Genomic DNA, 72,089 nt, shown 5'->3' on the forward strand with positions numbered 1-72,089 from the left:
CATAAGAAAATGAAAATATTTTATGAGCACATGTATTATCTTTTTAGTAGTTTATTAAGATCTTAGATAAGATTATTAAGAATAAGAAAAATCCTATACTACTTATTCTGTCTATCGTATAGGCATGCTATGTTTTTATAGATGGACTCTAGGAACAAACTAAAAGAAGGTCCACTTGTCATATTTGTATGTATCGTATAGGCATGCTGTGCTTTTGTGGATGGACTCTATGAACAATAACTTCCAAATGGTTCTGAATACTTGAGTTTAGCTATGAGTATTAAAAAAAATGAGTTTTCTTCTATTCTCACTTCTCAATTGATTTTTAAAATCTAGTGTTAAACAATTTTTGAGAAAAAAAAAAGAAGAAAAGTAATATGCTTTTAACTTCTGATTCCTCAAATTAGAAACATTTGAAAACAAGCCCAAAATAAAAATCTAAAACTATAATATTAGGGAGCTCAAAAAATTCATGCATTGATTACTGACCTCCCAATCCCGAAACCATGGCTGCCAAGGAGTTACAACTGAAACTTTTAACGCTTCTATCGCATATTGTGATGCAGTCACGGGGACCCTTCCATCCACATCGCCACTGTTTTCACACAATTGATCAAACAGATTATTCTTTGACATTTTTAATTTCAAGAATATACAAAATGAGCTCTCTTATAAATTATCAAATATTAACGGACGGTCTAATTTTAAAAGATATTACATTCAAGGATCAAAGAATTTGCAGAGGATTTTTGGTTGGGCATGGATGGTCTTGTAAAGTTGTTCACGTTTTGGTGGGGAAACCTATGCAATTTTATGTTTCCCAAGATTTAAAATACTATACGAGAAGAAAATATGAATCCTTTACATAGATGACCATAATGCAATAATAAGAAAGTGGATGATAGGATTACCTAAATATCCACACTTGTATTCCATTTGCCATGAACTCTTTAAGGTAAGGAAGCACGGTTGATTGCCAGTCTACCCAATCATTAAGAACATCACTGCAAATATTTTTTAATAATTGAATCCAGCTTAGCATGGAAAGATGGTTAAACAGATTCAAAAATTAAAGATGCAAAAAAATTGAAAATTAAAGATGGAAATAAAGAAAAGGAGAGGGAGGGAGGAGAGCTTCTAATTAACCTGCATGGCTGCCAATCATATGGTATTTTCGTGACATTAGCATGCAACGCCTCTTGAACATTGGGGTGGTTACAGTACGCATAGCCATAATAATCACTGCATTTATCGAACTTCAATATCTGCATGTTGAGGATTAATAGAGTCAATTAAGAGACAAATTTAATTTCAAGAAAAAAATCTAACAAAATTATCAGATTTTTCTAGCTTAAGAATTTGATTTTTCAGTTGTCTTTTTTCTTTTTTAGGCATTGAATTTTCATTTTTCAACTTCACTATAGCTATCGTTTCTCCAAACACAAAAAAGATATGGTTTTCTTTTTCAGCTATTAAAGGATTTAATAGCACGCCTTACACCTTCTAACCAAACATCAGCGGCCCGAATTCTAAAATTTTTGTAAATGTTTGGTGGAAAAGAAAAAAGAAATCAAGAAAACTTACATTAAATCTTTTCGGGAAACTGGTCAGACCGCCGTGGAAACACCTAGGGTAATAGATGTTGTATATGTCAATTTGGTCAACTGCATTGTCTGCCACGGCAAGGGTTTGGTTACATTCAACAGTAATACTGGCATCGGGATGTGACAAATCGCACAGTTTGTTGATTTTTTGTAAAGTTTCAGGGGAAATAAGAGCATGTGTTGCAAATGAGAGAAAATGAGAGAAAAAAAAAGAGCATGTGTTGCAAAAAAGTCATACATCCCAATGGAATCTGTTGGGTCATTGATGACTGCATTTCCAATCTGCATTAGATTTCAAGATCAACAACATCATCTAGAAAACTCTCACTAAAAATGTGAAAATCACATGCTAAATTGATTTAAATGTGAAAATCACGTGCATGGAGAGGATGTTATTTGAAATAATTATTGTAGTATTTTTTATGATGTGATGTATACGAGATAAAAAGGTCGTTAGAAATGTGTTTATGATGTAAGGAGAACAAAATTTGAATTTTTTTTTTTTAGCAAATCTTGCTAACCAAACATAATTATAACTCTCACTAAAAACTTCTTTATTTAGACGTGGTATATATGTCTCCATAAATAAGTTGATACCCCAAAAGAAAAACTCTATGAGGACAAAGAATTCTAGTTTTCTTTTTGCTTACTAAAAAACACGGATTCAAATTTTTCCTAAAAAAAATAGAAATCCTATTGCCAAAATTATGCTAAAGTCAATTTTTGTCATTTAAGACGAGGAAAAAAAAGAAAATGATACTAAGCAAATGATGATTGACAAGGCAGACAAAGCAGACAAAGTTGGGGAGTTTATTATACTGTAGAGACGTACCAAGATTCCTTTGAGGTTAATGATGGTCCTGTTGGCCTTCTTGTTGTGGTAAACAATGTTATGTGCTAATTGAGGTACATAATGGCCAGCATAACTCTCTCCAGTAATGTAAAAGTCTCTATTTTTGTATTCGGGGAACCTCTCAAGCCAATTTAGCAAGAAAATATAATTGTCTGCTGCAGTTTTTTTATCACCTCCCTTAACAAAATCCTCTGTTGTGTTGGAGTATGAAAATCCTACTCCTGCGGGGGATTCCACGAACAAAACATTGGCAACTGCAGGTACACAAAAATTACAAACAGTTAATATTAAATGCATAACTATTGAATCTTGTGGAAAAATTAGGAAAATATAAACTAACCTACCATAATTCCAAGCAAATCTGTTCTTGAACAGTGTCTTTCCATCACTGCCAACTCTGAATGGTCCAAGTTCTTGAAAGGCTCCGTAAGCAAGAGAAGAACAACCCGGACCTATTTGAAAGATAAGAAAAAAAAATGAGAAGAAGAAAAAGAAGGAAAATGTGATATTGAGTTTAACAAGCTTAAAACAATATAACAAGGGCTGTACATACATGTTGTTCACTTGTTTGGATATTCTAGCTTTTTCAATTGCCTTTTTCTCGAGTGATATTAATTAAAGGAGAAAATATGTATCTTATGCATCTATGCATACAAATATTTTGTCATCACAATCTAAGAATATAAGCATTGAATAAATCGTTAATCTAAATCGAATACATAATTGATTCGATCACCGTTAAAGATTTTCTACACCGAATTGCGTATAGATCTCCACACAAATTGTACACAAATCTCTGCAACACACACAAACTTTGATCTCCACGAGGAAATAACACATAAACAATTAACAGACAAAGGAAACAAAATCTTGCAATCCTTTTATTACCTTCCATAAAATATATATGCAGCTTATACACAAAAAAGAACAAAATTATATACAACAAGAAAATAAAAGTTGAGAAATTAGCAATCTACCTCCATTGAGCCAAAGGACAAGAGGCACATCCTCAGGCTTCCTGCGACCCTGTGCTTCAACAAAATAATAGAAAAAGGCACGGCCAGCAGTCTCATTTACGGTGATATATCCACCATACTGTTTGAATCCAACAGGTGGTTGTCCAGGCAGACGATCAATCCTATCTTTCTCCTTCAGCCCTTCTTGATTTGAAGGCTTAGGAGGGGAATCACATGCTGGGAAGTGACTGCTTATTTCAACGTTGGATTGTGGGTTCAATCTCGCCTTGAGATGATGGAAGTCTGCTTCTATATGTGTTTTCCCAAATGTCTGGACCAGAAACAATGTAAATAAGAGAGCTGATAGGAGATTAAAAGGGGTTGTTTTGATCTCCATTTTTGCTTTCTCAAGGGAGAAATTCCGAGGGTCTGAAGAATGCAAGTTGCTCCTATTTATGAGGAAATTAGGAGGTTAAGTACCAATACGGGAAGAATTCTGGGAACCGTTAAACATTGAAGTCCTTAACGTATGAGTAGTATGAACCTAAACCTAGCAAAGTTTTTCAGAGCCCTGAATTGGTTAAAGTTCGGAATAATCACCTTCACGAGGACATTAAATTATGTTAAACGAAGAATCCAAGTTATATGAGCAAGTCTTTTTTATTCATTCAAGAAGACTCCTTCCAGAAGACTTCTTATGAATAGTATATTATACAGTGCAGGATCTACTTATTCGTTTCTACTGCTCAAGAAAAAATTTGGCATTATCTAATAATTGGCAGGAACTCAACAGAATTATCTACCTATGAGTAATTTCGTAAGTATTTTCAATAAAAAAAATGATGATTACAAGCATAGACTCACCAAAGGAAATCTGAAAGCCTATATACATGCAAATAGCAGACTGAAAAAATGAAGGGTGAACATCGAATGACTAGTTTATAGAAGCAATAACGCACCACGTAAACTACATGATTGCATACAAACAAGCATTTGGTTTTTTATAATTGGATTTTAATAGTAAGAGTTATTTTTAAATCATTATTATGTACTTCAATTTCTGGGTAATACTTGATTTCTCTCTAGATCACTAGCCATCAGAACTCAGAAGAATATGTTAGCACTTGATAATTGGGGTGCAGATTGTTAAGGTGATAAATTTGGACAAATGTGGCTGCCCCCGGTTAAATTAACACACAATCTCTTGTCAAAGGCAAAATATTTCATTGTTTCATTTGCGTTCATTTCTTAATCAAGATTTATTCTAGTCACACAATAATGGTTCTTTTTTTTACCAAATATCAACCAGAACCTAAACTTAACCCACGGTAAACCACCAAAAGCCGGTAACTTTAGATGGTCTACCACAGAGCTTAAGTACTGACTCACACTCACTAAACTAACCGATGTGGGAGACGGGGAGGGGAACAGGGACACTCAAAGAGGCAATCAAGTTTTTACCACTCCACTGCTACAATTTTCTGTTTTTTTTACCAAATATCAACCAGAACCTAAACTTAACCCACGGTAAACCACCAAAAGCCGGTAACTTTATATGGTCTACCACAGAGCTTAAGTACTAACTCACACTCACTAAACTAACCGATGTGGGAGACGGGGAGGGGAAAATAATGGTTCTTGAGTAGTTCTGTTTTTAATGTTTCTTTTTATTTCATTTCTCAAACATATGATGCTAAATATCATAATAACCTTTTTGTAGAATCTCTTGCAATTCAAGGATTTTGACATACTCACATAATGAGCGAAAATATAGGTATTATCTAGCTTTAATCTAGTAGTTAAAGTCGAGATCCCAAAATTTAGAGGTTTTGGATTCCAATTCCCTCCCAACTTCTTAAATTCCATTTCCGCTACGAGGAAAAAAAAAAGGCATTATTGGAAAAGTTTTAGATTAAATGAGGCAAAACAAATAGTCATTTAGTTCTATGCAAAACCCTTCCAAACTCATTTAGTAAAATAGCTTTGCTTCTTCTTCCAAGGAATTAGAAAGAAATTATCATCAATTATATTAGGTTCATGAGTAAAAGACTATGTCCCACATTGGTTCGAGAGACGAAAAAAGAGCGGTTAATATATAAGTAAAGGCCCATGACCTAATAGTTTAAGTGTTTAGGTCAGAGTTAGATTCCCCACTTATATATTGGGCTCTTTGATGAGCTCTATAGTTGTGTTTCTCTCTAACAAGTGGTACCAGAGTTTCAAGTTGCAAGCTGGTTATCTACTGAGATCAAATGGGTTGGTGTCTATTACTAATTGAACAATTTAATAGGTGATATTCTTGTTTCAAGAGCTTGATAAGAAGCATTGAAAGTGATGGATAGAAAGTCAAAAAATATGGAGATACTTAACGGTGAATCTAAACAGGTGATTCAAGGGTCAAGGAAAAAATGAAATTCAATGTTGATTTTGGATGTGAATCGTTGGAGACTTTCTCATAATTCTACTGGTTGATACTTCATCCTGGTGATATTTAGATTCCAATTATGTTCTTTAGGTGGTATGACATATGTCCTAAATAAACAAAATAATCTAATTTTTAAATGCTAGAAAACTCTGATGGCAATGAGTTTTACGTTGTAGGTGGAGTTTTGGAAACCATACATGGCGAGACAGTCCTGAGGATGGGAAAAGTATGATGATTTTACCACTTGGTTGCTTTAATGGTTAGAAATAGAGCTCACAAAAGGGGATCTCAAATTGCAAGTGATGGTGAGAAGAAATCCTGCGAAACGAGATGGTGAATTGAGACACCTTCTCGCAAGTCAACTGGACGTTGGACTCGGGGTAACTATACATGTTCATTTACCAATCATTTACCAATTAAATCAATTTGATGTCAGGATTGTATTAATTGGATATGTAGTTTGATACCATATAATTTAGTAGTTGAAGGCAAATGGTTGCTAAAAGAAATATTCGCCAAAATGGAGATTTGTTAGAAAATTGGTTTAATTTCTTTTAGGCAAGTTTCTTAATTTGTGTGAAAGTAACTAGTTTCCTAATTAATTTTAGTTATTTGAATTAGTAGTCAAGGAATTTCCTACTTTGTTTAGAATTTAGAAGTTATTTCCTATTATGTACAAATTTAGAAATTAGTATTGGTTTCCTATTATTATTTGATTTTTGGTCAAATAATATTCTCTGTAAATAGATGGGTTGCCATACTATAAACTGACACATAAGGAACACACAAGGACGACATGTAGCCTTATACATAAAGGTGAAAGAAGGTTTTTGGGAGATGAAAGATGGTATACGAAAGTTAAACTTGGGTTTAAGTTGTATTCTTATATAGAGTTTTCCTCTCATAATAAAAAATGGATTTCTCTCAGTGGACGTAGGATCAATAATGGAGTCGAACCACATTAAATATTGTGTGTCGTTTATCTTTCATGCTTGTAACTTGTTTATTATTAAATTGTTATGTACTTGATATCTCAATAGTCGTGTGTTCTGCGCTTGCATCCCAACAAGTGGTATTAGAGTTTCAAGTTGCGAGACTGGGTTACTCATGGGCAAATAGATTCTTCTTGGAGTTAGACCGGTGAAAATTCTGTTCTTAGTGGTGGATCAAAGTGTCAAAGTGTTAAGGAATTTGGTTAGTGTTGGATCAGGTGTGCCATGAGTTTGGCAGAGGGTTCAGTTGGGGTTAGACCAAGGAGTCAAGTTGACAGGGGTTTAAAATATAGTTTGGATGTTGAAAAAGAGTGGGTCCATGATTGGAAGAAGAAGCAACCTTAAGTGATAAGATGGGTTTGCGTTAAGTATTAAAGTAGGTTCGAAATAAAGTTTGTAAACTTGGGTTTAATATGAGGGGTTACTCATGAAAAGGGAGATTTATTAGGTTCATGAGTAAAAAACTATGTCTCACATTGTTTTAAGAGATAAAGAAAGAGCGGTTAATATGTAAGTAAGGATTTGAGATCTAATAGTTTATGTTTTTGGGTTAAAGTTGGGTTCCTGACTTATATATTAGCCTTTTTGATGTGCTCTCTCGTTGTGTTTCTCCCTTACAAATTATCATACCAAGCTAGAAATCTAATATGTGGTTATCTCAAGAAGTGCAATATGAGTAAAAAAGTTCTATCTGGTCGTTAACTAGGTGCTCAATTCGTGCTTTGTTTACAATTAGGGATGGCAATGGGGGCGGGTGACCCGCGGAGGCTAATGGGGAGGGGGTTGGGGCGGGAGATGGGGCGGGAGAAACGGGGCGGGGGGCGGGAGAGTGTACCCCCGCCCCATCCCCTGCCCCGCCACCCGCTTTAAAAAAATAAATATATAAAATATATATGTATATAATTATATATATAATATATATAATATATAATTTAATTAGTTACAAACTTATGATAATGATATTATTAGTTATATGTATTATATAATGTCTATTAGTATATATAATATAATTGATATTATTAATTATACTAATAATTATATATGTGTACTAATACAAATTATTAATTAATTATACTAAACTTACTAATACATTTATACTAAATCCCTAATTACACTTAATACAATAACATTTTTTTCTTAAAAAAAGCACAAGTACAATAATGAATTAATGATTGTATTTGTGCCAAAAGTGAAAACTTGACTACTTTAGTTATATTTATTTCATCATGTTGGATTGTATTCAAATAATTTTTATTTGATTGTTTTTATAAGTTTCAATTGTAAAATTACAATAAATAATAATTTGATGATGTGTTGATATTTTAGTACTTGATTATTTGCTAAAATTTAACCATAATAAAATTATATAACAAATTTTTATTAGTCCCCGCGGGGGAAGCAAGGCGGGGCGGGGACAGGGCGGGGGGAGCGAGGGACAGGGGATGGGGCGGGGGCGGGGGGAGTTTGTAGGTCCCCCGTCCCCCGCCCCGTTGCCATCCCTATTTACAATCTTATGCATATGAGAATCTATTAGGATTTTATTCTTTTGGGATAAACGCAAATAATAACTTTTGGTTGGTCATAACCACATAAACCTTTACACATTAAAAAAAAAAATTCTAAGAAGATCTATGGATGAAGTATATTATAGTCCACTAAACTATTTATTTTTTTTTCTATTATTTCAAAAATTTATATTATCCTTCTTTCTTTAAAAAAATAGTCCACTAAACTATTTCAAATTCTCATTGAAACTATTGATCTTTTTTGCATCCATCAAACTACTGAAGTGCTTCGGTTCAGTTAGATTGAAATTCGTCCTTGTAAAGATCACACATTCGGTCAGGATCTCCAATTAATCTTTTGTTAAATTAGATGGAAATTTGTTCAGATCAACTACAATTGGCAAGGACAGCAATGACATTTCACCTCAGCTATCCTCCCAAATCAGCTTTATCTATTCCCGACCGGATTAACTCACAAAATCATAACAATTAATTTGCAGATAGGACTTTTAAGTTTTCATGACCACGCAATTAATTTGCTAGTACCGCTTTTTTTTATATAAAAGAAAATTCTACTAGCTGATTGTTGGAATCGTCTTGCGCGATTTCCAATCCCAATTTTTTCATGATTCAAGTACAGGAGAAGGAGATGACAGTTTTCTCCATCTTTCTTTTTGCCCGTCTTACACTGTGGTGGATTATGCATAATAGAAATTAGAAACCAACCAAAAACACAAGACAGAACAATAAAATTTTTATCTATCAATTTCTACTCTCAGAACCTAATATTAATCAATCAAAAATTCCAAATATCTAAATGCAAAAAGAATAACTAATAGAATGCTACAGTAAATGCACATTGAATTGAAGCCAAAAATAGGGTAGATAATCAATGAGCCAGGAGCTGCATGCAACAGCAATATTCGCACGCAAAAGATGAAACCCGTGATTGCAACCTGGAATCAGGCTATCAATTTCTATGCATCCAAAGGGAAAAATTCACTTTTCATCCCCATTGTTTGGAATGTTGGACAATTTCATCTCTAAATTTTCAGTCAAAACACATTTCAATCTCATCATTTAATGATTTTGACCAATTTTGTCCCAAACTTTCACGCAAACACATTTCATCCATATAGTTTCATAAATTTGATTAATCAAAGACAATTGATAAATTATTAAATAATTTGAATGGAAATATCATCACTTGACCATAGCATGCCCATTAGTAAAATACAAAAAATATTGGATCAACAAAAATCTCAAAAATAATTTTTTAATTCACTTTCTTATTAAAAAAACTAAGAAAATTTCAGCCACCATTACTTTCATCTTATTCACAAATTGAATTAAAAAGATCAAGAAATAGCGAAGTCATGGGGAAGAAACAACCCCATTATTGCCAATTGGAAAAAATTTTCAAACAATCTTATTGCAACCAATTGGAGAAAAATATTAACATGAAAGAAAGAATTGTTTAGACTATCATTTATTTGCAAAATTTTTATTTGTTGCAGCATATACATGTTTTTCAAATTCTCTATCTATCATCTAATTTATTTTTTGTCTCACATATATCATATCACAAAATTTTAAAATAATCTCTTATTCGTACACAGTCATTATTATTTTCTGTAATTTAATCAATGACTAAATTCAATATTAACAATACAATTATTAACCGGGCATACTAGTCATATGATGATATTCAGTTCAAATTGATTAACAATAATTCAATTGTCCTCAATTGTTCAAATTTATGAAACTATGAGGATAAAATGTATTTGTATGAAACTTTATTAATGAAATTGGTTGAAATTACAAAACTACAAGGGTAAAATGTATTTTGACTGAAACTCTAGGGACTGATAGGGCGATAATTGAGTGTTATTACATTGTTGTTTAGTCCTAATTTTGGTTAATTATTGTGCAGAGTAATGGGTTTATGCTCGTATTTGGTATTTGTGTTACCTGCAGGCAACTGAGGTCAAAAGTGACAAAAAGAAGTGAATTTCCAGAAGACCAGTCCCTCCAGAGCGTGCCCACGTCAGAAACCGTAGAGTTGCGTGAAAAAGACGGACCGTGGGTCCTATTTCTAGAGCTACTGCCTTTCTTTGGAGACACAATCTAAACCTGCGTGGGATTAAGAAACCTTTGATGAGAAGACTTTTGCCAACAATTTAATGAAGGAAATAAGGAGGGAATCCTTTTGAAAAACAAACTCTAATTCGAAAAACAAAAGGTGCGGCAGCGACAACACTTTAAATAGGACAGCAATAGACTAGAGTCTACCATCTTTCATCTTTTATCTTTTTTCCCTTCTTATACGTGAGTTCGAGACTAGCGGTTGTGCCGCTCTTACTTTTCTTCAATCGGCTAAACTCCATGAAAGCCTTTAATTGCTTTGTGATTATGCGGCAAGGCTAGTTCTTTTATCTAGTTGAGTAATAATCAAGGGCCGGTGCACAAACAATTGTGAAATCTCTTTGATTATTCTAAATTCGGCATTTGTGAGTATTTAATTATTCTCTGATTTAATAGTTTATTATTGTTGGGATTTATTGGATCAATGTGGCCAGTTGTTCAATTGTCTGAATAGTATACTGCCAATTAGGACAAGGGTGCGTATCACTTGATTGTTTTAAATTAGTGGCGAACGGCACAATTTCATTGCCTCACAAGCAGTCTAATCTGGGTCGTGAGAATAATTAATCTAGTTTAAATGAACCCGCATGTGTGTTTGTTAACTAGAATTGGGTCTCTTTAATTCCTAAAGCTGTAAATAGATTAAATCTTTCTAGCGTCTCTGGGATTAACTATTTTACAAGAGGGTAGTTTAAGAGCGTCTCTGGACTACTGTAAAATTAAGGAGAGATTGGGAGTTTGGTGGTTGCTAAATTGCTAGAACCAATTTATTTATGAACGTGTGAATTAATTTAGGTATCTATGATCAATTGTGTGAACCGATGTTGAGATTATCTCCTTGACTAGGTTGTGTCGATTAATTGTTTATTACATTCCTTAGTTATTGCCTTTCTTGCGATTGTTTATTTAGTGACCCTACGCCTTTAATTTGTTCGTTTATCTCTCTTCCAAAAACCCCCCAATTATCTGTGTGTGATAAATCTACCAGTTCCCTGTGGAGACGACCCTACTCACTACTATACTCATTCAGTTTTGGGTGTAGGTATCATTATAAATTTTATCTTTGGTAGTTTGACAGCCACCAAATTTTGGCGTCGTTACCGGGAAACTGGTGCTTGAAGCGCTTTTTTACATAGGCTAACTTAGCCTTGTTTTATGCCTCGATCTTCCCTTACAGGAAGACTCGAGTTTGACCCAGAGATTGTGAAAACAGCAAGGAGGCTAACGAAGGAGACTAAGTTGCTAAAACAACAAACTTCAGCAGCCTTACCCTATGGAGTTGAGCAAAATTTTCACTTTGGTGATTCATCAGTTGACTTGGAAGCAAATTTGCCTGGACCCAACGAGACAATGGCAGCCCAAAGAACCTTGAGGGAGCTTGCAACCCCAAATGTTAACCAACAGCCTCTGTGCATCACATACACTGACACTGAGGAGGCTTTTGAACTAAAATCTGGGCTGATTCACTTATTATCTACTTTTCGTGGTATTGCAGGTGAGGACCCACACAAGCACTTGAAAGAATTTCATGTAGTGTGTTCAACCATGAGACCTCAGGAAGTCATTGAGGAGCAAGTCAAATTAATGCATTTCCATTTTCCTTAGCAGATAAAGCTAAGGACTGGCTGTTCTACTTGCCATCGGGGTCCATCACTACGTGGGAAGTATTAAAACGGCAAATCCTTGAGAAATTCTTCCCAACCTCCAGGGCCGCCAACATCAGGAAGGAGATATATAGAGTTAGGCAAGCAAATGGGGAGATCCTCTATGAATACTGGGAGCGGTTCAAACAACTGTGTGCCAATTGCCCACACCATCAAATTCCTGACCAACTGTTGATCCAATATTTCTACGAGGGACTCCTACCCATGGATAGGAGCATGGTCGATGCAGCTAGTGGAGGAGCTCTAGTGAATAAGACAACAGATGAAGCCAAACGGCTTATCTCGAACATGACTGAGAACTCGCAACAGTTTGGAGTCAAATCTGAGGGAGTGACTAGAAGGGTCAATAAGGTAAATCATTCTGACCTTGTGAATAGATTAACTGAGCTAACTGCCTTGGTTCGTCAAATGGCTAAAGGACAAGTACAGGCAGCTAAAGCATGTGAGATAAGTGCTGCTCCTGAACACATGACCGATATATGCCCGACCCTTCAAGAAGACCCCCACGAGCAAGCAAATGCTATGGGAGGTTTGCCTGGACCACCCCAATGGAGAAACGACCCCTATGCACCCACATACAATCCAGGGTGGCGGAACCACCCCAACTTTAGCTATGCTCAGAAACCTTCGGGATTCAAACAACCATTCCAGCAAAGACAACTAGTACAGCAACCATCCACATCTGATTCAGGTATGTCCCTGAAAGACATGGTTAAATCACTAGCTGACAGCACTTGTCAAATGCGGCAGGACCAACAGAGATTTCAACAGGACTCGCAGAGATTTCAACAGGACCAACAGAGATTTCAACAAGAAACACGCGCAAGCATTAGGACCTTGGAGGCGCAAATGTCACAACTGGCGTCTTCATTGAGCAACTTTGAGAATAGTAAAAGAAAACTACCAACTCAAGTGATTCCCAATCCAATGGAGAATGTGAGTGCAATTACTTTGAGAAGTGGCAAAGAATTGCAAGAGTATCAAAATGCAGTATCTAAGCATGATCTTGAAGAGCAAGTTGAGGAAGAAACAATGAAATCTCCAACTCAATCCCTTCCAAGGAAAGAGCCCAGAGATGAACCCCCAGTAGTGGTGACACCTCCTCCTCCATTTTCCAGTCGATATGCAAAATCTAGGAAAGAGGAGCAAGAGCAAAAAGTTTTTGACATTTTTCGCAAAGTTGAGTTGAAGGGTTTTGAAAAGATTTATATGGGAGAAAATGTTTCAGCAGTCCTACAACAGAAATTGCCTTTTAAACATAAGGATCCAGGTATGTTTACTGTTCCTTGCAAAATAGAGAATGTTAAGGTCGAAAACGCATTGATAGATTTAGGAGCTGCAATAAATATTATGCCTCGTTCCATTTATAATTCTCTGAATTTTGGATCATTAAAAGAAACGAGTGCCATTATGCAACTTGCTGATATGTCTAATGCATATCCTGATAGGATATTGGAGGATATTCCAGTTCAAGTTGATAAATTAGTTTTTCTTGCAGATTTCTATGTGCTAGATATGGATGATGATCTTTCTGTTTCACTCCTAGTTTTGTTGGGCAGGCTATTTTTAATGACATCCAAAACAAAAATTGATGTTTATTCAGGAACCTTGACAATGGAATTTGATGGTGACATAATAAAATTCAATACTTGTGATGCCATTAAATGTTCCAGTGAGGCACATTCTATTTTTGTTATAGATGTAATTGACCCTTTCATGCAGCAAAAGTTTGAATTAAATGGTAGAGATGCGTTGAAGGTTGTAATCAATTGCAATTTTGATTCGCACAAGATGTCAAGAGTTGCAAAGAAATTCGAGTTACATCCAGATTGAGCACGTGGTATTGTCTAACCAAAGACGTTAAAGAAAGGCGCTACTTGGGAGGCAACCCAAGAGTTTCAATTTTTAGTTATTTTTTTGTGTTTTTATTTCATATTTTCATGTTCAAGATCAGGTTGTTTTGGGTTCCCATTGATAGAAAATCTTTATTGTACGTCCTGGATGTGTTCTGTGACATTTTACTGGAATTAGAGTTTGATGAATAGAAAACTATGGGTTCCAAAGCGTGCCCACGCCTTCCAACTATTACGAGAAAGAAAAAAAAAAGAGCCTTGCAGGTCCACTCTTCCATTCAGACGCAAAATCTAGCAGCCTTCCTTGCCCATGGTGCTTTCGTTGCATTCTTTCGGCCTTCAGGGAAGCTCTAATTCCTTTCTTTTTGGTTTTTATTTTTCTTTTCTCCATTGAGGACAATGTAGATTTCTGGTGTGGCGGGGGGGGGGAGTAGTTCTAGCTCTTTACATTGAAAAAAAAACAAAACAAAACAAAAAAAAAGGAAAAAATAGATATATGATGAGTTCGTTTGACTACAGTTGAAAATGTCTAGAATTTGATGCTATGATGATAATTTCAATTACTCTACAAGCATGAGCTGTGATATTATGTGGTTAAATGTCTTGTCTTCTTGATAATGAAATTGAATGATGAATTATGCAAGATTTGGCGATTAGTAACCATTTTGTGAGTTGTCGAGCCAATGAGCATTGCATTGATAACTGTTCTATTTTCTTTCATTGAGTGATATCACACATGATTTGATTGTTCTAGAACTTACTTTGTTGTACATGTCAAGATCGCATCCCTGAGTTTGATGCATTAAAATGATAAGGTCACTTAGGTTCACCATTTTTAACTTTCTAAAGACCAACCCTAGTCAGATCTCCCCTAATTGACCATCGTTGAGCCTAGACCTCTTCTTTGTTTAAAAATTTATTTTGTCACCCCTAAACCTCTTGTGTTCAACCCTCTTTGTTTCTACCCCGTGTCAAAGGAATGTCTTGATTTCAGTGTATGATGATTTCGAATTGGGTTGAAAGGAGATGATTGAAGTTAGCAAGTGTGTCTATATCCCCATATAGTTGGGCGTATTTGAAACAAAAAAAAGGAGGGAAAAAATAGAAAAAGAAAAAAAAGAGAGAAGGGGGAGAAAGAGAAGAAAAGGAGCACACCAAGAAAGAGAGAAAGAAAAAAAAATAAAAAAACAAAAAACAAAAAAAAAGAAGAAAGAGGAAAAAAAGTGCTTTTGTTTATGTGTGTTCTGTTGAGATAAATGGGTGAAGTCCTTAGTTGTGCTTGCACTTGCTAATTTTTTGGAAAAGTTACTGTTAGGCTTTGGAAAGATCAATGGAATGAAGGAGGAAATTGGAATTCATGCAGGGAGTCAATGGTGTTTCCTTTGACATAATGAGCCTAAATTATCTGTTTGATCCAACCCGTGCCTGAGCCCCATTACAACCCGCATCAAGACCCTTGGATTTTTGCATTAAATTTGAAATCAGTGGTAGCGATGTGATATATTAGCAAGTATATGGTAACATCATTTTATTGTGTGGTGAGAGTAACCCTTTGTGTTTCATGTCGGTGTGGTGAGTAATCATATACCATTCTATAAGAGAGGGTTAAGTCTTGCAATTTCTGAATTTGATAATATTGTTAGGAGGAAAGGATATTTGTACTCGCATGTTGGACTGCTACATCTGTGTAACTGTGATTGTATCTCTGAGCTCCGAGATGCTTGAGGACAAGCATTATCTTGGTGTGGGGAGATTTGATAGGGCGATAATTGAGTGTTATTACATTGCTGTTTAGTCCTAATTTTGGCTAATTATTGTGCAGAGTAATGGGTTTATACTCGTATTTGGTATTTGTGTTACCTGCAGGCAACTGAGGTCAAAAGTGACAAAAAGAAGTGAATTTCCAGAAGACCAGTCCCTCCAGAGCGTGCCCACGTCAGAGACCGTAGAGTTGCGTCAAAAAGACGGACCGCGGGTCCTATTTCTAGAGCTACCGCCTTTCTTTGGAGACACATTCTAAACCTACATGGGATTAGGAAACCTTTGCAGAGAAGACTTTTGGCAACAATTCAATGAGGGAAATAAGGAAGGAATCCTTTTGAAAAACAAACTCTAATTCGAAAAGCAAAATGTGCGGCGGCGACAACACTTTAAATAGGACAGCAATAGACTAGGGTCTATCATCTTTCATCTTTTATCTTTTTTCCCTTCTTATACGTGAGTTTGAGACTAGCGGTTGTGCCGCTCTTTACTTTTCTTCAATCGGCTAAACTCCATGAAAGCCTTCAATTGCTTCGTGATTATGCGGCAAGGCTAGTTCTTTTATCTAGTTGAGGAATAATCAAGGCCCGGTGCACAAACAATTGTGAGATCTTTTTGATTATTCTAAATTCGGCGTTTGTGAGTATTTAATTATTCTCTGATTTAATAGTCTATTATTATTTGGATTTATTGGATCAATGTGGCCAGTTGTTCAATTGTCTGAATAGTATACTGCCAATTAGGACAAAGGTGCATATCACTTAATTGTCTTAAATTAGTGGCGAACGGCACAATTTCATTGCCTCGCAAATAGTCTAATCTGGGTCGTGAGAATAATTAATCTAGTTTAAATAAACCCGCATGTGTGTTTGTTAACTAGAATTGGGTCTCTCTAATTCCTAAAACTGTAAATAGATTAAATCCTTCGAGCGTCTCTGGGGTTATTTATTTTACAAGAGGGTAGTTTAAGAGCGTCTCTGGACTACTGTAAAATTAAGGAGAGATTGGGAGTTTGGCGGTTACTAAATTGCTAGAACCAATTTATTTATGAACGTGTGAATTAATGCAGGTATCTATGATCAATTGTGTGAACCGGTGCCGAGATTATCTCCTTGACTAGGTTGTGTCGATTAATTGTTTATTACATTCCTTAGTTATTGCCTTTCTTGCGATTGTTTATTTAGTGACCCTACGCCTTTAATTTGTTCGTTTATCTCTTTTCCAAAAACCCCCCAATTATCTGTGTGTGATAAATCTACCAGTTTCCTGTGGAGACGACCCTACTCACTACTATACTCATTCAGTTTTGGGAGTAGGTATCATTATAAATTTTATCTTTGGTAGTTTGACAACCATCAGGGACGAAATTGTCAAACATCCCAAACCCCGGGAACGAAAAGTGCATTTTTCCCTCTATCCAAACCAAGGAATTGTACATCCTGCTCCCAAAACCAAATCTTTCCTAGTAGTTTTGGACAATTTTTCAAGGTCAAAGGGAGAAAGGAGAGTCCAATTGGACTTGTATGAGGCTCGAGGTGGGTCTCAGCACAAGTGTTCACTACCGTACCCAAATCTTTTTAAATAAAAGAAAGCACTATATGTCTCTTTAATCTATCAGGTGGGATGCAAGATTAATTCCCCACCTAGTGCATGAAAGAGTTCTAAGAGACCATATTAGAATCGAAAGTTTGTTCGGATTTTGCTTCTTAACCAAAATTAAGGAGCATGTAGTATAGTGAGTCGTTTTTGTAGACTTAAAATATTTACCAAAAATTTATATAGGAAATAAATTTTATGGAACTAATATATATGGGAAGGCGATTTATACACATACAAGTATGTGTGGGAGAAGAGGAATAAATCAACAATATATCATTAATTAGATATAATAACAAGGCTCTCAAATTTTACCCTTCTCAACTGACAATAATATTAAAACTCCCAACTAGATGATTTAGTAAACAAGTTTTACAATTACACAAGAAATTTTCTAATAACATATTAATTCTTAAATAGTAAAACTATTATAATTTGACTCCAATAGAATTGCTAAAATTTTTACTTACTAATATGCTACTAAATAAGAATAGAGTAAATCTTATATACACTGATGGTGTATACACTATCATGGTTAGATATACGGCACATATGTAAAATTTGAGTTTCAAATTCAAATTCAAATTATGTGTCATGCATCTAATGATGAAAATGTATTCACTATCAGTGTATAGAAGATTAATCCGTAACAATATAGAAACTTTTATTTTTTAGGCTTGATTAATATGCCAACATTGCCTCCCTTAAATGAAGCTCTCTCAAATCTAGTCTAATACAATCATGATCAATATCTTCCTTGCAAATTTGAACAACATCACTTTGTACTAGTTCATCATCTTCAAACAGTTTTCTCGTAGTAATAATCCACTCACTTAGATAGACTATTTTCATCGCACAATTTGATATCAATTTATTGACAACTCACTTTGTGGTTTTCATAATCACAATTCAACTGATGGGATTCATCTCTGACTTTTGTTTTCACAATCACAATCAATTTGAGAATCCTTGGGCCAATCTTATAGTCCAATTTTCACCAACTAGGTACACCATGACCAACCTTATGGTCTAACTCTATCAACTAACTTCTTCACATCAATTCTTATAATTGACCATGGAAAACACTCAAGACTAACCTCGTAACTAGGGGCAATTCTTCAATTTTCATATGCACTCTAGGATCGATTTCTTGAATTTAGGGCTTTGATACCAAGATGTAAGCTCTCAAAAAAAGGTCCGCCAAAAATTTGTATAGGAGATAAATTTCATAAAATTAATATTTATAAGGAGGCAATTGACACACATACAAGTATGTGTGGGAGAAAAGGAATAAATCAATAATGTATCATTAATTACATATAATAACAAGACACTCAAATTTCGCTCTTCTCAATAGACAATAATATTAACACCCCCTATTTATAGACTGGAATATGCCTATAGCTTTTTGAACAATTGATCAAACATCATCAAACTTGTTAGATATCCATACTCGTATTGTGGAAAATTGGAGGCAACTACTATTAGAGAGGATCCGAGTCCTTAAATATACTCTTCGTGCTTTACATCATCCGTTTAAATCTAGTTTCCATGTTTACTGTTTCCAACTTCAGCAAACAACATTTTTTTTGGCCCCTCTATTAAACCCTTTCGCACTACAAAACAACTACACCTTCCAAAAATTATAATAGTGACCAATTCCTATTTTATTTTTCAAGAACTTTTGAACTTTTTTATATGTCCTAGACTACATGATTTTTTAGGTAAAACAAAAAAAAAAGAAAAGGAAAAAGCTAAAGTGTATATGAAATGGATTTTTCATCAAGTTTGTTATCGACCTACGCATTGTCCCTGTTTCTGTTCTATTAGAGTTGGAATTGACGGCCACGACAAAGTACAAGAATAAATTTCCTGGAATGATGCCAATCTTAAAAGTTACACACTTAGAATTCCAAATATGCCAAATGGTCTTATTGTTTAACTATTAACCTTAGCTTTTATTGCTGAACATCAAAATGAAGGACAAGTCCTACATAAGCGTCTGTTATTCTACCGTCAAAAACAGCATTTCAATATACCGGAAAATAGTTTATACATGAAGCACAAAATACTGCATGCAACTACCAAAACTAGATAAGAGGAGCTATTTTCTAAAACACGTGACATCACATGAATTTGTCAATGCCAATATTATTTCAATCGACCAATAAACCTGAGGAGTAACAAGCCAAATTAAACCTTCAGAAGTACCAGGCTGTGCTAGAATAATGAGGATAAGTCAATACCAATATTATGGAATAAACCATTAAATCAAAAGAATAACCAGCTGAATTGAATATGCGTAGGTATTACACTATACTTGAATAATAATGCGACGAAAGAGCTTATATAATGCCCTGTTTGTCCAGTTAATGGTTGGGAAATGGTATCCCAGAAATGAAATGTGTAATAAGTGAAAGAGCCCTATCAGGTTTATAACTCGGTACTTGATGACCAGCTCCTCTCACCGTCACAAATGTCAAGTTGTCTTGATAAATTTGCACATATCCCCCTACCTGATTACAGCATTACAGCATAACAAAACAATAAATAAATTTTCAGTGAGCATAGCATTGATGAATCTAGCATCTATTTAATATTTATTAAGATCTCAAAAATATATAAAAGTAGTTTACAAAAATTATGTTTTCATGGTTTTAAATACTGGTTTTAGCTTTCGATCCTAGAAAACATGTTTTCTTCTATTCTCACTTCTGAATTGCTTTTAAAAATCTAGCTTAATTGGAGAAAAAGACTGAGAATAAGGTGCTCCTAACTTGTAATTCTGAAAAATTAGAAATATTTAAGAACAAGTTGAAAATCAGAATCTAAATAAAACATTATGGAGGTGGAAGAATTCATGCATTGATTACTGACCTCCAAATCACGATACCATGGCTGCCAAGGAGTTACAATTGAAACGTTCAATGCTTCTATTGCGTACTGTGATCCAGTCACAGGTACCCTTCCATCCACATCGCCACTGTTTTCATATAGTTGAGCTAATTCTTATAAATAATCAATATTTTGGGAAGGTCTTATATTAAAAAATATGACCATAATGAGATAGTGAATGATAGTATTACCTAAATATCCATACTTTTAATCCATTTGCCAAGAACTCTTTAAGAAATGGAAGTACTGTTGACTGCCAATCTGTCCAGTTTTGAAGAACATCACTGCATTTTTTTTTTTTTTTTGGCAAAACCCCATTAGCATGAAAAGATGGGTAACCAGGTTAAAAAATAAAAATTAAAATATTGGAGAAAGAAAGGAGGGCTTCTAAATAACCTGCATGGCTGCCAATCATATGGTATCTTCGTGACATTTGCATGTAGTGCCTCTTGAACGTTGGGATGGTTAAAGTATGAATGGCCATAATATTCACTGCATTCATCAAACTCCAGTATCTGCACGTTGTATTGGAAAATTAAGGGTTCATAGATTGAATAAAGTAACAATAATATTTAAGAAATGAAAATTTTCTAGATTAGGCCATTAATTTGTCATCTTTCTTTACTTTGTCATTAATTTTAATCTTTCAATTTCATTAAAAACTAGAATTTCTGCAAATCCCAGAAAGATATATACCTCATCTTGCTGGGCATAAAAAGATTCCAATGGCACCGTCTAACTAAAACCTTGATGAAGTTCAAATTGTAAATTTCACTTTAAGTTTTCTGAAAGAATGAACAGATATTTTTAGGGTTATAAGTGCTATAATTGATTAGGGATAATTTCAGAAACCTCCCTTGAGGTTTCTAACAATTTCACTGAGCTCCCCTAAGGTTTGAAGGATTACACTTACCTCCCTTGATTAGATAGTTTTAGTAACAAAACCTTAACATAATATTGACTTGGCCAATTTGTTAAATGAATATCCAAAAATGCCCTTGTGTAATGAGTTTTAATTTATTTTTCTATACAATTATAAGATTGTTTAGTATAATTATAAGGAAAATGTGCCAAATTTTTCATGTCCATATCTACTATTTGATAAACAACTATAGTAATAATTTTATTACTATGATATGATACTTTTGATGGTATTTTATTATGGATTTAGATTTATAAGAGAGAAAAGAAAGTGTTGAAATAATTCATTTAGAGTTTATGAATTTTTGGACTAGTGGAATTATCATAGTTTAGTAGTACTTTTGGGCCATTTTTTGATTTATTGTTAATTTTAATACCAAAAAATAGAAAACAAAGATCATAAAAAACATTGGATTACATATAAAATTAACTCGTAAAAAAAATCACTAGTTCGACATTTGGTTATATAGAAATTAGAGGTAATAGTGGTAATTCTATAGTTTTATTGGCAAAAAATTTTAAAAAAGTAATAAGAAGGAAAAAGAATGAAAAATTAATTTTAAAACTCATTCTAAGCATAAGCATACCAAATAAGGGAATTTCATTAAAATATTTAAGGGTAAAATTGTCATTTAAAATGATAATGAAGGTATGTGTAATTTTTCAAATCTCAGGCGAACTCAATGAAATTATCAGAAACCTCAGGGGAGGTTTTTGAAATTATCCTAATTGATTATTAAGTTCTAGTGAAGCTTTTACAATGTATTTTTTTTCTATTAAATGTTATCAAGAGCAAAAGACAAAAGGTAAAAAAAAATAATTAAGAGAACTTACGGAGAACCGCTTGGGTACACTGGTTAGACTGTCATCAAAGCATCGAGGGTAATAGATATTGTATATGTCAACTTCGTCGAACACTCCATCTGCCACACTTAGGATGTTCTGACAATTAGCCGATAATTCGGCCGCTGAGAAATTACAGAATTTGTGGATTTTTTTTACAGTTTCAGGGGAAATGAGAGCATGTGTTGCAAAATAGTCATACATCCCTGGATCATCTGTTGCATCATTGATGACTGCATTTCCAATCTGCATTAAAGTCCAAGATTAATGACACGATTTAGAAAATTTAATTCCATTTAACAGCTTATTTGTAATCATTTATGACAGCCATTTTGTATTAGTCATATTCATACTGCAGCCCAGAATTTCTCCCCCGGATATTGCATGCATGCTACGCTACTATGCTCGTAAAGTTGCCCTTAAAATTTTCAACGTACATAGCAACTCAGAACCAACAATGCCTAAAATGATTTGAACGTGAAAATCACAATATAATTCACTCAGAACTGCTTTATTTGGATGCAAATCATTACATGTCTGTATAAATAAGTTGCTTTCGCAGAAACAACTATATTTATAAGAATTGAATACAAAATATGCCATGACAACATATTCAATTTGTTGGATGTCCTAACCAAGTCTAGCTGCTTCATAGGATCAATTAAGTTTGATAAAGTCGCTTTTATCATTCAGGAGACTAACAATAGGAGTGAACAGACATACCAGGATTCCTTTGAGGTTAATGATGGTCCTGTTCGCCTTCTTGTTATGGTAAACAATGTTATGTGCTAATTGAGGTACATAATGACCAGCATAACTCTCTCCAGAAATGTAAAAGTCTCTATTTTTGTACTCGGGAAACCTCTCAAGCCAATTTAGTAAGAAAATGTAATTGTCTGCAGCAGTTTTTCTATCACCGCCGCTAACAAAATCTGATGTTGTGTTAGAATATGAAAATCCTACTCCGGCAGGAGACTCCAAGAACAAAACATTAGCCACTGCAGGTACAAAATATTAAAACAGCTTTTAGTCTTTAGTACCTAACTATTGAAATATTCAACGGAAAAATTTGCAAAATACAAAAGTAACCCACCATAATTCCAAGCAAATCTGTTCTTGAACAGTGTCTTGCCATCACTGCCAACCCTGAATGGTCCTAGTTCTTGGAAGGCTCCATAAGCAAGAGAAGAACAACCAGGACCTATTTGACAAATGAGTTAAAAAAATGGAAATATCATAGTCAGTTTAACAAGCTTAAGACAATATAACAATGTTTGTAAGATAGTGATATTCTGTTACTAATAATTCCACCTTTGCTGTTGGATTTTTTCAGAGTGATATAATGAAGGGAGAAAATATGTAAGTTATGTATCAATCTATATATATAAATTATCAAGATCTAGGCATTGATCCAATCATTACTCTAAATCAAATGCATAACTAATTTAATAACAAAATGATTAAAACTTCCGAAAAAGAAAATAAAAAAATCAATATCATTCTTGTGAAGATTTTGTACACAAGTTGTAGCGCAGCATGCATAGCTTCTAGTGTATTATTTTTGTTATACAGAATTTCTGGTGCTGATTCGTGGGAATAGAGAAGTTTGGGTTGAAGAGAATTTGGAGTGTGAAACTCAGAAACTCGAAAACAATGAAATACCATTATATAAAATAATCAAATTCTACAGGTAATCAAATACAAAGAATCACACTCTTGAAAATTAACAAATTAAACCTCTTATCATTGTATAAGGTTAGGTGGGACTTTTCTTGTTCCAGAAAAAGTTGTTCCAAAACTTACAAGAAAACTAGCCATCTAATTGTTTTGCCAAAAAAAAAATACACACACACACACAAATTTTGTATAAATCTCCATTAAAAATTTTACACATAACCACTCATATACACACAAAAAAAATGAAATCCTCTAGTTATCTTCCAAGAAAAACAGGCTACTACTTATGTACAAAAGAAAACATATTTATATACAAAAGGAAAATAAAAGTTGAGAAATTAGTAATATACCTCTGTTTACCTTCCAAAAAAAAAAAAAAGCGCTACTACTGATATACAAAAGAAAACAAATTGATACACACAAATAAAATAAATGATGAGAAATTGCTAATGAACCTCCATTGAGCCAAAGGAGAAGAGGCACATCTTCAGGCTTCTTGCGACCCTGTGCTTCAACAAAATAATAGAAAAAGGCACGGCCAGCAGTCTCATTGATGGTGATATATCCACCATACTGCTTGAATCCAACATGTGGTTGTCCAGGCAATCGATCGATCCTATCTTTCTCTTTCAGCCCTTTTTGATTTGAAGGCTTAGCAGGGGCATCAAATGCTGGGAAGTAGCTGCTTCTTTCAACATTGGATTGTGGGTTCAATCTAGCCTTGAGATGATGGTAGTCAGCTTCTCTATGGGTTTTCCCAAAAGTCTGGACCCGAAATAGTATAAACAAGAGAGCTGGGAGGAGAATAAAACGGGTTGTTTTGATCTCCATTTTTGCTGTCTAGGGACAAACTCTGAGGTTTGAAGAATACGAGTTGCTCTATTTATGAGAAAGTCATGAGGGCAAGTACTAACAGGGGAAGAATTCTTGGAGTTTTTGTTAAAGAGAGAAGTTTTACACAAGGACAATTAACCTATCAAAAGATTTTCACAAGGGTCCTGAATCGGTAAAGGTTCTGCTTTGGTACAAGAATCTCTTGAATGAATGTGCATTAACTTTCCTGATTTCTTGATGACAAATCAAATTCCATTTTTTAAACATGTAAGGTGTTCATCTTATTTGGGTGAGATTCATTTCGAATCTCTATAATTCACGTCTTAATTCATTCCCTGTGCGTGACCCTTTTATGTTTCATAAATTTTCAATTTAAGACGGTAACAAACACATTAAATCATGTTTAACATGCAAAGAATCCGAGTTAATCTGAATCTATGTTACTCATCCAAGAAGACTCGTTCAGATTTCTCCATGAACTTTGGAACATAAACTTTCGATGAGGAGAAAGACGTGAATCGAAAGAATACCAATATATAATAAGACGTCACTATTTTTTTTTACTAGACCACTTAACAATATTTTTAGGTGATAGTTTTAGGGTTCTTATGCTATAAAAATGAAGGAAAATATGAGGTAAACAGTATTAAATTGAACTTGACATGTGTTGAAATCAATGTCAAAATTTTGGGACAAAATCTTATTTAATACTTTATTTTTTGCCAGAAAGGTTTTGGCCTCTACTTTATTTGTTTTACCAATTTAATTATAAGTAATTTTTATATACACTATCAGTGTATAAATTTTCATGAATGGATGCATGACACATAAACAAATTTTAAATTTTAAATTCAAAATTTGTACATATTATATATCTAATAGTAATAATGTATACACTGACAGTATATATAAGATTAATCCTTTAGTTATTATACCTTTGAGCCACCACTGGATGGTAAACATTGAAAATTCAGATAATGGTAGATAGAACATTAGTCGGTTAAACCTCAACCAAAGGCATTTCATCGATGAATTTGCATGCCAGGCTCTTCCTCCCTCCGTGTATTGCCTTAGAGAAAGTCTGCACATCAAACCAAGTCTGTTAAATCCAAAAGTTTCAATCCTATTTTCAGCAGTTTTTGGTCAAGTCCAGATATTAGTTGTTTATACTATGAGGTTTTTTTTTTGTTATTTTAGTCAAGTCTTCTGGGCTGTAGATAGGGCTCTGTATTTCTGTATTGTTCATGAATCTTGGGTTAATAAAATTGTGATGTATTTTTCTCTTTCTCCGTCGCAGTAGTAGTATGTGGTAATTATTACCTTTTTTATGGTGTTAATGGAGAAACGTTTTAGAAGAGACTGATATATATCCCTCGATTTTACTTTTAGGTTTTCCCCAAAATTTTGGCTTCCATTTTCCCCGATTTTGGTGATTAGTGACATTACTGTTGATCTACTGGAGGATTATGTCTACTTTTGTAGAACCCCGAGGATTTAAAATCCTCAGTAATTTGAATACTAATAGCTAGACATATCAATGAGTAGCGTTTGAATTGGATCCTTTTGATTCAAATTTAGACCCATTAAATTTACTTAAACACAAATCCAAACTCAAACTCTTATGGTTTTGAAAAAGTAAACCCAAATCCAGACCCTCATGAGTTTGGGTAACTAATGAGAATCTGTAGGTATTTTTTTGAACATACAGAATTAAAGTAAAAATATTTAAAAATGTATAGAGCTTAAAAATAACATAAATACCACCCAAATTTTTGTTTAGAGAGGGAACCAGAGAAAGCAGAGGAGTGTATTAGATAGGCAAGATTAGGTGGTATTTTCTTAGATCACGAGTGTATATTTAATCTAATGGTCATGAAGTCTTACTACATTCGATCTAATGTCCATGTAATATTAGATTATTTTATAAATTTATTGAATATATATATACACACATGCACAAACACACACACATACACATATAGACATGCATACATACATATTATTTATTTATACATAGGATTTGGTTTGAATCTAGGTTTAAATATGGATCATATAAAATTAGACTCTATTAAAATTCATGATTCTCTTACACAGTCTGACTCTGGGTAGGATCTAAGTTTAAAAAATTAAACTTAGACCTGACCCAAACATATTAGGTCTGGATTGAATTTGGGTAAGATCCGATTCATTAACATGCTCAGTAACAACATATGAAGTTAAATCAATTTACTTTCTTAATTGACTCTGTGCATATGAATGTGGGGATAGAAGTTGCATGCATTTGTTGCAAGGCACCAAAATCTAGTATTGAAATGAAAAAACAAAGAAAAAAATAACACCTCATAGGAATAAAATGTTTAATAAAATTAGTTACTTTTTCTATTAGTATATTTACCCTACCCAAATATTTACTTCCTTTAGTTAGTATATTTATTTCAAACTATATACTTCCTTTAGTTTAATCAAACTCCTTTGGTTAGTATATTTACTTCCTTTAGTTAGTATATACTACTTCTTTTAGTTTAATCAAACAACAGTCTTTTTCATTTTAAATACCTCAAACTAACTAAAGGAAGTCTGAAATTCGTCAGAAAGGAATACTGTAATTGGACACAAGAGGAAGTATATATCATAAAGAGAAAAGGACAAGTGTTTTCTGTACTTAAACAAAGAAATTTTACACCTCACATTTCAAAAAGATTGTCTGAAACAAAAGAAAATAAAAGAAATTATTGGCTTTGAAGAATGCTAATGGGCTGGAAATTGAAAAGGAGATAGCCGGAATCAGGGATGATTTGTTGCCGTCTCAAACCGGCTTGGTGTGATTTTCTCTCACTTGTTCTACTTGTGCAATTCAATTTTATTGTAAAATTTAATCGAAACAACTCAAACTTTTATCTATACAAAATTTGTATGATAAACTCTGTTGTCCATCTTTCCCTAAACTAAATGTTTTGGTCTAGTTGATATCTTCTAGTGAAAGGATTTTGCTTGCGACCATATGTTGGTATCAATGATCAGAGTCCAGAGTTTTGGTTTATAGGATATACCAAATTGATGAGGGGCAAAAGGAAAGAGAGAAGTTCCACACACACGAGTGCGGACAGGTCAGAGTTGATTTGCCTAATTGCTGAAGTCTTCTTTATTTGGTTGATGATTTACGTTCGTTAACACAAGAATTGGTTACAAACAAGACCATATTTCTAGACCTAATCGGTAACTTAAAAATTTAAAGCAAGATTTATAGGATCGATATTATCACAAGAATTCTTTTTTGCTATTAAGAGATATGACAACGGAACAAACTGTTAGAGATCAAGGGTACAAGTGGAACATATGCTATAGAAGGCATATGGTGTTCAATTATTTCCTACTTTCCCTGGCTGATACAATTTGCTCTCGCTGATTTTGTTTGACTGAATTCCTACCTTAGCATGGAATGCTCATATCATCTCTTACAACTGTCACCATAATACCCAGATTTCACTCCCCAAAATATGATTGCCAAAATTGGAATTGGTATAAGTGGGGAGGTATTCTTTACAATTGTATGAAGAAGTTGAGTACCGAAGTGCAAATTGCCTTGATATATATCTTCTCCACCGCTTGGAGCTCCTATGTATCGATTTTGTGCTCTCATTTTGTAGAAAGAAACAAAGGGAAGAACAGAACAGCTTCAGGAGGAGAAACTAAGGGTCCAAATCCACCAGAGTCCAATTGATTTAAGGTAACTAATGTATAGAATTGAATTTTATGAGCTGAACTTGATAGGATTTGGTGATCTTTTATGAACCAAATTTGAGTTGATAACTTCTAGCCGGGAAAATTGAAGTTGGACAGCTATAAACCAATTTTGTGGCTATGATTTCTTGCATATGTTGCTATTAACTTGTAACCAAACATCTGATGTGGGTAGATGTATGAAACTGAAGAGATTTTAGATGGTAATGGCCAAGAAACCTTGAGTTCTAACTAACCCCAAGGTTGACAGTCACCTTTGCGCAGCTTTAGTAAATTGGCCATAACTTGAGATGGAAAACTCGAAATTGGGTAACGTCAATTGCATTAGAAACTAGACTTAGAGATCTTTCCAGCGGTATAAAAATCAAGCTCTGGTTCATTGCCTACTAAACCAGAAAATTTGCAAATTTCATTGGAAATCAGAACCTGCGCAGTTAGAGACTGGAAATTGCACTTGCTTGTGGCCCAACTTAGAACCGTCTATTGATTGATTCGCTAAATGATCCCTTGTAGATATATTTAGTATTTCAATTGTGGGTTCTAATGCCTCCAATTTTGTGGTGATTTGACATATATATCCAGAGTTATGCATGTTTAATTGACAACTGCATTTGCTGAAATTTCCACCCTGCACAACATAAGAACTTGAAAGTGTACCAAATTGTGACTGAATTTAGATAAGCTTATGATCTAAATCTCTCAATAGTTTCTTCTAAAGATAGTTAGAGCCTTGTTTCTAGTTTATAAGAGTGTGAAACTTAGAATTTTCTGAAGTATACAGCCCATGTTACGCATGTTTAATTGAACTTTGTCCATGCTGAAAATGATAGAGAGCAGTGTAGCTCTATAGTCGACTTAAGTATAATGGCATAACTCTTGAGACGATATACGTTCTTGATTACTGCTAGGAGTTTCAACAGATGGTTATTATTCTGATTTTATTGTTTTAGGGGAAGGATAAAGAGAATTTGTGTGACACTCTCTTGATTAACGAGTAACTGGCTCTTTCATATCTCTATAATTTTTAAAATGTCTTTAAAAATTTTTTATTTGTCACTTGTTATAGAAAATATATTTTGTTATACTAAATTGGATTGAGCATGTGTAATTTTTTGACAACTATGTGCATATGAATAACTATATTACTTGTTTAAAAGTGATTGTTATGCAATATTTTGGATATCATTGGACGTGCTTAAATAAGTAAATGACACGAAAAGCCTCTAAAATTGTTATATTTGAATACTGGTAGCCCTTTCACAGGATATAATAGTGGACAAATGACTCTATTACGGGAAAAAAGAGTGACCGTAGTAATTATCTAGAACTATATTTTTAACCGGTATGTGGCCCTACCACGGAAAATAATAGTGGTATTTCATAGTCTTGTCATGAAATATAATGGTGACCGTGGCATATTTTTGAGCTAAACGCAAAATGAAAAGATACAACATTCCATGGATTATAATTAAAGAACTATGAATCTATGCACAGTTATGCATTGTATATGCAAGATGCATGCACTGTTTTAATTGTGATTGAATTCCAAGAAATAATTTTATTAAATGTTATTTATAATATTAATATACTCAATCTATTAAAGATACATTTGAGCTACTTATTGAGTAAATTGATGATCACCCCACCTAATTTTTTCTGTCCTGCAGATGAGGATCAAATGCATGATCGATTGAAGACTAGTTTGATCATAGTATGTTTCTAGCGTTGAATTTTGCAAAAATGTAGCTTGTATGACTTTTGTACCCTAGTAATGCATGTATGTCAAGAGTTTAATGTGAAAAATTGTACAAATGACTTTTTATGTTTGAAACTTTGGTAAACACATTTAGGTGGCGTTTGGTTCGCACATCGGAATCGCATTCGGATTCGGAATCGGATATCCTGGGTTTGGAATGAGGTCATTCATTCCAATATATTTGTTTGGTTCAAGTACCTGGAATGTGTATCATTACTATAGTTGATGTTTGGTTCGTCGACTCTTTCGGAATGGAATATAATAAATATATTATAAACCACATCGTAAATGATAATTATTGGCTCTTTGTAAATGAGATATAAGAAATTTTCACTAATTAAATATATTAGTATAAATGTATTAGTAAATATATTAGTATAAATGTATTAGTAAATTTAGATAATAATATTATCATTATAAGTTTGTAACTAATTAAATTAAATATTATATATATAATTAAATATAAATATATAAATATATAATATATACAAATATTAATTATACAAATATTTTATATAAATATAATATATATTACATATTAAATATAGTTATTATTATATATTATTATATTTAAAATAATAATTATTATAATTATATAACTTATTAATATTACATACATGTATATATTATAATTATATGCACATATAATATACATTTATAAATATACATATATATTATAAATATAATATTATATAATATTAATAAATTTATAATATATATTATATAAATATAATTATATTTAACTAAATAATTATAATATATAATTATATAATACAATAACATCATTATTATAAGTTTGTAACTAATTAAATTAAATATTATATATATAATTAATTATAATTATACAAACGCTATAAAATAAATACATAATTATAATTATATAATATATAAATATTAATGGTACTCATATTTTATATAAGTATAATGCATATTAATATTAGATATAGTAATTATTATATATTATTGTATTTAAAATAATAAATATAAGTATAAATATAATTTATTAATATTATATACATGTGTATATTATAATCATATGCACATATGATATGCATTTATAAATATACATATATATTATAAATATATTATTACATAATATTAATAAATTTATAATATATATTATATAAATATAATTATATTTAACTAAATAATTATAATATATATTTATATAATGTACTAATATTATAATTATAATATATTATAATTATAATATTATAATAAATATATTATATTTATTATATATATGTATATATTATAATATATAATAAATATAATATATATAAATATTAATTATATCATTGTATAATTATAATATGTAATTGGATTTGTTTCTTGGAATCAAACTTGGGAATCGGACAAAACCCACCAAAATACTTGGGAATGGAGAAACACCAAATTTTTAGAAATCATTCCAAAATTTCAATTCCCATTCCAGTGAACCAAACACCATTTATGGGGTTCATTCCATTCCCCGAATCCGATACCCTCTTACCAAACGCCCCCTTAAAGATTTATGTAATTATTGGTATATTTATAAGTTCAACAGACGCCGGTATATCCTCTTGGGAGTGTATATCGGTGCCACGCTCCAAAATATAAGTTAAATAAATTTTTAAATACGATTATCGGATTTGGGGCGAGACAGTCACAGTCTCATCCCAAGCAAATGAATGCCTGAATTCCTAGAGAACCACATTTTTGCGGCAAACTGTTGGCTCCATTCGGACAAAAAATCCCGCATGCCATGTCCTGATCAAATCCGAATAGTTAGTCCTCCTCATGCTGCTTGGCAGACTAGAATATTTTGATCTGCATGCAGTTTTGACATTCTCAGGATAGAAAGCAGGACCAATCTTACTGGTTTTCAATCACATTTATAACTTATTTCCTGTAAAAAGATTTTGACTAGACTACGAGTAATAAAAGTCAAGAAATGTCAACATTTTTCTTGCAGAAAAAGAACAGAAATTACCTTCCTTTTTTTTTTTTTTTTATGTCCAACAATTGCAGCAATTGGTGTCTGCAGCTCAAGTCAAACCCTGTAGCTCGTATAACATGCTAAGGTTAGTTTTTCTTTGGGACATACAATGTATTAACAATTGAAACTGATGTCAGTCAAGCTTGTGCTGCACAAGGAAATACAAGAGGAGGGAAATTCATGCGTTCATGTGTTCCTTGTTAACAATTTGATTAAACTTGTTTACACCACCCTAACTATGAGTGTTGGTTTTCTTCATGTGTTTCTTGTTAAGCAAATAGAATATCAATTAAAATCAATCAAGAAACAAAGAATACAAAGCCAAAAATATGTAACTATTATCACAAATATTACTTGCATAATATTAATGATACCATTGCCTTGGGAAAGGGTTGTGTTGGGTGATAGGGTAGGAGGGACTGTAGGTTCTAGATTTAAGACCTCCCATTTATTTAAAAAAAAAAAAAAAAAAAAAACACCATTGCCTTAATTCACAAACTCTTCTAATTAAGCCATAACAAGATGCCTGTTTCTTTTTCAGGGATACCATGAGTATCAGTTTTCTTCACATACTTCTTTTTAATCAATTACTAAAGCAAATAAAATCAATCAATAATACCTTCGAGATACGATTGACCAATTTCGCCAACCATTTTCTAGTATAATACCTTGATTACTTATATACCCAAAAGTGATCATGGAAGAAAGCAATGTACTATGACTAATGACTTATCAGTCTCCAGAGGCTCCTTCCAGCTCCAAATCCATTGGGCCTAAATGCCTAATGAACGTAATTACAATTTTCGCCTAAATCCGTCCAAAATTAAATGATAATGATAAACCAAAAATAATGAAAAGCACACAAGGTACAAAAAATGAAAAAATGGAACCAAGCCTAGACCAACATGAAATTTCCACCAGGCATGCCCCCTTCAGACTTCACCAATAACTAAAAAATAAAAATCAATACACTTCGTCAATCAAATGGCATTCTTCACCTAAATCAATTGAAAATTACATGTATACCAGCAAGATGAAAATAATACATGCACTCTCACAAAGAAAGAAGATTTGGCCAAATGCATTATCACCAGCCATGCAAACTTTGCTTTTTTTTTTTTCCGACAACAGAAAATAAATTTAAAAAAAAATGCTGAACATGAACATTACGTTTTTTTTTTGGGGGGGGAGGGGGGGGGGGGGCTTTCTGACATGCATTTTTCTTACCTTTATAAATTTAACTTGATTATTCTTGCTTTGTCCTGTTGCTTTTCATTCTTTTTCTTTGTCAACCCAGTTATTTTGTCTAACAATACAGAACATAATGAGTTTGTTCCTTTGAAAGCTCTATTTTAGACATAGAAAATTAAGGAGTTATTTTGCATTTCCGATCAACAACACGAGCAAAATAGTGGGTTTGTTACTTTGGCAATAATCATATTAACTACCATTATTGATCATACCCAATAGCATATTATCCACACATTGAACAAAATTCAAAGTATTTGTATACTAACAAATAACAGAGCTCATCCTTGTCCAGAAAAGGGAATGGTGTACATAAAAGAATAAACTGCAAAAATCTAAACTTGGCAGCCTAATATGTGGATCCATCCAAGTCTGTGACTGCTACTCTCGTAGGCTAGACTAAAGATAAGCCTAATTATCAAATAATTGGAACCAAAGCTAAAATTCCTCAAATCACAACAAAGTATAACTGGAATGAAGAAATTATGACACCCTGGCAGGTCTACGTCTTGTACATATGCAAGGAAGGTAATCAAAAAAAAAAAAAAAAAAAGATCACTTAGGCTCCATGTGAGATGAAAGTCTCATGCACAGTTTTGAATGAGAGATAGAAGTGATGCATCTCCTTTTCGACTTTCACTCTCCCATCATCATTTGCTGAGTACCTGAAGATCCAAAACTCCTACAAGGTCTTGATTGATGAAGAACCGACAAAATTTGAATTCCTGAGAAGAACAGATCAAGTTAGACCCAAAAACCCGGTCCTCCATCAAGATCCATTGCTCGCTAGGTTTATTCTCAATGCCACTTATTGATTTCAAGGTCAAAAATATGCTTTTTGTACAACATACCAATTTAAAGTCATCATTCAGTCAAACTCATATTTGGTACCTCATCAGCTATATTGGTCCTTCCCACAAGATAGAATCTTAGCTACAGAACTCCTGGACTTTCACATATACCAAGTCTCGCTTATTGCTCTTGGCATTGTTGCATGTCCAACAACTTGGCACTATGACCGTTCAGTTCTATCAAAAAGTTATAGCCCATCAGAACTCAAGACTTTCTCAACTTTTGATCTCAACAATCTCAGTTTCACCATCACTATAATCTCCCCAACATTTAGTTTTAGTCTTCTCCACCAGAATGCTACCACAGCTTTCTTTTGCAGCAACAATCTCAGGAATTTGGGTTGCCGTATCTGTGCTCTTTTTTTCAGGATCTGTACATGACTTTTCGGCAACTCCAGACTCATTATCACATGGTTTTTCACCATCGTCAGATTGATTCTCTTCAACTTTCTTGACTATTGAGCTTTCAACTGTCAAGTTCATGGAGGACTCCTCATTACATCCATCTGATCCTACTTCATTCTGACCTTCAACATGTTCTGCAACTGAACGAGTTTCTACAGATTCTACTGGTACTGGTAACCCATTTTGAGTTGCCGGAAAAACATGCGAAGGTGCTGAAGAGCCATTTGGTGAAACTAGTACACCATTTTGGGGTATAGGATAAGCATTTGGTGATGCAGCAGTACAATTTGAATAAACTATATAACCATTTGGAGCAATTGGATAACCATTTGGAACCCATGGCTGGCCAGGGACAAACTCAGACGCATGTGGGTTCATTATTCGTGGCAGGCTGAAATGACTTGCATCCCCATTATGTTCATCACTGTGGTAAACAGTTTTATTACGTGGTACCCGATTTCTTGATCCAGTATAGCCACCTGAGAGTCGGGGACCATATGGAACTCTTGCAGTTGCTGACTGATTTGGTGATCTATGAGCTGGACTAACTGGAACCAGTGGTGGAATATTTACAGGAGGGGGCAATAATCCTCCAAGTTCTTTAAAGCTTTGCACTGGAACTGAGCCAAAAACCGGAACTGATGATGGATTAAATGGAGGAGCAGCTGCAGAAAGTTTCTTGCTTGTTCCTTTTCCAGTCTCACAATCCCCCTGCTTTACTCCTTCATTTGGCAATGAACTTGCAATTTCTTTATCTTCGTTTGCTTCATTTGCAGGAGAAAGCTTCTCCTGTATAGCTTCTACTTCGTCTTTTGGGTTAAATTCATGTTTTTGTGACAGCGGGGTGGTTTTTTCTGCTGAAGTAGAGATAGGTTCATTCTCAGACGACGCTTCCTTACATTTGCAACCTGGTCTTTCAGACACTTCCACTTTCGAAGTGCCAAGTTCTGACTTTTCAGAAGAACTAGAATTCTCACCTTCCAAAACAAAACCTTGCCCGGCTTCTCCTTCCTTGCTTTCAACAATACTCCTTTCTTGCTTACCCTCAGTGACTTCAGATCCCTTTCCTTTAGAATCTTCAGTTTCATCTCGTTCTAAAGATTTTACTAAGGTAGTAGCTATCTCTTCTATCTGTTCTTTGCTGTTGGAATCTTCATCCATTTGCCCATCAAGATCCACTGTTGATTTCTCTTCGATGGGACTGTTCACTTGTCTTTCCTCCCCATTATTCCTTTCTACCACTTCACTTTTAGATGCCACGCCTGTCTCCTTCCTTATGGGAAGACTTGCTTCTGCAGAGCTTTCATTTGGAAACTTTTCAGTCACTGCCTTCACTATTGTACCAGGTGGAGCTAAAGCAACTTCTTTGTAGGAAAAATGTTTTCCAGCTGTCTGAATACTGACCGAACTTATGGTTTGATCAGCCTTACTCACTGGATCAGTAGACGCAGGGCTCGCCGGGGCTGATTTTGGGTTAGCTGATTTTTCTACACCACCACTTGAAATTGCAGGATTGATTGACTTTGGACTGAAGCTAGCACTCTTCCCAAACTTCTTTGGAGCAGGAGTAAGTGTGGAAGCAGCAGCAGACTCATTAGATGATGTCCTTGGAGATGAGAAAGTGGTGCTTTTACCACGGAATTTGGATACCTGAGAAGTGTTCATTAAGTTGGTGTGCAGTTTTGCGAGGTTGGGCCTCCTTGAGCCAGGAGGCTTTTGGCCCATCGATGAGCGACCCTTAGGTAAAGCTTCTTGCCATCCTTCTTCAGATCTATTATCCTGCACAAGATCATCATGTTCATTTAATATTGTTTGCTCTGCTGGAAATAAATCATGGGTCTTGTCAATGGTTTCCATAAATAGCAGCTCAGATTTGTTCTCTTTATCACTGGAATTCTCCACCACAGAATGAGCTGGTGATAGCAATTCATCCTTGTTATATTTATCTTCAACAGCCTCCCCATTTTGTCCTATTTTGCTTTTAACCTGTGTCATAATTATGATATTCATCAGAATATAGCAGCATACAAAGAAGATTAGTAACTTAAAAGTACATGTAAGAATCAAAGAATTACTAAAGATTTTGACCTTTGCACGAGCTTGTTTCTTTTGGGCATCCCTTACTTCATCCGGCATTATGTAATCCAGCAAATCTGACACACTAATACAACGAAAAAGTGGAACTATGTAATCATGATTTATAGAATCCAAAATGCAGTAACAGCAATTTTCACAATTTAATTCTTTTTTATTCGCTATGCAAATTATGGTACCAGAATGCGATTATTTAGTTTAAAACCAGCTTGAAGTCAGCTCTTTATGTTGGCTAGTATAATGGGATTATTTAGTTTTAAACCAGTTTGAGGTCTGCTCTTTATGTTTGGCTAGTCTAAGTGTATGTAGTGAAGGTTTACCAAGTCCTATATAGAGCTTGAGCATGACAAACAGGTTTTTGATTGAGCAAACACCCTATAAAATCCATGAATTTGAGGCACTCGAGGTTCAAGTGTTTCCATTAACCCCCATTATAAGAGATGATTCCAATTTAAGTATCTTCTCCCAGGATAGAAAATGCAAAATGGGAATGAAAATAATAAACAGAATATCACCTTAAATGTCCTTTGCTAGAAATAGAGGCATCTGGTTTTGGGGTACCATTCCGCGCTGCTTCTTGCTGCTCCAGGGCCTTTGACTCAAAATATTCAAGCCATGCAGCCGCATCCTGAAGAAACATCTGATAAGATTGAAATAGTAATCAACTGAAAGCTATTTAAGCTTTGTTGAAAGATAATTTGTATCACCTGTGTACGAAGATCATCTGGCCCAAGTTTTGCCTGCAGTATTTGAAGAGTGGTTTGTTCATGCTGAACACTCAATGAATATGCTTCCATCAAAGAGAGAGCAATTGCTATAGCATGATAGCTGGCTGCAGTCTGAAAAAGCCACAAATGTCAGTTTTAACATGCTCGAGGCAAGTTAGCATCAATCATACTCAATGCACAAACATAAGGCAGAGTAAAGAAGACAGAAAAAACAGTGCAATTTTGTTTGAGGAAAGCCCTTGTTTAAATTTCTGCAAAGAGATGCCTGCTAATTTTCTAAAATGGGATATACAGAAAATTAGTTTGTGTAGATATACATGAACAACATTTCCAAAACCAACCAACATTCACAACTACAAATTGACAGTAATGATAATAATAGACGGAGATGCAACACAAGTGGAAATTCACAGCACCGAATTAACCCCAGATAGTTTGATCAACTCTTTCATGAGATCATATCAGGTGTTTTTCATGGACACATGCATGCGTCCTGAGAGCAGTCATTCAAGTGGGAGAGAAGGTTAAGATTTCATTATACTTTTTACTGAACAAATTTCAAATCTGTGGTAATTTTCCTAACAACCATTAATATGTGCACTAAGTACGATTCTTCTAGATATTAGCAAGACATCTGCTGGAATATAGCAGAAAAGGGTCTTGTAACCTTTGCAGCTAAATTCAGTACTTTATGGTGTGTCCCCTTCCTTACGCCTCCCTTAGTAGGATGAATCAGTAGCTCTTGATTTTTCGGTCTTGAACTTTTCAATACATATATAAAATACATATAATTTACAATATATATACATATTGATGCATATATACATATGTATGTGAATATGTATACATGTATATTGATATATGTGTGTGTGTGTGTGTGTGTGTGTGCATGAAGAGAGACAGAGATAAGAGAGAGAGAGAGAGAGAAGACCTGGATATGATCAGCTCCAAGAAGTCTTTGATTGCATTTAAGAGCCTCGTGGAGGTACCTCAGAGCAACATGGACATTGCCCAAACCTTCTTCCATCATTGCAATGTTAATGTAAGTCGCAGCCGTATTTGGATGAGATGGTCCACAAGTTAGATGCAAGAGATACAATGCGCGATTGACATACCTATAAGCAAACAGAGGAAATATTAGCCAATGAAAAAACAAATGATCATGAAAACATCTGTGCTTCAACATTTCAAGACTCAGAGATAGTCAGTCCTTAGCACCATGATTTGCCTTGTCCAAGACTTGGTATTACTCTATCTAAATGCTCAAGGAACTCTTTCACACCTATTTGTAATAAAAGTAAACAAATTTCACTTCGGATTTAGAAAATTTAAGTCTTCCAATCAGCCAGGAAATCAACAGAAAATATGCCAGACAAAAATAAACAGATGAAAGTAAAAAAGAATCCAGAAAGACATAAACAGTCTTTGTGCTTCTTACGGCGTCCATTTAAACTGAGTTTGCATACCTGCTCTTCTTAGATACTGTCAACCAAGAATTAAGAAACTAAATTAACTGCTATCATCACTTCCATAGGGAATGAATCCTGTTAAGAATATTCTATTTAGTCAAGAACTTATTTTAAAACAATAGCTCATGCATAACTCTTTCACTGAACATTCTTTTTCAAACTCACACAGATGAGTCAGTGGACAAAAGATTAGCAAAAGTTGAACTTTCTTACAGGCCCAAATGGTTGCAGCTTATTTATACTATAGTCATTACCAACTAGATAAGCTTTTAAAGCAAAATGGATGATAGCTTGGTATTGAAAATATGATTATGAATTTGACTAGTTTTCATGACTGTAACGAACTCACAGCAAAGATGGCAATCAAATACAGCATCTTACAGAAACAATCAGAAACCATGCATAAAACAAATAATTTTCTAGAGCCACAACTTAATAACAGTTCGAAGTAGTTAAATTTTGAGGACCTTTAAGCAAAGAATCATAAACAATTGGAGACAGGACTATGTTGAAGAGGAGATCAGAATATAATGCATACGCATAACATGCTATGCAGAACTATCAGCATGGATTAATGGTAAAATGCAGTTTCACACAAATCAACTTGCAATTAAATGCTTAATAATAAGGAAGTTAATGGTCAGATTGAAGCAAAAGAAACTATGAGAACAGGAGATGCAATTATTGGTGCAATATGACATTCACATCACCATACAACTGAAATTGTTCTATGTTTTCCACAGCAGGACTAAAAGCATAATATACTTCGAACGACCAGAACAAATTTGTGGTCAGTCCTTAAGAAACAAGAGATACCATGCAGGCTACCTAACAGAATTTTCAGTAATAAAGAAATTTCACACTGTTGATACATTTAAAAAAAACTTTTCCATGTATTAGAGAAAGGGAAAAAAAAAAGTTTAGTTTGTAATAACACACTTAAATTCTTGACAAAGTTAATTGATTTCGCATCCAATCCTCATCATTTGTAAGTTTTTGTCCATAATACGTTCCTATTCACAACTCTACTTTCCAGCAAAGAAAAATCAAGAGAAAACGACTCTGCTTTCCAGCAAAATTTGAAATCATTCAAGATTTAGTTGGTGAATATGATGAAGTGAAAGGGTTCCTGGATTTCCTCTTTAAGGGACAAGTTACATGAAATAGCTGCAGATTAAGCAATGTACCTTAATATAAGCAATTGTTTTATAATTAGGCAACAAAAGCAACAAAAAACAATCAACATTTCAATAAGAATCCATCTAGGAAAAGCTTTCAAATATTATATGTATTTGACCTACTTTAAGGCCAACTCTGTATGCTGGAGCCGATAGTAAAAAACAGCCAAGTCTCCATAACTTTTCATTGTATCTGGGTGATCAAGTCCAAGCTCCCTCTCATTTATATCCAAAGCTTTTTGCAGGTAAATTGTAGCCTGAATGGTTGAAAAATGGTAAAAGACAACAACAGAGTTAGAATGGTAGTAGGTGATTGATAGCATCATAAGTAGAGAGAAGTGCTTCGACAGTCCCACGAGGTTTTACATCACACTAGTTAAATCAGAAATATATTTAGTAGAAGCCATGCATTTATGTTTTAAGATGTCAAAAGCTAGGTTGAACATAGAAATGTGTCATTGAAACTTTACATCAATACCATGGTGGCCCTAATTGTGCAACTCAGGTGGTTCTTCTGCAGATATTTAGATAGACAAGGATTTCTGCATCATTATATTTTCTACTTTGTTTGAAACGCTCAAGCTTAAAATATCATAAGATAATCAAAGGCACCAAAGATCTTCGACAACCGAAAAAAATGAGAACCAATTTTTTACATGCCTCTGAGTGACAAGCAACATAAAAAGCGTAAATATGGTATGTATTTCCTCCAATTTATCTTTACTACAGCAAGTGAAAGACTACAGCAAGTCTCATTCTAATAGATATTCCATTAAAAATGTGTAATGGTTTCTAGAGTTTGGGATCTGACAACTGAAATTTGTTGAAGAAGAAATACATGAAGGAATTGGGGGTAACCTTGACATTGTCTAAAGATTTCTCTCTTCTTTTTCTTGGAATGACTAACTTAAGATACTTGCCATGAAACTTATTACCAGTGGAGAACACTGGTGTCACCTTTTCTAGTGATAAGGATACATGTTCGGTTTCTTGCTTGATCTCATACAAGCACATATTCATCTTATTGTTTATTAAACACAAACATTAAAAGTAAAATGTGCAGCTTATTCTTTGTTGACCAGCCCAATAAACCAATTAATCTAATTCAGGACAGTTGCGGCAAGGAATGACATGCTCCATATTTCCTGTTAATAGTTTCTTCTTGATGTTTAAGTGTAAGCTGCACTCTGTATCCATCAAAAGGATTTGCCAATAGATCACGGGTTCCAGTATTACATAGTACCTGATTAAAATCTCCGGTATGGTAGAGAACCACGGCAAGAAGACTATATGCTCCAGCTGTCATTCTATGGTAAGGTCCACAAACTGATACAAATCTGGAGAGTGCCTGCAGAGTAGAGAATTGAGATTAGTATTGTCAAAAATTCAATCAAGTCAAAATAAATCATTGAGTTGCAAGGGAGATGGAAGTTCACGTTACCTTAGTTCCATAATTAACAGCATCCTCCAGTTTGCCTTTATCCAAGGATGTTTTTGATGATTCTAACAAAGTACGCCCATCAGCTGATGAACATGCAACATGCTGTAGGGAAACTTAAATGGGGTAATGAAAGATTAGTCAAATCAACTTTTCACTTGAGTTGTGGAGTTTTATACCTTGTATACAGGTATCATGCTTATAATGTCTGTCTTCTTAAAAGGGCAAGATGTATCCATGTCATAGTCCCTGGAAACAAGCTCCAGTCCAACCTGAACAAAGATGACATCTTTTGCATAACAGCAGAAGATTGTGAAGTTCAGGTCTACCATGAAGTCTTAGATTGAGACAAGAACATACCTTATGGCAAAGCCCACGAAGAATGGCAAACTTTCTGAGGTCATGGATGTTTTCGTCCTTCCATTTCCACCCAAATCTTTTAAAAAGAAAAGTTTCCACCCACTTCCATTTCAAGTTATCATCATTAGTAATTTCTGAATCAGCATTTCCTTCAGATGCTGTTCCTAACAGTACATTTAAACATGATGCAATTGACAAGGCCAAGTCACCAATATTATCTACTGCTGCTACAACAGCATGCAATACATGTTTGTAAGCTCGAACAACCATCTCATGTATACAGAGTGACTGTACATGAGGAAGTTTGTCTGCAAGCTCGACCTGGCATGACAACAGAAACCACAAATTTTCAAGCTTTTGTTTCTTTGAATGTTAATAAAGATGATATAATCTTAAGGTGGAGATATTCACCTTTGATTACTCATTGAAAACTGGTGTTCATCCATATAATTCACGTTATAAGATAATAACACAAATTCATTTAAAAAATTAACTAATGGAATTTTTCATCAATAACAATGGACTTTTATCAAAGTCCAACATGAAATTGTTATAGGATTTAAACTTACTTCTGCTAATATTTTTATGAATCAGAAGAAGTCATCTTTACCTCATATGTTTCATAAAGATAGTTCAGCTACTTGAGGGTAAAAATGCTGGAAATATTACATGGAAACAGTACTTTGCATTACAAAATGTCCCAATAATGCAGCACAGCCCACCCATCAGCAGATATATATTATTAAAGAATTCTAATACTCATTCCAAATTTACACCTTGAACTTTTGTAAACATTTAGCATCACTAATTTTGTCGTTTCAGTTCAAGAATGGTAGATGCAGATGGTTCTAAGGTATAAGATTCTGCAAGATCATAGATGGTTATCTGCTACAATGATATTATTATCTTAATAATGTGCTCTAATTTGCTGGCTTATTGTCTTGATATAAGCCTGCGCACCTTATCATAGATCTCTCAAGTCATACAATTCATGTATAATTTTCATACATTCAGCAATGCAATAGGTGTCAGATAATGGAAAAGTGTAAACGAATCAATTTATTACCACACGTCCTAAGGAGCAGATTTGCAAACCCCTCGTATGCATGAAATCAGTCAGCGTCCTTCCGTCGACTGGTGAAAGTTCAAGGGAGCCAAAATCAGCCACCTGTCAGTTTGGTAAAACCAATATTTGAGTCTCTGTCAGTTCAACAAAAGCAATAGTTGCTGGTCTCAAATTCGATTAACTGCGATTCCAAAAAAACTAATAAGCTCTGATATAAAGAATGCAGAAAATGTATAACAACACACCAGTTTTGGAAGTGCAGTATCAGCATAGTATTTGTGTGCCATCTCAATCAACTCGCTGGGCGACTGCCAACATGAATGAAACGAAAGAAATCAAGTTTTAAGAACACTAAACCTCTTGGACCACAGATATTGATTTTCCCTATGGTCAGACCATTAAAATGTCTAAAGACTCGTCTATCATATATCACAGACACGACTATATGTTCAGCAAATATCCTCTAGCAGATGTTATTAGTACATGAATTACAGCAAATAATACGAAATTAATCCACTTATGTCTTCATTTATAGAGCAATGAGCCAACCTTAAGATGAAGACCAGTCTCTGAATGTTTAAGGCGCATGTATGATGCTTCAGAAAGCAGTTGTTTCCACATCGTTTCTTTTGCCTCATCTAACTCTTCAAGTTCTTTCTTTCCCACATCAAAACCATCATTTGCAGCTTCTTTTCTTTGCTCAGATTTTGAGTTTCGGTCATCTAGTTTTTTCTTAATATCCTTGAGCAGTCCACCAGTTTTTCCAAGACCCTTTACAGCTTGCTCAACTTTATCTTCACCTTTTTTAGAGTCAGTTTTGCCTGCACTTTGATTTTGTAAATGTTGAACCCAACAGGCCCCCAGCTCCCATCTAATTGGTTTTGTTTGTTTGGTGTCCTCCGCTTGCAACCTCAACAAACCTTCTCCTAACACCTTTCTTACCAATGACCTAGATGTACGTAAATCTTCAAGGTCTGTAATATTTGATCTTTGAACCAGACTGGATGCTTGGGATGCTGGGGTCTTGTGCAACAGCATTCTTAAGCTGGGATGAGATGATCAGACACTGGTTACTGAAAGCATCATTATAATGACAGAAAAAATGTGACAGTAGCTACAGTTATTACATTTAAGCAGTGGCAGACCCACAATTTGGGGGGACGGGGAAGAGAGGGCAAATTTTGAGATAGAAATATTGTCTATAAATTATCTTCTAACATAACGGTTGCAAGTGAAAATTGACTGAATTGAATGGAGTACTTTTTTCTGTTTGGGGGGGGGGGGGGGGGGGGAGGGGAGGTGGGAGGCAAGGGGAGTAAAGAGTTCAATGAAAATTCTATAATATTATACAGGTTGAAAGGAATTTCTAAAAAATTGCAGGGGAAGGCCATCCCAGCTTCCCCATCTACGTCAATGCATTGTGGAACACATATACAACATATGCAACTAAAAAGTGGTATGCTGGATGCATGTAGCCATGCTGTGAGATCTCATGCGTCTGCAAGTTCCTAACACCTTTAATACGGACAACTATATTAGTTATTTGTTTGTTGTATATTACCTATTAAGAAGGAAGTTTGTTCCTTTCATTACGAGTAAAATTGATATTTTAAAACAATTTTTGCGTTCTGGGAGTTAAATAAAAATAGTAATAAATATACACACATACATACATATTAGCAAACAGAGATTCAATTACAGCATTATAATAGCCTTCTTGAACCAAGTAATCGTAAGATTTCAAACGTCATAGGAACCATATGCTGATGTAAAGGAAGAAAAAAGTCTCAAACCTTGAAGCCAGATGAGAACTAACCTATTCACATTCAAGGCATTTGCACCTCCCTCAGGCTGGTCCTGAATGTCAATGTCCTGGGAAACTACACTATCATTCTGATTTGTTTCAGCTACCACTTTCACAATAGCTGTATAGCCAGAGTGTTTAACAACCACAACACCCAGAGTAGAAGTATCCTGCAAGAAAGCAATATAAGCTCATAATGAAATTATTGTTTTCTAAGAAAATGTCAAGAACAAGAATCACATCTACAAAGATTCAAGAAAATGAAGAACAGAATGGATTGCTAAACTGACATGAACAGTTGCACTTTCATCTGCAGTTATCCCTTTGAGTAAATTTCGCTTAGTAAGTTCCTCTTGTGAGATCCCAAGAACACGAATCCCATCATTCTTGCAATCTAATTTCATACTTGCATCAGCCATGTCCTTTGTCACCGTAATCAGTAGATCTCCAAGTTTCTGTTCATATTCGATGCAACTAGAACCAGCTGGCAAGTGCTGATTATTTTCCACAAGATTCTTTATTGCTGCAACAGCTTTAAAGACTGAAATGTCAACGAATAAACTGTGAAGTAGAAAGGCTTTTCTATCTCGAATTTGCCTTTCCTCTTCTGTCTTACACTGCATTGCTGCCAAAATTGCAAATTCTTTCGCCCACTGCCTATTATCATGCTTCCCATCTCTTCCTTGTCCACCTCCATGTCCTCCAAAGTTCTCATCTTCAACAGGCAATGGAGGAAATGTTGATGGCTGCTCAGCAACAAAAGGTGGTACAACCCATGTATTCACTCGAAAACCATAAGGAAGATTTCCAAACTGAAAAGGACAACTGATGTTACAACAAATTGTTACTCTGCTACATTTTTCATCTCAAATATTTCATTCAAGACAAAACAACTTACAGAAAATACTTACTTTATTGTGCTCACTGAAAGCTTTCATCAGAGATTTATATGCCTGATAACCACAAGATAAAGTTGCAAAATAAGTGAGCAAGCTTAATCAAAGCATAGAAGAAAATAACACTAAGGCACTTCAAGCAAGTAACATGAATCATGGGCTGGACAAGTCCAAAGTTCTCAACTTGTGCCTCAATTTTATTAGCGCAAACATCTTCATGTTTGCAAGGCGATAAACAATGTCAGTACTACTAAAATTTGCAGTTTTCTCCACTGTTCTGAACGTTAGTTTTTTTTTTTTTTTTTTTGGTTTAACATTGTAAAGTTAGTAATTGTAGTAAAGTGTAACTCTATTTTTATTCCTTTACTATCATGTTCTTGATATTGAACTCTATTTTTATTCCTTTACCATTATGTTCTTGATATTGTTCAAGTGTAAACATAACTAACTTTAATTCTACATTGCCTAATCACGCAAACTATAATGTAAACATCAGTAAATCTACTGTACAATGCTCAATACTTTATAGCCCATTGCTCTAGAAATCAATAGGGTAAATGGCATTAGAAATGCTGATACTCACAGCATCAAAAACTCTGCTTAATTGTTGGAGTAATCCAACCAAAGAATGGCTCAGAAGAATTCTTCTTCCAGCTGGATAAAACCCTTTCTCACAAACAACAATTGTTGTTGGCTTCCCACTACAAACCCTAACCTATAAATAAATTCAAAAGTCCAATTCAATCATATATAACTATAAATATTTAAAAGGGAAAAAAAAAGAAAAAAGAAGAATTTATCAAATTACATCAATTTGAAAGAAATCATCTTCGGATTTATCATCCAGAAATGGTCGATTTGATCTCCTAATATCTGCAACAATTTTTTTTTTTTTGGGAAAATGACAATTAATTCAAGGAACACATACAAAATTCGAACGAAAATAGCAATAAATGACTTTAAAAAAACATAAATAAAAAGAAAAGCTTACATTGGATGGGAGGAGTGAGATGAGAGAAGGAGAAAAAATCATAGAACTGCCCGAGCCGCGGCGGAGGACACATCATAGCTGCGAAGGCATCGCCATTTTTCTCCGCCGAGTCTCCGTCATTGGAAATACTTTCGGGCTTCGCCGGCTTGAGTTTCTGGTGGGGAGCAATGGTACCGGACTTCTTGCCGGAGACTTTGGGCTTAGAAGTCGATTCAGAAACGACATTTTCCGGGCCGGGTTCGGACTCAGCAGAACCGGATTCCTTGTGACCTGTATCCTTTGAACCGGGTTTACCGTTGGGTTTGGGCGAAGAAGATGAAACGCCAAACGACGTCGTGCAAGCGACAATGTCGAGTAGTCGTCGAATGTGGGCCACGGCTTGGCTTTCAGTGTAGTCCTCTGCATAGTTTATTGGATAATGACCCCTATAGTTTGTAGTAATGGACTATAGCCACAATGCATTTAATGAAAAATAATTTACATCAAAAAGTCTAAATATTTATACATAAAACATGAGCATCCTTTCCTTCTTGGATAGATTTTAATGTTTCAAGGATTAATAATCTAGGTATAATAGATAAATTTTAAAAAACATTTTACACTTTTTGAATTGTAAAGTTCAAGAGTTTTTCTATCCTTATCATACTGTAGGAAATTAGTATAATTTGATTAATTCATATAGGAAAAAGAAGGAATAAAAAATGGAAAGTGCAAATTCTCAACAAATCAAATTTGAAACTTTAAATGATGAACTAACATCATAAACATTTTGAAACTAATCAATTGGATGTTATCTCAATCTTATTTTGCATATACATAAAAGCAAGACTTGAGACAAGAAAGCATGTTTCTTATTTGACAATTAGAGGGTATATCTTAATTCAAATTATACAAAATCTCACAAAACAATTACTCCATATGAACATTTCAATGTGTTTTCTTATATAAAAGAAACATGTTGGAATTGTAAATATTGTAAATACCTTCAACAATAATGAGGTGGCATGGTTTGAGAGAGGTGATTTCGATGGAATCCTTTAGCCGTGAACCTCGTACCTGGTCAAAGGCACAAACCTTTAGTTAATTAATCTTCCTAAGAGATTTATTGAAGTATTTCCACATGGTATTTTTATCCTGGAATTTTTTTATAAACTCTTCTAAAAATATGCGTCGGAAAATATTACCTTCAAAATATATTATGAGAAGTTGAAATTAAAGTAAGACATTCAACTATAACTCCACAGAGCACTCAACAACTCAAAGTACAACTTTTGGCGTACATTGGGAAATGCAGTTGCTGGTTTGCATAATCATGATCCCTACAACATTCTGTTTATTTCTTTTTGGTGAGTTGGCAACCGATTCTGGCACACTGAGAAATTTAATCTCATAATAATTTTGACATTAATTGCCAAAAATACATTTTGCATCATAACTTTTTTGTTAGTCTTGAATTACAATTGACATGTAAGGATAGTGTGGAAAATTTATTGTGACATTAAAATTATGGTTTGGACAATATCATTTAGGGATAATATGAGAAACTTCCCCTGAGGTCTCTACAAATTTTAGAAAGCTTCCCTTAATTTTCAAAAATTATAGTCACCTCCCTTACTTTCAATGTTTACGCTTTAAAATAGCCCAATAGGTTACCAATTCCTTCAAATATCCTAAACTACCCTTTTGCAAAAAAGAATAAAAAGAAATGATAAAAAATTTTGTTGATTGCCCTTCTTCCAACACCAAAGCCAACAAACTCTTTCTGCCAAAAATAAAAGTTTGAAAAAAAATCCAACTATGATGATTGCTTTCTTCCAAGCAACACTAGCACAAAAGCTAAGCAAACACCCCAATCTGAATCAAAATCAATTCCAATAATTCTAGCACCCAAAACACCACAACCTGATTTATGTCCTGCAACCCCAGCCCCTACAATTCCTACACAAGTCAATTAAACTCATCACTTGGTGCTAAATTAAATAAAAATCAACCTCAAATTTTACCCAAAACTAATATTTCATCAACAATCAATTGCGCTTCTTTCCTCTTCCTCTCTTTGCAACCTCCTTTATTTTTTTTAACCACCCATTTCTAGAGCCCATCCATCTCTCAAATTCTTGACTTTTTCACATCACCAAGTTTTATCACCCATAATCAACCAAAATTAGATAAAACAAATAAACGTAAAAAAAAAATCAAACCCATTACACTTAGAATTAAAAGGAAAAGTGGATAAGCCTAATCATGTTTGCAAACAGAAGATGGGTATAGAGAATAAAGAAGAAGGAAAGGAGGGAGATAGATACGAGCAAGGGATGATAGACAGAATTTGGTCCTGAATTGGAAAAGAAATATTAAGTAGAAAGGAAGGCGGTGGGAATTTGGGCAAAGAAGGAAATGGAAGAAAAAGCAAGATAGAAAGGAAGAAGAGAGAGAGAGCAAGTCAACTCTGGTTTTCCTTAGAATTTCTGAAATTTTTCCAAAAAATGTCATTAAGTATCCTATATAAGGGTAGTAGAGTACTTTTGTAGCAATAGGGGAGGTATGTATAATTTTAAAATATTAAGGGGATTTTTGTGTAATTATCCCCATCATTTATCTTGGCACGAGGCAAATTTTGATAACTTTGATCATACATTTCATTTATCAAGATCTACTCTACTTCTATTCTAGCCTATTCCTATTCTAAATGGGGTCTAACTTGAACAATCGGGAAACTAACGGCGACTGAACCACAATCGAATCAGATGGGTGCACTATGTACTCATATGGATTTGGGAAGCCTATTCCTATTCTAAGGGAAGGTCCAATTGGACCAATCGAAAAATTGACGGGGACTAAACAACCATTAGACCATATGGGTGCACTATGCACTCATATGGATTTGGAAAAGTTACATATAATAGCAAAATGATGAAAATTAAGATTTAAACTATTGACCTCCCATTCCACCAAAACTTAAGTCATTGATGGTGGCTAATAGCCCAAACGGCTATTGGTTACATGCGATCTATTTATATATGGGGCCAAATCTTGCATTAAGTGATTGACTCACGTGGCATGCTTAATGCTGAATGTTCATTTATCACAACCATTGGTTTTAGAGGATCAGGTCCTCACAATTTCCAGTTGAAACTAATTTGCCTCTAAGGTATAAATAGGTAGAGACATAACGTAAATAGATTTAGACAAAGTGTAAATTGGTAATATTTTTGTGTAAAAAATAAGCAAATGATAGTATAAAATGATTATTTTATCCTCAACTGGTCTGAAATGGAATTTGTGAGGCCCTTATCCTGGTTATTTTGGTGTAACCTTGCTGATTATCTAAATTCACACAACTTTAATAACTCGAATGCTATAACTAACTCCCGAGTCTTGATCAATGCAAAATCGATATGATGTACCCTTTTTCATTATGGGGTAGTAGGACGATGGATCAAAGATTGTGTTTAGGAGGCTCGGAATTTCATTCTTGAGGAGTTGGAGAATTTCCATTTCCCCTTCACTCATTGGGGGGGTCAAGGGGTGGAGGGGTTGCTTTGGTGAAGAAGGCATGGCGTATGGAGTTTGCGTTTTGATAACAGAATTGGAGTTGGACTGATCGGTACCTGACCTTACCAATAATAGAAGAAGTTGATACACATTGAAGATTTGTCCTAACATGGATGGAACACTTAGGTTTTGTTTGATAAAATTGCATCTGAATTCTGAAATTTGAATACTGAAATAATTAATTTACTGAATTTTAAACACTGAAAAGAAATATATGAATGTCTAAATTTTAATACTGAAACTATTTATACTGTTTGGTAAACATTTATAACTGAATACTTAATAAGTAAATTGTACAATTTTGCCCTTACATCTTTTCATCCAAAAAGGAAATAGAACCTATGATTTAATTAGTTTAAAATTGTTAGATATGAAAATGACATTATTTATTTTAAATCAAATTATATAAAAGATGAAATATATTATATGAAGACTATGGAGAAGATTTGAAAGTCATTAAAAAGAGAGAAAAAAAGAAGTAGAAAACCGTTAGATAGAGAATATCATATTGTTTAATTAGATAAGGATTTTGAATAGAGAATATCAGGTTGTTTAATTAAATAAAAATTTTGAACATAATTAACAAATGAGAGTAGATTTGGTAGATAAAATAAGATAGTTAAAATAATTTTATTGATTCTTATCAGAATTAAGCATTCAGTTACGATTCTTGTGCTGAAAAAAATGCGCACAAGTTCAGCAAATGGATTTTTATTTATCAAACACTCAAAACATCTGAATGTCTAAAAAAGTTCAGTTTCAACACTTTTTTATGTTATCAAACAAACCCTTATTCTATGCAAAAACTACAAATACCAAATAACCTTAGTTTCTTGCTCTATGTGAAAACTACAAATGCCAATTAACATTTTCATTGAAAGCTACAAATGCCAAATAACATTTTCAATTTTTTTCGAGTATTCTTGCTCTATAACATTAGTTTTTCATTGAAAAAATAGGGATAATTTTAGAAACTTCTCCTGAGATTTGTGACAATATCATTTAACATCCTTGAACTTTAAAAAATATCACTTGTCTCCCCTATATTTAACTTTTTATAGCATTGTGAACCCATTTCAAAATATATTATTAGAAAACTCATTTGTGGGTAGAAAATATGATTTTATTCTAATATTGCCATTTTGCTGTGTATAATTTTGTTATCATAAATAAATCTAATTAATCCCTTAACTTTTGAAAACTTGGCAAATATGATTTTTTAATTAGGAATCACAAAGTATTAACAAGGTTGAAAGACCTATCAATAATTTTTGTGTCATTAATCTACATAAGAAATATAATAAAAATTTGAACTCTAAATAGTTTAGAAAACTCATAAAATTTACCCAACAATTTTACAATGAAGTAAATAACATTATGCATCTTGAAAATGCCTCAAATAAGTTTCTAAGTATATAGTTAATAATTTTATCTTTTTTCAAGGTTTTTAGGCCATTGAAATGGACAAAAAACTTGTAAACAATTCATAAATCCTTAAATTCATCCACAAACACTTTCAAATTAGAAAATAAATTTTGCTTTGAAGAAACCTCAAATGAGCTTGTAAACATAAACATTTTGTCTTTTTTTTTTTTGGTTTTCAAGCCATTAATCTAGACAAGAAAATTGGAAATTCTAAAAAATTCCTCAAATTGACCAAAAATACTTTAGAATAATCGAATAATCTCAAAAGTATTTTTTTCGGTATGGTAAAATACCTATTATTATATTGTGGTCAAAATTATGCATTTGCACTAAGTGTCTTTGTTTTCAACCTTTATGCTTTCAGTTTTGAAAAATAAAAAGGACAACAAAGGATTCTTTTATTTGGAATGAAAATATTGTCTTTATTCGAAAATGAATTTTTAAATAATATATTTTAAAATGGGTTGACAATGTTACAAAAAGTTAAAAGTAAGGGAAACAAATGATATTTTTTTAAAGGGGAGCAAAGCGGACTATTAGAAACCTCAAGCGAGGTTTTTCAGATTATCCCTTGAAAAAAGCCCAAGATAATTAGGTTTCAAAAGCCTTTTAACTTTTAAATTTGAATTTAAATCTCGTCCAACTTATCAAAATTATTATGTTATTCAAAGAGTCTAAACTTTCTCTCTAAACCAAATTTATAGATCACTAAAATTTTAAATCTACTAATTTCTCAAGCAATTGTAATGGAGTTGATATCTTTGACTAGAAAATATACGACCTAATCATGACATTATATCTAAATTCACTCAATTCTTGTTGAGATGTTGGGACCATGAAAATGACATGATTGTGTTTTATCTAAGGTTTACAATCCATCAGTTCGTAGTGTAAAATGCAATAACATAACGTAGCATGAAGCATGAAGAATGTTACATTGCTCTACGAATATATAAGAGTAACTGACCTCGTGTGACAAGGAGTAGTTGGTTAAGTGGCATGTCTCAACATGGACCGCTAAAAGCTTTCTCACATCTAAAATTTTATCCGTCGATATTCCCTGCAGTAAAATGTCATTCAATTGGTGCACTCTGGTAGTATTAAACGGAATTGGCAGAAGCCCAGAACTTGTACTTACCTTAAGTGTAACTTGTGAATCCTCAGGTGTATCTACTGTTATTTCTATAACTGTAGGCAATACTGCAGTAAAGGCCAAAAATGCTAAAATTAATCAAGAATATGCTAGTTAATTGGAAAACCAAAAAAAAAAAAGAAAAAAGAAAAAAGATAGAGGTTTGTTTAGTATATTTGTGAAGTAATTGCATTATCAGCTGATTTTGACCAAAAAAAAAAGGGGGCTCTCGACCAATGACAAGACAATGTTGCACTTTGAACCACAAGCAAAAGTGAAAATAGGAACTCAACTTAATGTATTTCCTATGCAATTTTCTAGGATATTGAGAAGTTTTGGTTCAGAAAATGTTTTGAGGTACTTGATGCAATTGTTCTTATGATGAGAGAGAATACCATGGCATTATGGTAACGTGGAAGTGAAACTAAGAAACCAATTCATTCAGTCTCAAAGACAACACTAGCGGGACAAGACAAAGATAAGTAGAATAGCAAACCTTTCTCTTCTTTCTTCTTCTTCTCTCCTTTAGCTTTGTGGGGCTTAGCCTTCCCACTTTTAGGAGCCATTTTCTTCTTGAAAGAATTGGATTGCGAATAACTTTTGTTTAGTTTACAACAATCCTATAATCAGCTTTGCTTCACTACACAATCCATAAAACTTACGTTATTACAATATAAATTGCACTACAACCCCTTCTGTTGTTGTTGTTGTTGTATGACAGCCACCAATATAAATGCACATAACCCAAATTAGCTAATGCTCAACTTTTCTGGGCCAAGCTAAATAGTTCAATTCAAGTGAAATAACAATAAGAAACGAAGTAAAAAAGCACAATCAGTAGTTAAAAATGCTTCAGAAGTTCCAAATTTAGCTAGTCTGGAAGGTGCAAATGCAGGTTTGTAATGCTACAGTGTATAGTTTTTCGTAGTAGAAGCGAACTTTGTTATAAACAGAGACACCATAAAGGAACATATACAGGGAATTAAAAGTATCTAGGAGAAGGGGGGCCAAAAAGATAGAAAGAAAGAGGGAAAACTAGCCCTCGTATTTGTTATTGTGAGTTTTGAGAGAAGCATAGGATAAAAGAAATGAGAAATAGAATGAGAAGAGAGTAAGAGGTGGATAGGATAAGATGACCCAAAACCATGGCACTTGTGTTTGTCACAACCAGAGGAATGTCAGGTTGGCAAATTGGAGCCTCTCATTTCACTAACTGATCATTTAGACGTCTCTCTACAATTTTTTTGTGCCTTTGTCATTGGAAGATTGGGTGATAGAAGCTGCTGAAAAAAAATTCAAGAATGAGTTATCTTCTTGTCATTTGACCTTTTGCTAGAGCATTTGGAAAAAGTACAAATGGAGAAGTTATTCATTTTGGCTTGATTTGAGAAACAGTAAGTGCTTAATTGGATAAAATGATGGACTTTTTGCGCTTAAGTTTGTGCCACGTTCATATCTACATTTGTTGTTGGCCGATAAGGATAACTTTGTCCTATTAGGGTATTGATGCAATCGTGAATTTGTTCGTCAGGATATTGAAAGTCTTAGATCTAACAGGGTTTGCTTTTAGCTTATTAAACTCAGTGGACCTAAACCATGTATTTGTTGAACAGTTTCAAGAATCAATATTGAGATAATGCTTGAAATTGTAGAAATAAATTTATGTCAAAATTGTTTAAAGCCAATAATTGAAATGGTTATCATAGCTTCTGATAGGAAGCGTAGCTCAAGGAAAAAAGTTACACAAATAATTTCCTAAATACGAATCGAAGATTCGAAAGAATGAGAAGGAAACTCTCTATCTATTGGAATTTCTAATGGAAATATATGATAGAAATGATAGTTGAATGAATAAAATGCTTAAAAATACCAATTTATAGGTTAGGTCTTTCACTAAAATATATATATATATATATATATTGCGTAAAACATAAAACGAATTCCTAGTCGCAAACAAATGCGCAAAGGATCCGGCCTCGGATCACAAGCCACAAAGGACTGGATTTGAAACTGGATCTGGTTGGCCTCAAGGAGCTAGGCTATCCTCTCACGGTTCCCATCCTCTCCCGAGAGGGACCACAAACTGGATCAAGGTCAGAAACGACCTCACATTCTGCCATCGAACCGCGGGGCTTCATTTCTTGTCCCACAAGCACTCCATTTTTGCCCAAAATTGATTAGAAACGCGTTTTGTATCAGTTTTGTTTTCGGCGTTTTTGAGCATTGGAAAATCGGTTGGATCTAGGGTTACAAATAAATCGAATCGAGTCAAGTTTTAGTTTAAATAAATTGAGTTTCGACTTAATTCTATCAAGTTTGACGAGTTTTTAATATAAAATTCGACTTTGAACTCGATTCAACTCAAACTTAACTTCATGAAGTTCAAAATTGAGTTCGAGTTTAAAAAAAAAAAGAAAATAATTATTTTATTTTTTAAAAATGAATATATATAAATGTAATTTTGCTATTAAAAAAGATTTTATATATATATATATATAGCTGACTTGCAAGTTAACAAGTTGCGTATCTTTGAATTCGATGTTGACCAAGTTCAAGTCGAGTTTTGACTCGAGCTACTTGCAATCGGTTCACAAGCCAGTCGATTTATACACAGCCTAATTGGACTAATTGAAAGGCAAACTATCACCAAGTTAGCTAAATTTCCCATGTGAAACGTGAAGACAGATTTCATTGTCCTTACTTATCTCTCCAGCTAGCTTCAAGGACAATTTTGCTTTTCGGTCAGCAATAATTTGATCGATCCATTTTGTAATGTTAGGATTAGAGAAGATCAGTCCTTGTTTCATTTCCTCGTGAATAAGATAGAGAAAGTGCAACCTGTCATTGCTGAGTTTGCTCTTCCAAAAACGGTATTCAAGTAGAACGCTAATTAATTTCTTTCTATCTCTGAAAAACATGGTTCCAACTCTTTAATGTGGAATGCCTTATAATGCTTTAGGGGCTTCAACTTTAACACAGCCAAATACCAAGCCAAAGGGCGTTAAAATTGAAAGTTGGTAATTCTCATCTCTCCTGCATTTAGTACTTTTCCTCTTCACTGCACAAAAAAACCAACTAAAACTCGAAATTCTTGTCAGTTTCTAGATTTTCTACAAAGACCATTTGGTCCATACATCGTTTGAGTCATATGTTTTAGTATCATATTTTCCCTTCATTTCTTCACGAAAATGTTAAACAAACAAAAAGTTTGCTGCTACTAATTATTTCCAAGTAGAAAGTGGACTTGTGCATTTACATGATCTCGGTCAAGCAATTGTGTATGATGACCTGAATCTATCTGGTCTGCAAGTACAAAGTTAGTCTAGTGATGTGAAATGTGTAGCACAAGAAATCTTGGACCAAAAGGATCACGCAAAAGAGCATAAGAAGAAGCTGGGTGGAATAAAGCATCAGGATGAAAATGCAGCCTCACCCGTGTTTACTCAAGACTTCCACTGACAAACATCAAACTTTTTTTTTAAATTTTTCCCTTTATTTCTGTTTTTAATGTAATTTCGTTTACTTTTGGGTTTAGAACTTCTTAGCTATATATAGGAACATATGAGGGCTTATTTAATGAGACTTTTGACATCATTCTTGAAATTCTTAAAACTTGATGTGTTTGGGTTCAATACCTAGATTGGATTCTTGTTGAATCTGAAAAAAGTTCTAGTTGAATTTTGGATTTTCTTTTCAAATCATTAAGAGTCTTGTGCATCAAATCATCAAGAGTTTTTATAAAAATGTGATCATCCATTGTGGGAAAATTCTGATTTCTATATCCGACTTCCTTTCAAAAAGAATGAGGATATAAATCCCACAAAAGCTAGTCATTTGGGAATGAATCCTGAAGATTCCAAACTAGCTAAGCAAGAATGTGTTGAACTCTTGAAATTTGGTCTTATTGAAAAATCTGATTCTTAGTGGGCAAGCCAAGCATTTTATGTCAACAAAAGATCTGAGCAGGTAAGAGGAAAAATGAGACTGGTAATTAATTATCAGCCTCTCAATATTTTTCTCCTTGATGACAAGTTTCCTATTCCTAACAAATTTACATTGTTTGCCCATATTTCGCAAGCTAAATGGTTTTCAAAATTTGATCTCAAATCTGGATTCTGACAGTTGGGAATACTTCCAGAAGATAGGCACAAAACTGGTTTTTGCATTCTAAATCATCACTTCCAGTGGAAGGTGATGCCTTTTGGTTTAAAAACAGCACCATCACTTTTTCAAAAGGCCATGATCAAAATCTTTCAGCCTATTCTTCATATTGCACTTGTATACATTGATGACATACTTCTTTTCAGTAATACTTGGGAAGAACATATCCAATTGCTTAATGATTTTCACAAAATTGTTAAGCAATATGGTATCATGATTTCTGAAAAGAAAATGATTTTGATAAAACAAGAAATTCAATTTCTTGGCATGAAAATTTCTGAAGGATAGTGCACTCCTGAACAACATGTTGGACAATCAGTTGTAAATTTTCCAGAAAAAGATTTGTCAAAAACACAAGTTAAACAGTTCCTTGGAGTTGTAAATTATGTCCGAGAAGTCATTCCAAAAGCTGCTAAGCATATTAGTCCTCTGACTAAAATGCTTAAGAAGAAACTACCCCTGTGGGGACCATCTCAGACCAAAGCAATCCAAAATTTGAAGAAAGAACTTCTTTGTCTTCCAACCTTGTACATTCCCTCTGATGGCAAGAAGATTTTACAGACTGATGCCAGTGACAAATACTGGGGAGCTATCCTGCTTGAAGAAGATAACAGGGACAAAGACATTGCTGTGGATTTGCAAGTGGAAAGTTCAAAATTTCAAAACAACATTATCATTCCACATTCAAGGAAATACTTGCAGTAAGAAATGGAATTAAAAAAATTCTCTTTCTTTCTTATATTTCATCATTTCTTGGTTGAAATAGACATGGGATCATTTCTTAAGATGCTGCACTTTAAACAAAAAATCATTCCTCATCCACAACTACTTCGTTGATCAGCATGGTTTTCTCAATATTCCTTTGATATGAAACATATCAAAGGAAAAAAGAATGTTGTAGCTGACTTTTTCTCAAGAAAAGAACCAATTGAGCCAAAAGAAATTTCAACTTGTTTCATGTTCACGCCAGTTTACTCAGAACCCCCAAATATTCATGAAATTCCTTATCCATGGGAAAAAGAAGACATAGAAAGAATCTGAAACCAATATGAACTATAAGTTTTTAGTTCATATGGAGGATCAATCTTAAGTCCCTTCGGAACAAATCCTGAATATCCTTTCTGTCAAATCTTCATAGACAACCCTCATGATTTTCTCAAACCATTGCTATACTATTTTTGGTGTTTATGCCATCAATATCATATTCCAATGAAATTTCAGAGTCCATTCTTTAATCAACCTTTAAATCTGAACCTTCAAATTTTTCTGCAATGATTTAGGCCATTAACCTTCTGGTCCGGATTATTCTCAACAAATTCCAATCATGTTATCTTTCATTTTCATAGACCAAGTCATTTGCTCAATAACCAAATCCATTCTCTTCTGAGTACAGTCATTTATAAAGAAATGTCTCATACTATTTTAGACCTTGAATATGAGTATGAGGAAGCATAGAGATACATATTTCAAGAAAATAGATGCATTCCACCAGAAATTTGGTCAGGACATTATGGATCATGAAACTATCAAACTAGTCATCCTCACTGAACTAGAGCTCAAAAAGCCAAAAAAAACAGTATCAAGATGCAATAAATGACACAATAATGACACAAGTCAATCAGAAACTGGTCCCTTCACATCTTCTTATGTCCATAAAAAAAAGATCAGAAGCAAGTAGACAGCTGAACAACAAAAGGAATAGGAGAGCACATGAAGATTTCATTGAGATGTACAACATCACTGATCCAGATACTACTCCTTCGGATATCCCAGATGATGACAATTATTGGTGTGTCTAGTTGTCACAAGTCATGTAGGCTCCAGTAATAAAGAAAGTTGTCTGTAACTTTCTTGAAGAGTCATTTGCAACCTTTACTTTTCTGAAGGGTCATTTGTCTTTTGTGTTCTTGAAAGGTTGTCTATTACCTTTCACCAAGAGTCATTTTACTATTTGCTTTTTGAAAGGCCAAGTATCCGTGACTTTCTTGAAAGGTCACTTTATCTTGTATAAATAGATTACTCTTACCATTTGGAAGATCATCGACTATCTAGCCTTGAATAATATCTGAAAGTTTTCTCTAAAAATGGCAGCTTAAACTCTTTAATTTTCCCTTTGGGAAGGTCGAGATCTCTATGAAGGTAACCAGACTCTGATCTTGTGATAAAAGTCCCTTGAACTGTTGAAAGCCCAAGAAAGGGAGACTGTTGTGTTCGAGAATACCTTCAAAAATTGGAGCTGGCTACTCTGAGTTTGGTATCAAAGCCAGACCTAAAGGGAAAACTTTCATCATTTATATCTGTTTGTTTATCTATCATCTATCTATGAATTCATCATATCTTGTAAACCCTGATCCTTATAATTTTGCTGATATTCCTTCTGATTGGTATTGTCGTGTTTTTCAACAGGTGTGGAAGGAAACCCCAATCTTTCAATTTGAGACACTCAGTAAAGTAGAATTATTAGAATATATAAATAAGTTGCAAGCTGAAATATTAGAACTTTTAGAGTATTTGCATCTTTTTTCATATCAAAGAGTCAGTAGACAGGTTATCATAGATTATCTGTGGTATCGTATTTTTCTGATAAATAGTGCTGATGATTTCAATAGAATAGATTAAATTTCAATATCAAATATGAGTGCTTCTACTTCTAGTGAGCTTGTGTTAAATAAAACTAATAGTAATAAATTAGATTATCTGTATGAAGTATCTGTTGAATCAGAGGTAGTTAATCATACCTCTTTACCTGTTATTAATCCCTATTCTGCTTTTAGAAAACAACAATTTTCACCATTAAAAGCTATTAAATCCCTGATCAAGCACCATCCAAAGGGCATAAAAGAATATATCCAAGTTTCAAAGGTGGATCAACAACTTATCCTTGCTACTAAGAAGGAACAATTCATTACCCTCTACATTCATCCAAAATTTCCTTCTCAATGGAAACAACAAGGGTTTACCCATATCCACTTTGGTGCAATCAGGTTTTCTTTATCCTTTCATGGTAGAAAAGGACTACCTATGGTGGCTCGCATAGCTTTGCTAGACACCGGATTCACAAAGTACCAATATGCTTGTATAGCAACTGTGAAAACTATTCTTAATGTTGGAACTGTTTTTGTGACCCTTTTCTCCAATTTTAACATGTCTCTGTCAGACCCTCATTTGCTTGATGCTCTCAAGGTTCAGGTACAAATAATAGAAGCAGATCAGGCAACAGATGTTATTGTTGCAACCCTCTACTATCATATGGTGTACAGGGTCCAAAACCTTGCACTGGGATCTAACAATTCCTGGTGGAAAAGAAGTTCTTTTCATTCGTGTTGATGAGAAAAATTCAGCTTCCTGCACCCATGTTCTCCGACAGATCTCAAAATCAGAGCTAATTCAATTATTACCTGATAATTGGATTACTAATTATGAGTCCCTACACTCTCAACCAAATGAATCCATTGAGTCTTCAAACTCAAAAATCTCCTAAACCACTGAAGGGAGAATTTCTATTACTTTTGATCATTCTCATTTAAAGCCAAATCCAAAGAAATCTCATCCTGCTGTTATGCTTGCAGAGATTCCTATGGAGTTACCAACTGAAGAAGGAAAAGAACTAGGTGCTTATGATGAAAACTGGGAAAGATGCAACCTTCAAGATATTATTGCCTATTTTAACAAGGAAGGTCAACCAGTTCATCATTTTCAAGATCCTATTTCTGGACATATATATTTTGATGTATGTATCAGATATCATGAATGCTGGGAAAATTCTCTTATCGATGATGATTATTCATCATTCTCAAAGAAGAAAAAGAAAAAACAACTAGTTGAGTATAGGCCATGCAAGCTAGATCTTGAACCATAGGACCCTGACTCTAACAACTTCATGTCAGAAAGAAGTAGCTTCGATGGCTACCAAATTCCATCTTCATGGATCTCTCTAGAACCACAGGTTCCCAAACAAGTCCTTCATCCTTACTATTAAAAGTGTCTAGATATTTTGGAAAAGGAGGCCAAGAAAGAAACAAAGAAAGTAAAACAAGAATGGAAGCCAAAGCCAGTACAACCATCAAAATGTCTGTACCAAAAGCCTAAGGAACCTCTTCAGCAGATCTTCATGTTCAATGAAGAAGATTTCCCCAAGTTAGAACCTTTTGCTAAAAATGGTTCTAGACATGTCCCAAAAGTTCAGAATGCTCATCCTAAAGTTCTCCCAATAGGAGAAACGATCAGATCTAGTCCTACTGAGAAGATTCTGAATTGGCAGACTAAAAATTTCTTGGTTCAAAATACCGCTTTGACATCCATTCATAAGAATGTGACTGAGGTAAAAGGAAAAATTGATCATATTGCTACTGCAGTCAAAACTCAAAATTCTCAAGTATCACATATGATTGAAGTTCTCAAAAAAAGGTTTGAAAATTTGAAATATGAATTGCCTTCACATTCTTCATCTTTGGCTAACTTTGTTTTGAATCTGGAAAAGGAAACTCATTTCATCAAAAATCAGATTGAAACTCTCAGGACTACAGGTAAGGTTCCTGACTTTGATGTTGGACCAATTGAACCACCTGTACCAAAGGTAAGTCCAGGTTTTGGTGCCACTCCTATAAGAAATTGGCCAAATCTTTTTTACTTTGGTGGTGTAACTACACCTAATCCTTCTGTATTCTTTCCAACTCAACAAGAACAGACTCCTCCTCCTTTTGATATTGCTAAAGTATTACGAGAATATCGTAAGAACAAGCAAAAATAAAAAGATGAAGAAAAGGAAAGAAAGAAAGCTGACGAAGAAATGAAAAGAAAAAGAAAAAGAAATTGTTCAAGAGCCGGATAGTTCATTGATGTATACAAAAATACATACTAATCCTATATTTTTTCTTGAACAGGAAAAGGAAGCAGAAAAGACTACCAGAATTTATGACAATCCTTTATCATCCATGTTGGAAGAACTACTTCAGGAATCAGTGCCATACATTTCTACTTATGACCAGTTGGAAAAAGATTCAAAAGAATCTAATTCAATGGAATCAGAGCAAGAATCTGAATCAGATGATAGTCAAACTTCAGAAGAATTTGATGAAATGACATCTTCTGAAGAAGAAGAAATACCGGTCATAAACATGGCTACTGAGGCAGAAGTAGTACATCCTGATGATAAAGAAGATAGTGAAGGAGAAGTCTGAAATGCTTCCAGGACTCAGAGGACTACTTTTTCAAAAACAAAGGGAGTTCAAATTTTTACTATTACTATTGATGATATCCCATCAGGAAAATGGGAAGCAAGATTCCAGGATTTTCATGCTTGGATGATTATCCAGAATCTTACAGAAGAATCTCATTTTGAAATCTTGTCTAACTTCACTGCTCATTTTTCAGGAATCCTTAAGGATTGGTGGTCGAGTTTAGCAAAGCAGGACAAGATGTATTTTTTAACTCGCCAAAATTTCTCTGAAAACATCAATATTCTGCATTTAATGTTTATTAGAGATGTGAAAAAGAGCAAGGAGACAAAAAGAAAAGAAATGAAATATTTTTCTTATGATTGTAAAGATATTAATACACATTTCAAAAAGATGACTAAATTATTTTTTGCTCTTGGTGCATATATTAATCTTAAACAAGCTTTTGTGAGTTCACTTCCGAAATCTCTTGCTGATGGAGCAGAAATGTATATCCATAACAAATAGGGATCTATCTTGAATTTGAAATATGGATCTATCTTGAATTTGTCTGCAGGACAAATTAAGCAGGCAGTGCTCTTATCCTTGGATGATCTTTGCAACAAAAAAAAAGTTATTCAAGAATATCTCAAAGGAGATGTTTGCCTAGATCAATCTTGTAAAAAGCCTGAGTTAATTACAAAAGGGAAGTGTCAAGCATGTGCTCCTCACAAAGGTTGTGATAGAAGTCAGTTTGCCGATTTCTGGATTTAATGTGAGATTTTGGTTAATATTTGGACCATTTGCTGATGAATGTTGGGCGTCATTCCTTTTTCTTAGATTAGTTAATTTGGAATTGAAGGAGTTTGTAGTTTAGAAACTAACCAGGGTGATGTTTCTCGGATTTTGATCACTGGTGCTTGATATATGGTTTTTCTTGGTATTTTGGCAATATGGTAGATAGAGCAATAGCCATTGTCAAATATTGGTGTTTGTTTACTGTTCTTATGTTTGAGGACAAGTATGGTTTAGGTGTGGGGGGAATTGAAAGGTTGCAATTTTATCATTAATTTTATTATTAATTTCTCCTATTACCTAATTCAATGTGGATTAATTATTAGATTCTATTCACTTTTGACAATTCGCATTTATTTCAGGGAGTTGATCGAAAACACCATAACAAGTGCCAATTTAGCAATCATCAGGAAAGAGTTCGAGTAGCAAGTATCCAGGGGCATTTTTGAAACAAGAAGATGCGGACCCTTTTTGGTAATTTGTGGAAGACAACATTGAAAAAGAAGAAAAGGTTGGAGTCTTCGGCTGGATGGGGGGCGGCCGCACAGTAGCAGTAGGCTACTTAGATACGAAATGGAGATTGCAGAGAACTAGCTCTATCTTTAGCTTTTGACTTTTCTTCGTTTCTTTAGCTCTGAGTAGTTTTTCATCTTCTTGGTATGTAGGACTTTTAGCTTAGCATTTCTTTTGACTCTTCCTTGGAGTCTTGGGTGGATTCCTCCTGTGCATGTCAGGAGCCCTTGGAGTATTCAATCACTTTCTATATTCTTTTACCAATTGAATGAATTGAACCCCCTCGACCAAGGACAATGGCTGTGACTTTTACTTCAATTTTGCATGGGTTTTTTGTATCAAATATGAACTAATTCCCTCACTCTAGTCAAGGAACAACAGAGACTTTGGTTCGCCTAAAAATTGTGAGATCGATCTAATTTTATCATTTTCTTTTATTTATTGGTATTCACATATTTCTTGTTTGCATTGCTTGTGATTATTTAATTAATTGATTATTTTGGATCCGAATAATTAGTTAATTTTGTAATCTATTGTCAATTAGGGCATTAAATTCGTAATTGCTTAATTGCCTTGAAATAGTGACAACTGGCATGATTAGATTTGTGTCAGCGGTATATGCGGGCTAATCTCAAATAACCCTGGTAGTGCGTTATTTGGTTAGAGTAGGGCTTCTCTAATACGTAAGGCAATTGGAAAATTAAATCTTATGGGCGTACCTAGAATTATTTTCCAATTAGGGCAGTGATTAACGGGCGTACCTTAATCACCGATACAGTAAGGAGGGGTTGACTGTCATCGCTTGTTTGGCAGTTATAACCTATTTATTAATAAATAATTGGAATTGCTTGTGCATCGATGATCAATTAGGTGAACCATTATTGAAGTTATTTCTTGGCTAGACCTTTAATTATTGTTACTCTAATTTTAGTGAATTGTCATTTAATTTCTAACTAGCTATTTATTTTTATTTTTATTTGAATTTCTTTGATTGTCTTCGTTTACACAAAAATACCCCTTGTGTTACTTTGAATTCTTAAGAGGCAAATATCCCCAATCTCTGAGGATACGACCCTACTTGCCCTGTCTACAAATTCATAATTATTTGTGAAAAAAGTCATCCCATTCGGGTATATCGGATCAAGCAAACTCTTCGAGAATAGGGTGAATCAAGTACCCTATTGCACATCTAGAGTCCCTACTCCAGTACTTGGAATCGAGTTTTGACTATTTTAACTGGCAATTAGGTTTATTTTTATTATTGTACAGGTTTCGATAACCTGTCAATTTTTGGCACCGTTGCCGGGGACTGATGCCAGATTAATTTGTTTCTTTTTAAGTTCATCTTGTTTTCATTTTTTATTTATTTTTCTCTTATTTTTTTATATAGTTTATGGCTGCTAACATTCAGTACTTTGATGATAGATTAGACTTTATTCCTGAATGGGGTTATGAGACTTATGTTTTTCCTAATGATCAATGGGTTGTTACAAATTGTGGAACTTATTTTGCCTCAGGTTATTCAACCGACACATGCCCCGTATTTCAAGATAATCTAAGTGCTCCAATTGATACTTTTGGAGATTTTCCACCTCGATTTCAAACGTGGTATTGTTGACCTTGATCCCTAACTTTTGATATTTACAAAATAATGGATAATATTAATATCTATTCAAGAAATACTTTCAGTTATGAAGTAAATTAGATTCAAAAGATCAAGCGCAATTGAAAAGGACAAAGGCTGCTGAAAGCTGTCGGACACTTGTGAAATCAGGATTGGACATCCGATACTCATTGCGCAACTTCGAACACATGAAGAGCTCCATCACCGGACGTCTGAAAGAATTAAGACATTCCACCTAGCTCACTGATCTCTTTCAGATGCAAGTACCGGACGTCCGATAGAATTGAAGAAAATTTCTCAAACTCACTACCTGCTGTCGGACGCAAAAAATAGGAGTACCGGACGTCCGACACTCCCAACGGCTAGTTGACTCTTCAACTACTTTCTATTCGTTGAAAGTATTAATGAAGCACTTTCTTGATTTCCTATAAATAGAGTATGGTCAGAAACTCCAAATTACTTTTGCACACTGAAGATATAAAAGATCTTAAATAATTTTAGTGAGAAAACACTCTCCAAGAAAGATTTGTAGTCTTAGTGATGTGGGGTTCATTGTAAGTTTTTCATTTGTGAGTGAATATTTCATGAATGTAGCTCTGTGAGGGTTGTCTTGAGGGATAGTAAAACTTCCTAATTTGACCGAATAGAGTTCGGGACAAGGAGGAGGTAAACCTTCCTTTGTACACAAGAGTGATTGTAATTTATCAACTTGAAGAAGTTTGTTTAAATTAATCTACAAGCTCAAGAGGAGTTGAGTAGTTAATTGGTTTGCAATTCTTTCCTTTTTATTTACTTATTGATACGTTTGTGATTTTTACATTGCTTATCTCTTCTACTTCTCTCAAGTGATTTTGTTCATTCATTAATTGATTCATTGTGTGATCACTTAGAAAAGAGGGTAAATTTCATATTGAACAAAAAGTACCCATAACTTGATTAACTTTTTAATCAATCTAATTCACCCCCTCTAAGGTTGTCTTCGATCCTTACAATTGGTATCAGAGTTTGATTTTCTAGAGATTAACCTCAAGCAGCTTAGGAGTAAAAATGACAACCAATAATGTCATATTTTTTAAAGGACATTCTGTGATTAGACCGCCTATATTTAATGGGTTAAATTATGTGAGTTGGAAAGAAAGAATGGTTATATTTTTGCAATCAATTGATATTGAATTGTGGTTTATTATTAGTGAAGGTCCATATGATACCTCTCTTATAGATGAAAATACTCATAAATCTAGACCAAAAACTAGAAATGAACTGACTGCTGTGGATAGAGCTCATCTTATCTTAAATGTGAAAGCCATGAATGTGTTATATTGTGCTTTAGATTCAAATGAATCCATTAGGGTCAAAGGGTGTAAGTCTGCTAAAGAAATTTGGGATAAACTTAGAGAAGTCTATGAAGGAAATGAGAATGTGAGAGAACAAAAGAAGTCTATTCTGGTTACCAAATATGAATCGTTCAAGATGGAACCTCATGAAAACATTGATAAGATGTGTTGTAGATTCAATGACTTCATTAAGGATTTAGAGGTGCTGGAAAAGGAATACTCTCTATGTGAGAAAAATAGAAAAATTTTGAATGCTTTATCAAAGGATTGGGAGAATAAAATGACTGTCATTGAAGAAGTTAGAGATCTAAATTCCTTACCTATTGAATCTCTTATTAATTTTCTAATTTCTTATTGTCGCGCCCCATTTTTTAATAATAAATAAGAATGATAAGTGAATGAAGTATGGTTTGAAAAATGGTGATGTGTGTGAAAATGAAAGGGAAAGGCCATGGGACTTTGAAATGCGACATTTTGGCCAAAAATAGTAATCTAAAAAGGTTTTGGTAAAATGTAGGAGTCGCACTTGGTATTGAATTAGGGTGTACCAAGTCACCCAAAAAATGTGGATTTAAATGTAAAACCTTTTTAGATTGACTCCAAAATCTACGATAAATCAGAGAAAAATGGTCCGGGGGTCACAGTTGAAAAGAGGGAAGGCAAAGACAATGTCTAAGGCAACATCTCAATCTAACTTAAGTTAGTTGCATGATTTAGTCATGATTTTCCTAATTTCTAACCAGAAGATGTATCGCATTTGGATGTAACTAATATGAATGCATCCTAAACCTAATGAGGAATCCAAAGGGACAAATATCTCTTAGAAGCTCGAACAGACTAAATCACATGAGTTGTGATAGCCAAGGATAACCCCTCCAAGAGGTCACGAGTAATGGTAATGACGAAAAAATGAATGGAACGAATGTATGCAATGTGAAAACATGAGCTTGTGTGAAGTGAAAAAAGTAATAATAAAAATAATTGTGTGTAAGTGGGAATGTGCAAATGGGGGTGCAGGGTGAGGTATGTAAAGTGATGGTATGAAGTGCATGTGTGCTCAGTGGTAGTATGTAAAGTGTTAGTGATAGAGTGAGAATGTGTAAGATAAGAGTCATGTGAAGTGAACATGTGAAAAAAGTAATAGTATATGAAGTGAGAGTGCAAAGTGATAGTGAGTAAATGAAATGTACGAATCCTAAAGGAATGCAAACAAAACGGGTACGGGGAGACCCTAAATCGTGACTTTTGCTTTTCCTTTTGGTTAGACAAAGAATGAGCGTGCTAAGGCTGTGTGTAGCCAAACTCGTCCATTCCCCTTACCAGAAGGGTGACTCTCTAAACTAATCAGGCAAATGACCCTAATAACTAGAATGAAATGCAACAAATCCTAAAGATCATACTTAGAATGTGGGAAAGGGGAAAGGATCATGCAAAAATGTAAAAATACTAACAAATGCATGAAAATGTAGTGAGGGCATGCGAGCATGTACTAGCGAGGGATGGCCCTATTGGGTCTAGCATTGAACTAACCCTTTACTAACGCTCTCTCACAAGCATTGGACTTGTGAGCGATCGGGAATAAATAACCATGACTAGCATTGGATTAACCACGGTAACGTGCATTCCATCCACATAATCAGATATAATACCAAAAAAATAAATAGGCATGCCAAGCACATAGTTTCACATAGCACATAGCACATAAGCATGCTTATTTAGATGCAAAAGCCTAGGGAAAGCAATTAAACACATAGCACCTAAGCATGCAAATCACACAAGCGAATAAAAATCCTAACTATTAGAGGGGGGCCTACTACAATTTAAAGGGGGAAATGAAAATAAATGAATAAAATAAATACCTAACTATTACAACTTGGCATTCAAGCCTTTCAAATAATAAAATCCAAGCTTGAAAATAAATATTCAAAACTTGAAACAAATAAAACAAATAAATGAAATAAAACATTCAAGAGGCATGTAATTAAGCACATAAAGTTACATAAGGGCACATAGAAAGTCAAATAAGTAAAAATAAGGGATAGAGTGTACCTTCCTTGAATTGGGGCCCCAAATAAAGTGAAATGACTTATTTACCCTCCAAAACAATAAAAATGTCAAGGTACCACTTTAATTAGAAAATGAAAGAAAATGTCCAAACACGAGCTCGCGTGGTCATAAAGCCCTTAAAATCATGAATTAAGTGCAATTTAAACAAAGCATGGTAGTTAATTGAAGCAAACAAGCAATGAAGTTGCAAAATTAAGGCTGCCAAGGACAAAATTGATGAAATTATTCAATTGATTGGGTCATAGTAGCATCAAGGAGGCTTGAGGGGTTAAAAGGCAATTTTTTAAAAGTATTTTGGCATGCATGCATTGAAGACTTTCGGCCAAATGAAGTCACTTTGTTTTTACCATTTCTGCTGCAATATAATGGGTTTCTCAGATGCAATCCTAAAACAACTAACATCTCATTCAATCAATCAAAGCTATCGACATTAATTAAAGATCACCACCGAATTCAATAAGTCAACAACTTAGAATGAGGTAATGTAAAATCCAGCAACCTTTCATGCAAAGTGACGTGTGAAACATTCTGCAACAAGGTTTCACAAACTTATGAAGCTTTCGGCAAAAGACTTCAAACCAAATCTACTAAAACCGTTGCTCAACACTCGTTGTTTATCAACCCAAATTCACGTACCTCCACAAATTCTTAATTCAAACATGGTTGTTCAGCTTTAATGAATCCCTCAGATAGAACCCGAGCCAAGAAAACAAAGACAAAACAGTAAAATGCAGCAAAGGACTCCAGCCGAAACTTCATTTCGAGCAACTGGAGTCCTTTTCTCTTAATGCAAATAGTCACAATGGATTCACAGTATTGCACCAATTCATCTTTTATTATGTTCTTAACTGGCCCATGGACAACACATTCCGAACACCGAATGAAAACAGGTCATGGCAAAATTGATAAACTCATGAAACTTTGAAACTTCAACAACTTCCAGTCACAAGCGCAGCAAATGTGACTTGCACATCTATTAAAACTCGACCAGAAAATCAAGGAAAGAAAAAGTTCTGTAGCATTGCTGTAATATCTCAGCCCAACATAAATCAGAAAATAGACAACCCTCTTCAAACGCAGAAACCAGACAGGGAGCTGAAAGGGTTAGATGGAACATTACAAGAACAAGACATATTCGGACTGTGAAAATGCAAATGAAATGCAAGAAAACAGCGAAAACCTCCTTTTATTTCATGCACTTGAAGGGCCAGTAGCCAATATGATGAACAATCATCAACTTGATGATGGACTTCAATACAAACAGAAATAAAGGTCATGCAAATCGGGAAAACTTTCTACAACTTCCTCGATATTCTTAATCAAGCTCAGAAAACAGCATTATCCATCTTGTTATGAGCAAAATAGATTATGTAAAAGGTCAAACCACTCTAATGAGTCTAGACCACAAACCAAAACATGTATCTATCCACTTGAAACAAACTAAACCTGATAGCCTAAGTATAACGAATACAAGGCAACATGGAGAATGTCAAAACCCCAACCCCCTTCTTCTACTTCCCCCAGACCCAATATTATAACCCAAGACCTCCAAACATTACCGCAAGTTAAACAGGAAACACTGCCTAAGATTTCATGTCATTTTCTGATTTTGTTCATACAATCACATGCGGGTCAGCCATGAACAATAAACAAACGTTTCGCGCATTCATCATATAACCCCACGAAAGAAAAGACAAAGAACAACCCAAAACGTAACAGCGAAGATCTCAACATTTCTGAGCCAAATCTGATGGTATTTGACGGGTAAGGATGAAGATATTACCTTAATCACCAAGTGAGGCAAGGGATGATCAAGAAAAGGTTCAGATGGTTCTGCTAGAGCTTAAAAGGAATGCCAATGGAAAACGATGATGATGATTCAGTCACCTCCTTGCAACCCCAAACCAGACTCTCTCTTTTTTTTGATGTCTTCTCTCGTTTACCGTCACCTCTGTCTTTCCTCCTTGCTCTATCTTAGTTGTTACTCGCTCTCCGTCTCTATGAAACCTTCCTCTAAGCCCGTAGTTCTCTCCCTTTTTTCCCTTAGTTTCCTCTCCATTTCTCTCCTAGCCGCCAAACCTATCTGCTATCATCAGTCGTCCTCTCCCCTCTCTCACCGTAACCCCCCCTCTTTTCACTTTGCTGCGGCTGTGACCCTTTTATCGGGAACTCGGCTCTCTAACCCTCATTTAAAGGGCTCCCCAAGAATCCTCAATTCCTGCCTTTTCTTTTAGCCATTGGATCCTTTCCCTTCTAGGTTACTCCCGCATGCTTCTTTTCTTTTCTTTTTTCTCTTTTCTTTTTTTTTTCCAATGAATCGGTTAATCAATAATAAACAAAAATAACGAAAATAACAATTTAGGTAAAATCGAATAAAATGAACAAAAACTAGGAATAAAAAGATAAAACCAACATGCCAAAATTTTTGTGCTTGATTGATGATTTTCTCTCTTTTTTTTTTCTTTTTTTTTTTGAATTAATTAATAATAATAAAACAATTTTCTTAATAGAAATAAAAATAAGATGAGCAGAAAATTAAAACCAAATCAACTTAATAAGATAAATAAATACATAAAATAAAAAAAGTTAAAATTTTGGTGTCTACACTTATGAGTTAAAACTTAAGTCCAAAGTGCAAGAGGAAGAGGATGCGAAAATAAGAAGGAACATTGCTCTAAAGGCATCTCAAGATAAAGATGATTCTGCTTCTCTAGATGAAAAAGATGCGGAAGCTGATGATAGTGATCCAGCTCTCATCACAAAAAGTTTCATGAGAATTCTCAACAAACGAGGGTTCAGAAAAAGAGGAAACAACAACACATTCCCAAATCAGTTCAGCAATTTAAGAAACAAAGAGAAGCAAGAGTTCAATAAAATGCAAACTGATAAATGCTTTGAATGCGGCCAACCTGGACACTACGTGAGTGAGTGTCCAATGAAGTAGAGAAAGTTGAAAGAAAACCAAGATTCAATAACTTTCAATTCACATGGAATGAGTGCAACTCCGATAGTGAAAGTGAAGAGAAAGAAGAATCTGCTCAATTGGCTTTTATGGCCATTGGAGATGATGAGGTAACAACTTCTAATTTTCAATTTGAAAGTGATGATGATCTTGAATCTTTCATTATAAAATTGCATGATAGTTTGAAAGAATCTTATGCTAGAAACAAGAAATTAAAATATAAAATCGGCCTTCTTTTTCAGAACAATGCACGTTTTTTTCAAGAAAATAAAAAGCTGAGAACTGAAAGTGATTTCTTAAAAAAGAGTGAGACTGTTTTACTTTTTGAGTTTGATAGAAAAACAAGACTTTGTGAAATGTTCAAAAAGGAATAAGGTGATTTGAAAAAAAGAATGAATAATTTAAATGAGTTGGTCCAACATAAAAAATAAGACAGTTTTTAAGGTAATAAATCAAAACCTCATTTTGGCACTTATGAGAAGAAGATAAATTCTGTTACAAATGAATTTGCTATTTATAAGAGAAGACAAGTAAGATTTATTAAACATGTTCATGTAAATAACTCTTTGGTTATGTGTAATTTTTGTTGTCAAAAAGGTCACATGAAAAGTGATTGCTATGTGAAAAAAAACATGAGAAGAGGTATGAAATGCATGTGGATAGTTAGACATGATACTGACTCTAATAAATAGTAGATATTGGTAAAATTGGTGAGATTCTTGTTCATAATATTTTTTTAGTAATTCTCTTTTGATGTTTCTGATGCTTTGAACTAAATTTTTCTTGATATTTTTGAATATTACTAAATTTGTATGATGTCAAAAAGGGAGAGAAAAGA

General features: G+C 34.1%; 4 protein-coding genes, 1 long non-coding RNA gene and 1 other non-coding gene across 9 annotated transcripts in view; 2 read left to right on the plus strand and 4 right to left on the minus strand.

The window, feature by feature from the left end:
* The window catches only part of LOC113728939 (serine carboxypeptidase-like 40), a 3,967-nt gene extending 157 nt beyond the window's left edge, over positions 1–3,810 (minus strand). Inside the window, exons 1-8 of the mRNA XM_027253288.1 lie at positions 3,435–3,810; positions 2,802–2,909; positions 2,437–2,711; positions 1,823–1,886; positions 1,585–1,781; positions 1,147–1,265; positions 912–1,004; positions 490–595 (exon numbers count right to left, since the gene is read on the minus strand). Coding sequence (XP_027109089.1) covers positions 490–595; positions 912–1,004; positions 1,147–1,265; positions 1,585–1,781; positions 1,823–1,886; positions 2,437–2,711; positions 2,802–2,909; positions 3,435–3,810 — 1,338 coding nt within the window. The remainder of the gene's footprint in view (positions 1–489; positions 596–911; positions 1,005–1,146; positions 1,266–1,584; positions 1,782–1,822; positions 1,887–2,436; positions 2,712–2,801; positions 2,910–3,434) is intronic.
* Positions 3,811–11,635: 7,825 nt separating this feature from the next.
* Positions 11,636–13,977, plus strand: LOC113728941 (uncharacterized). The gene is made up of 2 exons (XM_027253289.1): positions 11,636–11,975; positions 12,089–13,977. The coding sequence occupies exons 1-2, from the start codon at positions 11,636–11,638 to the stop codon at positions 13,975–13,977; spliced, it is 2,229 nt and encodes a 742-aa protein (XP_027109090.1).
* Positions 12,196–12,302, minus strand: LOC113733515 (small nucleolar RNA R71). The gene has a single exon (XR_003459028.1). It is a non-coding gene; the product is annotated as a small nucleolar RNA R71 (small nucleolar RNA).
* A 5,593-nt stretch (positions 13,978–19,570) lies between the features above and the next one.
* Positions 19,571–24,741, minus strand: LOC113728942 (serine carboxypeptidase-like 40). The gene is made up of 8 exons (XM_027253290.2): positions 24,146–24,741; positions 23,107–23,214; positions 22,737–23,011; positions 22,005–22,259; positions 20,646–20,764; positions 20,441–20,533; positions 20,232–20,337; positions 19,571–19,870 (listed from the first exon to the last, which is right to left on the minus strand). The coding sequence occupies exons 1-8, from the start codon at positions 24,519–24,521 to the stop codon at positions 19,724–19,726; spliced, it is 1,479 nt and encodes a 492-aa protein (XP_027109091.2). The 5' UTR covers positions 24,522–24,741; the 3' UTR covers positions 19,571–19,723.
* Positions 24,742–27,857: 3,116 nt separating this feature from the next.
* LOC140036972 (uncharacterized) lies at positions 27,858–30,096 on the plus strand. The gene is made up of 2 exons (XR_011840694.1): positions 27,858–28,251; positions 29,933–30,096. It is a non-coding gene; the product is annotated as an uncharacterized lncRNA (long non-coding RNA).
* Positions 30,097–33,484: 3,388 nt separating this feature from the next.
* On the minus strand, positions 33,485–53,706 carry LOC113732371 (protein REDUCED CHLOROPLAST COVERAGE 2-like). Of its 4 annotated transcripts, XR_003458728.2 has the most exons (24): positions 53,136–53,706; positions 52,646–52,707; positions 52,475–52,567; positions 47,511–47,583; positions 46,528–46,926; positions 46,345–46,409; positions 46,120–46,251; positions 45,552–45,593; positions 44,931–45,452; positions 44,653–44,810; positions 43,386–43,881; positions 43,082–43,144; positions 42,837–42,938; positions 41,771–42,091; positions 41,590–41,682; positions 41,414–41,515; positions 41,216–41,320; positions 40,096–40,229; positions 38,257–38,440; positions 37,305–37,436; positions 37,113–37,237; positions 36,592–36,664; positions 34,099–36,489; positions 33,485–33,972 (listed from the first exon to the last, which is right to left on the minus strand). XR_003458728.2 is itself a non-coding variant. In XM_027258088.2 (23 exons), exons 1-23 carry the CDS (start codon positions 53,203–53,205, stop codon positions 34,315–34,317), a joined length of 5,721 nt encoding a protein of 1,906 aa, XP_027113889.1. In that variant the 5' UTR covers positions 53,206–53,706; the 3' UTR covers positions 33,485–34,314. The 4 variants fall into 4 exon arrangements, 3 of the variants coding, with proteins under 3 accessions (XP_027113889.1, XP_027113890.1, XP_071936422.1); XM_027258088.2 differs by having other exon boundaries at positions 33,485–36,489; XM_027258089.2 differs by having other exon boundaries at positions 33,485–36,489; positions 37,113–37,225; positions 53,136–53,705.
* Positions 53,707–72,089: the final 18,383 nt, after the last annotated feature.

Source organism: Coffea arabica, chromosome 2e, assembly GCF_036785885.1.
Source record: "Coffea arabica cultivar ET-39 chromosome 2e, Coffea Arabica ET-39 HiFi, whole genome shotgun sequence".
Taxonomy (NCBI): domain Eukaryota; kingdom Viridiplantae; phylum Streptophyta; class Magnoliopsida; order Gentianales; family Rubiaceae; genus Coffea; species Coffea arabica.

Bases quoted from the DNA above. Each gene is read 5' to 3' on its own strand.
- LOC113728942 (XM_027253290.2), bottom strand. From the start codon at position 24,521: ATGGAGATCAAAACAACCCGTTTTATTCTCCTCCCAGCTCTCTTGTTT. The intron at 20,534-20,645 runs GTTATTTAGAAG...AAAAAAATGCAG, and splicing joins TATGATTGGCAGCCATGCAG to TGATGTTCTTCAAAACTGGA. The intron at 19,871-20,231 runs GTCAGTAATCAA...TGCTGTAATCAG, and splicing joins CATGGTATCGTGATTTGGAG to GTAGGGGGATATGTGCAAAT.
- LOC113728941 (XM_027253289.1), top strand. From the start codon at position 11,636: ATGCCTCGATCTTCCCTTACAGGAAGACTCGAGTTTGACCCAGAGATT. The intron at 11,976-12,088 runs GTGAGGACCCAC...TTTCCTTAGCAG, and splicing joins TACTTTTCGTGGTATTGCAG to ATAAAGCTAAGGACTGGCTG.
- LOC113732371 (XM_027258088.2), bottom strand. From the start codon at position 53,205: ATGGCTCCTAAAAGTGGGAAGGCTAAGCCCCACAAAGCTAAAGGAGAG. The intron at 46,927-47,510 runs GTATTTACAATA...TAAACTATGCAG, and splicing joins CCACCTCATTATTGTTGAAG to AGGACTACACTGAAAGCCAA. The intron at 42,939-43,081 runs GTGTGTTGTTAT...CCAAACTGACAG, and splicing joins ATACTGCACTTCCAAAACTG to GTGGCTGATTTTGGCTCCCT.